Source organism: Callithrix jacchus, chromosome 8, assembly GCF_049354715.1.
Source record: "Callithrix jacchus isolate 240 chromosome 8, calJac240_pri, whole genome shotgun sequence".
Lineage (NCBI taxonomy): Eukaryota > Metazoa > Chordata > Mammalia > Primates > Cebidae > Callithrix > Callithrix jacchus.
The window spans coordinates 118,553,963-118,626,051 of NC_133509.1; the positions used below are offsets into that span (position 1 = coordinate 118,553,963).

General features: G+C 34.7%; 1 long non-coding RNA gene and 1 pseudogene across 3 annotated transcripts; one reads left to right on the forward strand and one right to left on the reverse strand.

The window, feature by feature from the left end:
* Positions 1–3,171: 3,171 nt before the first annotated feature.
* On the reverse strand, positions 3,172–43,926 carry LOC128928926 (uncharacterized). Of its 2 annotated transcripts, none has more exons than XR_008474715.2 (5): positions 43,860–43,926; positions 7,659–7,808; positions 6,659–6,757; positions 6,012–6,104; positions 3,172–3,305 (listed from the first exon to the last, which is right to left on the reverse strand). It is a non-coding gene; the product is annotated as an uncharacterized LOC128928926 (long non-coding RNA). The 2 variants fall into 2 exon arrangements; XR_013521656.1 differs by lacking the exon at positions 3,172–3,305 and adding an exon at positions 4,821–5,362.
* Positions 23,448–23,976, forward strand: LOC100410972 (small ribosomal subunit protein eS24 pseudogene; annotated as a pseudogene). The gene has a single exon (XR_013521739.1). The product of XR_013521739.1 is annotated as a small ribosomal subunit protein eS24 pseudogene (transcript).
* Positions 43,927–72,089: the final 28,163 nt, after the last annotated feature.

Here is a 72,089-nt window from a genome sequence, read left to right on the forward strand (position 1 = left end):
ATATTACCTACAGATAAAAATAGTCATACATGCATTATTCATAATAGCAAAAACTCAGAAACAACTCAAATATTCCTCAGTAAATATAGGTCATGCAGCACAATAATATACAGCAATGAAAAACAATAAATCAAGATTTCCCATTTCTGCTTAGTGTAGAAAGATGTAAAAAGAATTGCTCCTATCTACACAAAAAGGTAAAAGCTAAATAATTAAAAAAAAATCATAATTTTCATGATCCCATTAAGGAGCTAAAGTGGCGAGAGAAATCAGCAAGTCTGAAATCTAAAGAAAGAAAGATGTTTCCAAGTAGAAAAAGAGAGAGCACAGGACGACGTCATGCTGCCAGAAAAGCAGGTAAAAAAAAGAATTCAGCTACTTTGGAATGAATACTTAGAGGCCAAATTATGAATGTGTAGACTCCCTGAGAGTTGCAGGTATAGGGGAATTTGCACCTACTGGCAGGCTCTACTCCAAGTAATTTTTTTCTTTTTTCTTTTTTTTTTTTTTGTCTGAGACAGAATCTCAGTCTGTTGTCCAGGCTGGAGTGCAGTGGCCGGCTCTCGGCTCACTGCAGCTTCCACTTCCCTGGTTCAAGTGATTCTCATGGCTCAGCCCCCCAAGCAGCTGGGACACCAGGTGTGTGACACCATGCCTGGCTAATTGTTGTACTGTTAGTAGAGATGGGGTTTCTCCATGTTGGCCAGGCTGGTCTTTAACTCCTGGCTTCTAGCAATCCACCCCCTTGGCCTCCCATTGTGCTGGGATTACAGGCATGAGCCTCAACACCCGGCTTGCACACTTTGCTTTATTATCATATGTCTAAATAAAATCATATTAAACATTTATGTTTAAATTTCCAGACAGGCTTGAAATAACTTACTGGAGAGAAAGTATATGAAAATGCTCTCTCAAAACCACAGCTGTATTGCATATTACATTGCTATCTCTAAGTCATCATCACTTACATGTAATCAATATGACTTTAATGAAAGATGAAAACAGAGTTCAATAGGATTAAAAACCATAATCTAAGCTAAGATTTTTGTGAATGTCCAAGTGTAACTGAAAAATAATTATTTGTGTATTCAATACCTTAATCCCTACTGTAGACTTGTTTTTTAAGCCATTATGATAATTAAGTGTGTACCTAGTGGGGCCATAGTCTACTGCTAGATGAAAACATGCAAACAGTGGAAAAAAAGAATAAAGAAGAATAGATAAATGGCCTTGTCATTTGTTTAATAAGATACATATGTTATATATTTTTTTCTTCTTTTTCTTTGAGACAGTGTTTCGCTTTGCTGTCCTGGATGGAGTGCGGTGGTGAGATCACAGCTCACTGCAGCCTCAATCTCCCAGGCTCTAGCAACCTTCCCACCTCAGCCTCTTGAGTAGCTGGTACTATAGGAGCACACCATCACGCCTGGCTAATTTTTATATTTTTTGTAGAGATAGGCTTTTGCCATGTCGTCCAGACTGATCTTTAACTCCTGGGCTCAAGCAATTCCCCTGCCTCAGCCTCCCAAAGTGCTTGGATTACAGGCATAAGCATCCTATGCTATTTTTATTTATTTATTTATTTATTTTGAGACAGAGTTTCGCTCTTGTTACCCAGGCTGGAGTGCAATGGCACAATCTCGGCTTACCGCAACCTCCGCCTCCTGGGTTCAGGCAATTCTCCTGCCTCAGCCTCCTGAGTAGCTGGGATTACAGGCACATGCCACCATGCCCTGCTGATTTTTTTATATTTTTAGTAGAGATGGGGTTTCACCATGTTGACCAGGATGGTCTTGATCTCTTGGTCTCGTGATCCACCGCCTTGGCCTCCCAAAGTGATGGGATTACAGGCTTGAGCCATCCTATGCTATTTTTAAATTTGAAACAACTATTAAGTAATGTTTTTAGTATAAATAAAAAAATGCTACTGGAACTAGTGAATGCATCAGACAAATATGTTAATATATTTACTAATAGTATATTTACTAATATTAATGATCTTTGTAAAACAGTGTAATTCAAATCATGCCTGTGAAATTCTGACATCAGCCTTGCTCTCCATGACAGTCTTTTCCTCCACATCATGAATTACCAAATTGAAATATAAGATTACTTAACATTCATGCCATCAAAACAGCTCCCTTTCAAAATCATTTTGTAACATTTCACTATTTCCCTTCCCCTATGAAAAAATATTTCAATGCTTAATATTCAAAGCACAAAAGAGGGTGTATACTTCATGCTGTTTGTTTTCAATTTGCACTTCATCACCTCCACATATCCATGTACCTGTAAAACTGTTACTTTTCAGCCATCTGGGAGAGAAAAGTGTGAGTTCTTCTTGTAAAGTTATTGCACTCAAAAAAACAAGAAACTTTTCCGTAAATAATAAATCTTAAGGGATTGCACTAAGAGATTGGAGATAACTGATTTTTTTTAAGTTGTAGCTGAAAACTTCCTGAGATGAACCAATTGATTTGGATAAATGCTAAAGACTACTTGACATTGATTTGTCTATTCATTTTTAAATTGCCCTCTCCCTTCTTATGATACAGTATTGTTGTGTACCCAAGATGTTGGCTAAATAGTAAAGATCTCTTTCCCCAGAGACACATTTTAGGCTGACTTTACCCTCTGTCTTTTACATTAAGTCACTATTGTGCTTTCTAAATGTATTTAATAAAAAAATTAATTAATAAGTTAACATTAGTAAACATGCACAGAGGTAAATTTTTTGTTTTCACATTACTTTTCATTAAAATAAGATTTGTTATACTATACTATATTATATTTAATTCTATGTATTTATTTCATCTTAGCTGTATTAATAGTGAGAGAGAAGAATCATTTGCAAATTTTCTGTAATTTTGAAAGGCAAAGTAAGTATTTGTCTGTTCCTGGACTCCATATTAACTTTTGCTAAGTTTTATATCAATCTTATTACATATAATTTTACTTTTAAACTATGTTTTGTCATCCTAACACATCTTTACTTCAACCTCTGCTACTTCCATAACAATGCTGAAAGCTCAATGACAACCTCTACTCGGTGGTACATTAGGTCACACAATCCCTTACTATGTTCATTGAAAATACAAAATGATATATAAAGACATAGTTACAGATATAAATATACAATGAATAATGCCATTTAAAAGTGTACATATTTTCTCTTTACTGGGTATGTTTATTAAAGAGTTGAATTCTTTAGATATTCCAAAGTCCATAATACTGAGTACTTCTGTTTCTGGATATGGGAAAGCAGTTTGTATCAGACCCAATCTTTTCTCCAAACATCCAAACAGCTGTAAAAACAAACAAACAAACAACAAAACTAGACAAATTAAATTTAACAGAGTTCATTTGATCTAGGAATGGTTTATGATTAGACAGCACCCTGAACCAATAGAGGTTTGAAGAGCTCCACCCAGCATAAGTAGGCAGTATTTACACACACACGAAAGGAAGTAAGGTACAGAAATAGCTTGATTGGTTACAGCTTAGCATTTGTTTTGTATAGACATAGTCTGATCAGTTGGGTGCCTGTGATTGGCTGAAGCTCAGCTGCTGTGATTGGCTAAAGCTCAGCAATTTGTTACAAGAATATATTGTTAAGTCGGGTGGCAGCTTGTTTTCATACTAAGTTAGGCTGCAATTTGCTATGTAAGTATTCAAACTACAGAGGCAGCTTTACAACAAATTTAATCGAATGTAATGCCACTAAAAAATATACAACAAACAAAACCCATATATCTGAAGGTATCAGAAGAACACCAAGGCAGTGTGAATTTGAGGAGCCAAACTCCTTGAAAGGATTTTAGGAGGCATAGGGAGGTGAAGTTGACCTTCTGTGTAACTTTCTCCTGAAAACATTTGGTGATTCACAGATATTGGCATTTAGGCTCAGTGGAAAGTAGCAACCTAGAACCTATTTTAGTCTCCTATGACTAGAGATACCAAAATTGGAACTTAGGAATTAAAACCCTGGAGAAAAGAGACCAGGTATGTGATTTTATAATTCTGTAAGATTTTGATCTTGAAATGTTTGCTAAATCCTAAGGTTCCCAGAGGTAAGAAGCTGAGAAATCAAGCAGAAAGGAGTTGATAATTGCTAAAGAACTAAGCAGAAATTTTCAACAATTTCATAGTGCTGTACATTTAAAAATCGAAATTATGATCTGGTCAAGAGTCAGGGGCCCTGGTTAATACCCAGGTTTTTGGTTGAGCCTGCTGAAGGATTATACCATTTTAGTAAGTGTAAACTGGAAATACACTGGTGCTCAAACTGATATGTCCCAGCTCTAACCCAGAAGACACTCTATAAAAAGAAGCATTCATAACCACTACAGGTTTTCATGCACTATGTCTATCAAATAGTACACACTATGCCAGTAAGTAAAATCTAATAAACACAAAACCAAGAGAAGAAGTAGCCAATAACAATAGATCTAGAGTCATTCAGGTATTGGATTTTTCAGATACAAAATTTTGAAGTAATTATGACTAATGTTAATAACTAATTGATTTACTCGATTGGCTATCCTATTTGGAATAGACAAAGATGTGTGAATTCATATATATGTATTTGTTACAAGGTGTGAAACTCTTGATCATTTTTACGTGTGTTGCAAAATTTTATCTTTGCACTGATCTTCTAAGAGTTATCACTTATTTTTCTTTTATTAAAAAAATGGGGAGCTCAGGCTAAGAGAAGTTATATATGCCATATAACTTGAAAAATATACAACACATCCAATTCCACCTACCACAAAGACAATACTTACTTAAAAGAGATTTTTGAAAGAAGAAATTGACAGCGTTCCCAGGGATTTTATAACATGAAAAAGTAGGTGAGTATCACTCTGACAATAAAATGAATGAAGCTTGGCATAATCAATGAAACAAAATCTATTTTTTTAGCATTTACAAATGGGACTATAATGGGCCAACAGAGATTGGCTAGTCTAATTCTACATGTGACAGAATCAAAGTCTATTTAAAGATGATTCTCTTTCATTTCTCATAACGTTTCTCTCTGCCTTCTCCACTGGATCAGGCTAAAGAAAATGAGGTATTACTGAGATCTGTCTATATTGGCTCCCTGCAACACACTCTGGGCAGAAACCCCCACAGCTGATAACCCCAAATGAGGAACATAGACTCCTTCTGCTCCCCTCTCTATGGATCTGACTACATACTGGTTTTGTGCTGAGTTCCTCTTCTTTTTGGGGGATAAAGTGAAATTATGGTTTCACATACTATACGCAGCTACCATAGAGCTACCACATTAATACATTATGAACTCACTTTTTGGTTGATTTGTTCAGAAGTGAGGACCTGGCCTTAGAAGGACTGTCTATGACTTTGAAAATGAAAGAAAAAGAGAAATCCATTTCTTTGAAAGCAAAATGGAAGTTATGTTAACTCTGGAGATTCTGACAATTATTATCTGCCACATAGTTTAAAGAATATATAAGTAAACAAAGTTTCTAGGTAATGACAAAACTGTAGCTAGGTTCCTGTCTGTTCCTGGCCTCCTTCTGAGTCTACTTCTACCTTGGCCTCTAAAGATTGAACAAAAACTAACAGTTTCTCCCAGTTTAAATCTGTAACATTATTATAACCTTATCCGTCCCCTAATGTGATTGCCTGAGAAAACTCAAGGCTGCTGAAAAAATTTACTATTTGCTCCAGCGAATACTAAAAGATAGGGCCCCGATCTTTCAGGGAAGATAGGGCCCCTTCCCTCCCAGTCATTTTGAGAGGGAAGAACCTAACTTTTACCACCGCGATTATCACATCCATTTAAGGTTCACATGGGACAGTCCTTGGCTTCCTACATTTTGTGATTTTTCCCTTCCCTATTTCTGTTGAGCTCCTGTTTGCTCTGCATCCCTCATCCCTCATTCTCCCTTTACAAGGCCCAATCTCCTCTAAATAAATGGAAAATGAATTCATTTCATGCTGGATTCTTTTCCCTATTGCAAAGGTAGATTAAAATCTGTCCTTACCACTTCAGTGTCCAGCTTTGTTTTTCTTTGACAGTAATTATAATAAATACTTTTCTCTTTGAGTTTCTGGCAATCATGTTATACCATAAGAATCTAGGAAAAGAAAAAAGTGAGGCTTCTAGGTGATGAGGCTTAAGATTACTGTTTTGGAATAGAAAAGAATAGCTCTAGAAACAGGAGAACTCCTTAGCTTTCTCACATCATTTGGGTCCTGTTTCTACAAACAACTCTTGATCTTATTTCCCATGAGATAGGTCAGTGTTCCTCTAATAATTTTTCCTTTTGTATTTTTTTCTAAGCAAGCCAGAGTTGATTCTTCGACCTGAGCCAAAAGCCTTACTCATTAAAAATCATTGTATATTTAAAAATCAGAATTTTAACGAAAAAATCTCAGAATTTTAACAACAACAACAAAAAAAAAATATATATATATATATATATATATATATATATATATATATATATTTCTAGGTTTGGAGCCATAGCTCATGCCTGTAATCCCAGCATTTTGAGAGGTCAAGGTGGGCAGATTACTTGAGGTCAGGAGTTTGAGGCCTGCCTGGTCAACATGGTGAAACCTCATTTCTACTAAAAATAGAAAAAAAAAAATAGCCGGAATGGTGGTACACCCCTATTGTCCCACCTACTTGGGAAGCTGAGGTGAGAGAATTGCTTGAACCTGGGAGGTGAAGGTTGCAGTGAGCTGAGATCCTGCCATTGCACTCCAGCTGAGTGACAGAGCGAGACTGCTCAAAAAACAAAAATTACATATATTTTTAAAAATGTAACATGTTACAAATTAGAAAATTCCATAACAGTAATTTTACTGATACAACAAAATTTATTAAAAGTTTTTCTATATTAAAATATGCATGCAGTATTAACTCTATCAGGGTAGAAATCATATACATATTTTCATATAAAATGTCTTTAATGTTATTGAAATATTTAAACTACTGACTTATTGTTTCAATCTTGTAACATCTCCTTCTGAATATCCTGCCCAAACTGAAAGCTTTTGCAAGATTCGCTTTACTTTCATATAATCTTTGTAGTGTTGGCAGTTTCATATGAGCTTATCAGAGTGTTATTAAAGTGAACTGTGGTCATAGTGTTAAAAATCTTTTTGAACTATTGCCTTCTGCTACTTCAAAAGCACAAGAAAGAATGGTCTTCATAACAATAATGCCAAAGCAATACCAACAGTATCAGTACAGGTGTGTGATTCCTAATCAAAGAAATCTCTTCACTGTGGGTAAGGGGGAAAATGTAATTGGAATGTTTAGTCGAGGTCACGTGATGAATCCCCAGCAAAAGGAGTTGATTTAAGGTAGTGCTTATAAGAGTCGAAAACTAAAGTCATCATTCTGTATACTTTTACCATCTGCCATGAAATTGCATCAGTCTTTTTCAGGAAAAAAACTGGCACAAATAAAATCTAAGTTCACTGGGAAAAAGAGTTTGTGTTTACAACAGTGCCCAGCGTGCTGCTATTGCTTAATAAATGTCAAATCTGATGGATAATGTTCATTTAAATGTTACATGGCTGCTTTTATATTTCCCATTGCAAAGCTTTGAGTTATAGACAGTGTGGTTAAATGTCCTTATTCTAATCTAATTTTGCAATACCTAATTATGGTAGCTCACCATTTCAGCTAAAGTGTCTTGGCTTAGGAAAGCATTACACATTTTTTTCATTCAGGCGTACATGTATTTAACAAACATTTATTGAGACCTCTTAGGAGCCAGACATAAAGATATATGAGAATCAATTTCCATCTTGAAAGATATCCAATTCTAATGGAAAAAACAAATAAAAATTAATTAACTATGAGCCAATGAATTAATATTACTTTGGAGCACACATTTTGTACATTTAGATACTTTGGTTCTATCCACCTTTAAAACTATGATTTTTTTAATAGAAATTTTCCCCATATTGTATTTTTATCTTCTGATGTATCATGCTCTGTGAGTCATATCAAAATCTTGTTTTGGAACAAGTTTGAAATGTTAAATAAAAATTAGATTAATAAATAAACAATTAAATAAAGAAAATTTACCATATGTAATTATGGCTATTAATGTGCTGTGAGTGAAAAGAGGAAGCAATTCATTCCGTATTTTATAACTGAGAAAGCTACACGAAATAAATGATTTTTGAGATATATTCAAGAACAAGTACAATACCAAGGTACTTAAATAAACTGATAACAAAAATAAAAGTACCAGGGTTTTTTCTTTTTTGCCTATAAACCTTCATTTTTTTCAACCTGGATATTTTTTCTCATTTTACCATTTAGCACAGTTTCTTGGACATAATAAATTAACTGATTTAAAGCAGAGGGTTTATATATTTTAATGTTCATTTTCAGGGTGAACACCATTGAACAGTGGAACACACTCAAAAAAGAGGAATAAGAAAATAATGAGTTGGGTGCAGTGGCTCATGCCTGTAATCCCAGAACTTTGGGAGGCTGAATTGAGTGAATCACCTGAGGCCAGGAGTTCAAGACCAGCTTAGCCAACATGGTAAAATCCCATCTCTACTGAAAATACAAAAATGAGCCAGGCATGGTGGCATGTGCCAATAATATCAGCTACTCAGGAGAGTGAGGGAGGAGAATTGCTTGAACCCGAGAACTGGAGTTTGCAGTTAGCCAAGATATTATCACTGCACTCTAGCCTGAGCTACAGATCAAGACTCCATCTCAAAAAAAAAGAATAATAAAGTTGGATACAGAAGTTTTACCAAGTAATCAGGGATTCAGTTTGTGCTCCGGTGAGGAATGTGGAAAAAAAGAAAGTCTATTTAAGCCCTGAGAAAAGAAAAAAGATTTTTAACTATTTATCAAAATGTTTTTTGTCTTCTATGCTTAAGAATCAAAGTCAGATCTGTGGTGCTTTTTTTTTTCTTTTGTTTAATTCATTCTTCCTGGAGTACAAATGAAAAAGCTATGCTTATAAAATGCTAATATCATCAGTTCACTCTTACTTAGAAGCTTCCGTGAACTTTTTGTTGCAGACGGAATAAAATAAAGAGAAAAAAGAAAAAAAGTTAATGTTGACTATGACTTTCTTTAAGGTGTGTCCTTTGCAATTTGTGTCAATCATGGATGCCTACCATGATTTTAGTTCCTTGAAAATAGCACATTTTGTAAGTGTGTGTGTGTGTGTGTGTGTGTGTGAGGGACAAGTGGTTGTTTAGGAATAGAATGCATTACTCTGACCACTAACTCCGAATACTCAAATGTCTCCTAGTTTTCTCATTTATACCGTAGGTACAATTACAGTATCTACTTCGGAGAGTTATAAAAAGAAAGCATCATTCATTGCTCCCAGCTTAAATGTCAATGTTCCCTAAAAACATTCTCTCATCATCCCTTAATAAAAATACATAATTTTATCATAACTTTCCTAGTTGGTACATTTATAATTACTCGTGTTTTTGTGACTCTTTATCCTCAGACTTTTAGATTCATGAGGACAGAAGGTGTGTTTCTGTTACTCATTAATGTATCACCAATGTGTAGCCCTATACATTTAATTAGTAATTACTGCCTGTATCATTGGATGCTTGAGTGAATAAAAGAATGTGGTTTTTGGATGGGCCTGGTGGCTCACATCTATAATCCCAGCACTTTAGGAGGTCAAGGCAGGTGGACAACGAGGTCAGGAGATCAAGACCATGCTGGCGAACGGTGAAACCCCATCTATACTAAAATACAAAAAATTAGCTGGGCATGGTGGTGTGTGCCTGTAATCCCAGCTACTCAGAGGGCTGAGGCAGAAGAATCTCTTGAACCTGGGAGGCAGAGGTTGCAGTGCGCCTAGATCACACCACTGCACTCCAGCCTGGGCAACAGAGAGAGACTCCGTCTCAATTAAAAAAAAATTTGTTTCTTAATTCTATATTATGAAGGAGTTATTTATTTATTTAGTATTTTGAACCAATTAAGACATACGGACAATTTGGTTGAAACTCAGATTTATAAGTAGGCTTTCTAACATTATTCCTTTAATAATTTCAACATTAAAGTTTCGTGACTGTTTTAATTGTGAGAATATGTTCTTTTATCATACTCATATTACCTCTAATTTAGACCATCATGAATTTCTTATATATAGTTAAAATCAAATTGAAAATACCTCTAGAGGAAGTCCTTCACTAGAAAGACTAGAATTAATGTGTGTAATATGAAAGTCCTAGAGAAATGTTAGGGGGAATAGGGTCAAGAGTTTAACATTCATTTTGTGGTTTCAACTGAGGAACCATTCTTTATAAAACATTTCATATTCTTGAGATCAAACTGAAAATATAGATCAAAGAATGTTAAAAGAACAGCTGAAATATACCTGAGATATGGTGATGAGGGAAGATTTTTTTCCTTTTAATGTCAACTTTCCTGTTTAAATTAAACTAGAATGTGGAATAGGTCATATTCTGGTTATAGAAATTCAGTGTGAAAAATTTTGAGACAATATTTGCTTGTGTAATAGTGAATGTAAAATAGCAAAAATGCATTCAATTTAAGATGCTCTATAGTATGAAAGTTGGAAATAACGACACACATACAGAGAGGCTGGAAATGTTCCAGGACCTCTAAAATTTCATATAGTTGTAGAATGAGAGAATAACAATTATATTTAATCTATGGTCTAGTTTAGCAAAGAGCTTGGTGATGAGAATGTACCAAATGATGGAACTGGTGCCTAAGGATAGACCATTAATAGGAATTAGAAAATGGCTTCTGTTTCCATTAAATATACATAAAATGTGTGAGCACCTGTTGAACCAATAATAGAACTCTTCATTACCCCATTTGTCTCAGCCCTCTGGTTATCTGCTGGTATGCATGGCATGAAAATGTGCTTATTTCGTAATCATCGAGCAGATTTCTCTGCTTGTTGGGTTTCTGAATTTCTTTTCTTTTTTCCCAAGAAAACATTGGGTATATTAACTTTGTCTCATTCTTCACACTATTTTGGAATGAAATCAATACATAGCTTAAGTTGTTTTTGTTTATTTCTCATAATTACATGCTTTAAAATAAACAGATGCTAATATGCCAACAGGAAATCTTTGAGTAAAAATTACAAAGTTAGAACAAAAAGCAATCAGATGATCAAATGTCATTCCTAGTTTCCATGATCCAGGAGAAACAAAGCAAAGCTATCATAAATGCAGGTGTCTTTATTTCAATGATTATACATTGAGAAAACGTTGAAGCCAGATGGTACTTTTCAGAATGATTCGAGAGCAAAAATAATTTTAAATAATATGATTACTCTTCTTAGTTTAACAAAAAATCTGATGCCAAGCCTTTTCGAACTATAATTAGAAAATATAGCCTATAGTATACAGGAAATCATAATGTGGAAAAGCAACATTTATACTTATTCCAATATTATGCTCTGACATTAAAATTACTACAAGGAGACGTAGAATATAAGAGAAATATAAATCCACTAGTTATATTGAAATAATTTTAATATTTGATAATTATATGTGTTATATTCAGTACAGAGAATGACTAGGGTTAAATGCATTTACAGTTGGTAAAATCTCTTTTATTTTCCCATACAGCCACCATAATTATTCTTGAGCATATGCTGATAGCTCATCTCCTGACGTATCCTTGTTCCCTTAAGTTGTCACCAAACTCTCCTATGCAATATCTAGAATTCTTTCTTTTTTTTTTTTTTTGAGACGGAGTTTCGCTCTTGTTACCCAGGCTGGAGTGCAATGGTGCGATCTCAGCTCACTGCAACCTCCACCTCCTGGATTCAGGCAATTCTCCTGCCTCAGCCTCCTGAGTAGCTGGGATTACAAGCACATGCCACCATGCCCAGCTAATTTTTTTGTATCTTTAGTAGAGACAAAAAACATGTTGACCAGGATGGTCTCGATTTCTTGACCTCGAGATCCACCCTCCTCGGCCTCCCAAAGTGCTGGGATTACAGGCTTTAGAACTCTTTCTTATATACATTTTCTTAGCATTCTGTGTCTCCACAACACCAAGATGATCAGATGGAATAAAACTCCGACAATAATTTGAAGCATATGACCCTATTGCCATTCCAACAGAACAAAAACCTTTTCCATCTCACTCTGTGACACTATCTCAGCTCACTGCAACCTCTGCCTCCCAAGTTCAAGTGACTATTGCTCCTCAGTCTCCAGAGTAACTGGGATTTACTGGGGTGTGCCACCATGCCCAGCTAATTTTTTTTGCATTTTTGGTAAAGATGGGGCTTTGCCATGTTGGTCAGTCTGTTCTTGAACTCCTGGGCTCAAGCCATCTACCTGCCTCAGCCTCCCAAGGTGTTGGAATTACGGACGTGAGGCACCATGCCAGGCCAACAAAAACTTTTACTTAAGTGGTCTGCAACTTTAAAAAACTTCCATGGCATGGATAATGCTAAACTAATATTAATTAAACAAATATTGATTAAACTCTTAGGAAATCAAAGATGAAAAGGTAGAATTTTAGTGCTCATAAGAATAAATTCTCTTCTTGGCTCTAATGATGGCTAGAATATCCACAGAAGGAAGTATGACTGGAGGAAAAGAAACAGGGTGAATGGAAATCCGAGACAAAATACAAGATGTCTAAGAGAAATGTAATTGATTAATATATGTTATTAACAGACCAGGATTCACTTGGGGAGGATTGTGTTAGATAGTGAGGAAGGAGATACTACTTAGGGTGGCTAAAGCTGGACATGAGGTCTATTCAGAAATTATTTATTGAACTCTGAAAAATTCAGAGATGAAGAGACACAGTTTTAGTGTTCATGAAGGAATTGCTAGATGGCGGTCATTGCAAGATGATCATCAAAACTTCTTTATTTCTTTTTTCACAAAGAAGTAGACTAGGTCAGTCAAATTGGCTTCAGTGGTATGTAAGTAGAAAAGATACTCAACGTTTCCAAAATATACTTCAAACAGGATCCTTGATGGTCTTTTCCTTTCTAAGATGGTTTGTCATGGCATAAAGATGGTAGGGCCATGAGATGGAAATAACTTGGATTGCCAATCACTTCTTGAAAGATATCAAACTTATGAGTAAAAAAAAATGATTAAGGCTGGGCACAGTGGCTCATGCCTGTAATCCCAGCATTTTGGGAGGCCAACGTGGGTGGATCACTTGAGGTCAGAAGTTTGAGACTAGCCTGTCTCTACTAAAAATTAGCTGGGTGTGGTGGCAGATGCCTGTAATCCCAGCTACTCAGGAGGCTGAGGCAGGAGAATCACTTGAACCCTGGAGGCAGAGATTGCAGTGAGCTGAGGTTGCACCACTGCATTCCAGCCTGGGCAACAGAGTGAGACTCCATCTCAGAGGGGGAAAAAAAAGGGTAAAAACCAAATTCATTCCTCCTCCCTTCCTCGCCTCTTCTCCCCTTTCCCTCAGAAAATGGACCTAAAGGCTCATGCTGTTTGTCTTTCTTCCCAAAAGCAAGATAAGAAGAATAAAAGATAAGGCATGTGCTTTTGTGTGTGTGTGTGTGTGTGTGTGTGTGTGTGTGTGTGTGTGTTTAAAAAAGACTGAAAGAGAGGAAAAAGAAGAGTCAAAGAGGAAGAATCAAAATCTGATAAAATTAATTTTCTTGGGATTCCAAGGAATTTGTATCAAGGACAGCAAATATATGGCCTTCTAGGTGTATCTTACTAGATTATGTATTAAGCAGATCTGTAATCAACAGTCATTTGTTATTTATTTTTACAGAGTGATAAAAGATGGATGGGGAAACATATTCTACCCATCAATTGTTGCTGTCAAGACGTAAACTCTATTTAAGGTACAGATTTAACTTGGAAATAAGGCCCATGTTTTATAATTTTACAAAACACTGTGACCATTAAAAACCTTGGCAGAGGCAGTGTTTAAAGTGATGATGTTTAGGAATGATAATACTCATCCTTTCACTTGGAAAGGACTTCAAAGCTCTAACGCCTTTTTCATATAATATTTAACTTAAATATTTCTGGAAAATATGATGAGTATTCCAATTATTGATTATATAACTACCCTCTGAAACTTAGTTTCTTAAGGAAAAAGCAACTGTTCTGCTCACAAATCTGCAATCTGAGAAGGGCCCACTGAGGACAGTTCAGCTTAGTTTTACGAGGCATCAAGTGGGGTGACCAGGAACAGTTTAGGGGTTGGAATCTTGCAAAGAATCACTCACTTAATGACAGGCAGTTGATGCTGGATGATAGCTGAAATGTTAGCTGAAGCCATCAGCTAGAACACAGGTACAAGGTTGTCTCATGACTGTTTATCTTCCTCCATAGAATGGATGCTGAGTTATGAGAGCAAGAATCCCAACAGAGAGATTTGTGTGGATTCTCTGTTAACTCTGCTGACTTAGCCTCAGAAATCACATGCCACTCTCTATCTGTACTGGGTTTGTCCAGGCAATCTCAAAGGCCTGTTCAGTTTGAAGGGACAAAAAGGCAGAGTCCCCTTTGAAAGGAGAGTGACAAAGCTCTGGAAGAGCAGGTGAGATGGGAAATGGTGTTGCAGCTATTTTGGAAAATATCTGCCAAATATACATCATTTTCATTTTTAAAAAAGAACATTCAGTTTTAGATGATTTAAATGATTAACCCAGTGTTTCAGACCAAATGGGAATGCTGAAGTTTAAATGAAGTCTTTTTGCCCCAAGGAGAGTATTATTTCTTTTGTATCAAAGCCATGAGGCTGTAATGGCAATTATATCTGTATAAATATCCAGAGTTAAATATATTCCTAGTGTGTCAGTAGAATGTAGCATTAGCTCCAACATTGTACTAAATACACATATATAAAATAAAATGCAGTGTAAAATTAGGCAAATAATTTTAAAGGTAGTAATAATTAGCATAAGTATTTTATACATTTTATATATGAAATAAATATACTAAAAAATATATATTTTGTTCATTTTACACAAATTATATGTTGTCATCAGCTGTACAACTGAACTTACATTATTATAAAACATTGTGGTATTCATGCAATTCCTAGGAAAATTTGAATTTTAGTTTTCCAGATTTGAAAATTTACCACATCTGTAGCATATGGACACACATTCTATACATTCCAAGTGAAGCTATGTACCCCGACTCCCAGTGTGGCTACTCTTCTAGCATTTTCTTCATGGGTGAATGATCTCATCATCCACCTGGTCCTTTAAAGCAGACTTCACATATTCATTTACCTTCTCTTGTGACCGTTACGCCCCTCCACATAAATATATTTAATTGGTCAAAAACTTGATTTATTCCACCTGTTATATACTATTTAAACTTTTTTTATCAGTTCTTTTTTATTCATGCAATTGTTGAAAATCAATTTGTTTACATTGTGTACCTGGAATAGTCCAAATGTTTCCTGTCTGTTCTAGCTGTCAGACTTTCATTGCATTCTCCAAACTACTGCCAACGTGATACTGATCTTCTTAAAACACAAATACGACTCTTCCATTTTTCTAACTTACCACAAAGACAAGGCTCAAGTACACATAACTGTAAAGCAATTACAGTCACATCATCAGCAACACAACAATGACAGTCCGTGAGTCTTCACCTTGTGCCAAGCATTAAAACAATAAACGACATAAATTCTGTCATATAGTTCTGATTCCAGTTGTGGCTAATATTATTCTGGTTTTACAGCAACTGGGATTTATTAAGGATCACTAACTTGCTTTTGGAAATAGAGACTTAAATAAGCAAACCTACATTTCCAAGCTCACATTTTGCCACTCCTAATAAATCACTACATGTTTTAGCCACGATAAATCTTCTCGTATCATTAAGAATATCATATATTTCATATGTTGTGTCTTTTTCTGAAATGCAAGACAAATTTTCAGTGGAAAATTTTCATGATCTTTCAATAACTAGATGGAACATCACTCTCTTATAGAAGGTTTTCCCAATTAAAAAAAAACTATCGAATTTTTTTTTCTAATAATAGCTTGACTTTTTGATGATATATTAGATACTCAGAACTCTTCTCATTTATATGGAAATTTATTTAATCCTATGTACGACTCTATGATGTAAATGTGGTTAATAAACTTAGGTTTATAGGGTAAGAAAACTGAGTGGCAGAGGTTGACTTGCCCAAAGTCCCAAAGCCAACTGGCTTTGATTCCATCATTTTTAACTTGTATAATTTTTATGAGGGTTTATGAACTATTCTTCATGAAAGAATCTATGAGTACATACTTGACAACAGATATTTCATAAATGCTCATTTTCCGCTATTATATAACATTGGACAAACAGATAAATGTATTCCAACTAATCTGCATCTACAGAGAATTTCTACTTCCATATCAATAACTATATAGTACTTCAGTACAGAACCAGGATTATAGAATTTGTTCTTCCAAAAATGTTTGTTTATCAGTCTCTTTTTCCCCAAAGCAGTTTTAGCTTTCTCCAAAAATGTGAAAAGGAGCATAATATTTTCTTGATTTTTATATATTTCATTCAAGTTCTGAGTATGTATTGGGTTTTCCACATTCTTTTATAAACAGGAAATAATTGTTAAAACATTTTAATAAGCAATAGTAAAAAAATAAATCTGGTGAATTTATAATAGCTTCTAGAATGCTTTGTACAGTATTTCTACAAAAGACTAATTTCAATAAATAAATGAATGCATCACCAAAATAAAAGAAGTCTTCACAAATAACTCTTAATGTCAGATAGCCCAGTGCTTACAATAATAAAAAGTTTCAGGGTCAGTAAACAATAATTTTTGGATTTAGAAAAAGAGTTTTGGAAGGGGTTGTGTATTGTCACTGTATTTGATAGCTAGGAGAAAGTGTCAAGACAACCTAATGTGAGAGATTGATATTACGAAATCCTCAGATAATATTGAGGGCGGTTCTGAGACTCCTTTTCTTCCTATTTTCTCTGCCAAGGGGGAAAAAAAATAAAGCAATATTTTACAACAGGCTGCCAAAATAACTAAGGTTAGAAGTATTTTTTATCTTAAATTATTCAACACACCGTTCACCTTTTTTCCCCCATTTTGCACACAAGGGACCACAGCAACAATTTTTTGCAATGTTTCCTTTTGTACAATTTCAAAACTCTAGGGCATACGGAAAGGAGAGCTAAATCTGCCAGGTACCCCCATATTCCAGTACAATGTGCATATTATTTAAGATGAGGAGACTTAATTTATGCCCTAGGTATTTCTGCATTCAAATTATACATGGATAGTTGTATTCCTTGGCTATAGTGATAAGCCTGCCTGTGAACCAAAGACCAGGACAGAGAACCTTCTGACAGGATCCCATAGAACCCTGTTCTTGACTTATAATTATATGCATCACATTGTAGCTAAGTATATTAATTTTGTTGCTCTTACCAGACTGCAACACTCATGATGAGAGGGACATTGTAAATCAATTTCTTGGGTGATTGCCAACACTTAGCTTTGTGTTTTAAAAACACTGGTGATTAAAACGTTTTCATGAATGGATGGCTGGGTGGTTGATATTTTTTTCTAGTTCTAGACATGCGAATATCTTATGCTAGCAACACTTGTATATTTATATACACATTTGCATATACACATATTTACCTGTTACAAGTATTAAGTAAGTTAAAAAATACCTGTAGTACATAGAATAGTATCTTACAAGTAGAATGTGATGGATAAATGTTTTCTGTTATAAGTCATCACAGGAAAAAGAATAGCTTTAGGCCCATTGGCAAAGCAGATTCTCGCAGCATGAGAGAGAAACTTAAACTTTATCCCAGAGGTAATGATATTGTTGAAAATGTGAAATTCACTAGAATATATGACAAATAGGCTCCTATTACATACCTAAGAAAGCAATATAGTTTATACTTTGAATGTTGTATCCTTAAATGAAAGATAAACTAGTTGCCTTAAAAAAAAATGTAGCTAACGTGGCTGGACAAGTCACCTATCCTAATGCTAATAAAATCAACTTAGGAGAAACAAAATGGAAACATTGACACAAGTGAAAATCACGAGAAACAAAAACTTCACGTTCTTGAGTTTATGAAATAACTTTATTATGAGCTACAATATTATGAGCTATTAATCTATGCCAAAGATTAATAAACACTGATGTAAACTTTTTTTTTTTTTGAGACGGAGTTTCGCTCTTGTTACCCAAGCTGGAGTGCAATGGCGCGATCTCGGCTCATCACAACCTCCGCCTCCTGGGTTCAGGCAATTCTTTTGCCTCAGCCTCCCTAGTAGTTGGGATTACAGGCGCGCCACCATGCCCAGCGAATTTTTTGTATTTTGAGTAGAGACGGGGTTTCACCATGTTGACCAGGATGGTCTCGATTTCTTGACCTCGTGATCCACCCTCCTCAGCCTCCCAAAGTGCTGGGATTACAGGCTTGAGCCACCGCGCCCGGCCTGATGTGAACTTTTAATGATATTCAGTGAAATAATATACTTAAATAAAATATAATGAATATTTTGTCCTTCCAATTTGGGGGAAGTGTCAAATATGTTTAATAAAATTATGGTGATAACAACATGGTCATTTGGCTTAATGTCATTACTTAGCAAAAAAAAAAAAAAAAGAGGAAAGTAAAAGGACTCTAACATAGAATGTCTGTTTTTAAAATATGTATATGTAGTTGGCCAAGAAGTTCAGAGATATGAAAACCTTTTGAGAAGTACAGGAGAAAGCCTGACATTAAGATGCAACATCAAGAGCTTATTTCATAACTTTGAGCCTCACAGTACCCCAAAGGACAACCAACCAGCACCCCTGCTCTCAAAAAACATGCCATCCACACAATAGAAAAGACTGCTAGTCCACACCTGGCTACTGTAGCTGGTCCCAAACCTGACTTCCCTGCCAGTCTGCGGAAGTATTCAAACAAGCCAGTTACATTCTCTCATGGGAACCAGGAGTCACCCAATTGCTTGTTTACTACAAAGCTTGCCACTCGCTGCTTCTGCCTGTTCACTCTGCTCTGGAATGCAAGCCCTTTTGGCCCTGTAGAGTGTATAGTGTTCTCCCCCAGGCTATGAGTTTATATGACTAATCCACTGCTATCAAAGTGATCTGTCCAGGGTCAAGTGTCCTGTGTTTGGCCATCTCCAAAACCCCTGGATGGGACTTCAGGCCTCACCAATGGGTGAAGGGGAGGCAAATAAAACCAAAAGGTATTTTAAATTTGTTTATTATTTTATTAACTAATTTAATGTTGTTATTATTATATAGTAGAAATTAGAAAGCACCTATTAACTCCCTAACTTCCTTCGCTCATTGATCAGCAGATGTTTTCAGATTTTATTACTGCCAAGTAAAAAAGACATAAGAATTCTTTATATATATATATTTATTTTTGAGATGGAATTTGGCTCTGTCACCCTGGCTGGAGTGCAGTGGAGTGGTCTCGGCTTACTGCAACCTCCACCTCCAAGGTTTAAGAAATTCCTGTCTCAGCCTCTCAAGTAGCTGCTAGTTCAGGTGCACGCCACCACACCAGGCTAATTTTTTTGTGTTTTTACTGGAGACGGGGTTTCACCATGTTGGCTAGACTGGTCCCGAACTTCTAACTTCAGGCAGTCCGCCCACTTTGGACTCCCAAAGTGCTGGGATTACAGGCGTGAGCCACTGCACCTGGCCTAACATGAGCATTCTTACATATGGCATCAGTTTTTTCTTGAGGCATAACAAATAATCACAAATGTTGTGGCTTAAAATAGCCTCAGCACATAGTTCCGTAGGTTAGAATCTACTGCATGATTGGATTCTCTACTCAGGGTCTCAACAGGCTGAAATCAATGTTGTGCTGGCCAGGCTGTGTTCCCATCTGAGGCTTGGAGTCCTCTTACAAAGTTACTGACTGTTGGCAGAGTTCATTCCCTTCAGGTAGTAGGATCAAAATCCTCATTGATCTGCTAGCTGTTGTCTGGGGACCACTCAATCCTAGAGAACACCTTCAGGTCCTTGCTATGTGGCCCCTCTAGGGAGTTTTCAGAATGAATGTTTGCTTTTTTACAGGCTAGCCAGACCACAGCTCTTTGACTTCCTTTTCCTGCCATCATCCAGAACCATCTCTCTGCGTATAAAGGACTCATGTGATTAAATCAAGCCCAGCCAGGTAATTTCCCTACTTAAAGGTCATCTAAATTGTAACTTTAATTACATCTGTAAATCACTTCACAGTAGTGCCCAGATTAGAGTTTAAATGAATGACTGTAAGAAATGTGTGAACACTAGGGATTAGGAATTTTGGAGGCCATGTGAGAAATCTGTCTACCACATACATCGAATTTTGCATACTCATATGAATTTGTCTCTTGCTTAATATTGAGATATGACCCTGTTTGGTCAAAATGTGCTTTTTTACTTTTCATAAGTACAACCAAATAATCTTTCAGAAAAACTCTCTCAGTTTTCAACTGTAGATACTGTTTTCCCTACATTCTTACAGTCTTTGACTATTTTCAATGTTCTTAATATGCGCCACTCTTTTAGGTGAGATTGCTTTGCATAATTCATTCTGTTTTATATTTCATCAACGAGAGTGATTTTTAAAAATATAATATTGGCTGTTTTCTTCACTGTGGACTACTTGTGCCTGCTTTGTCTTTTACCTATTTATTTGCCTATTTTCTTTCCCCACATTATTATTCCTAAGAGCTCTTATATAATAAGGAAGTTGTTACTTTAATTGTCCTTATTATAATAGACACATAAAGATATAAGTATGCGTTTAATTAGTACATCATTATATCAGGATTTTACTTTCATGCCTTAAATAATTAAGAAATAACATTTATATAACTACTTAAAAATATTTTATGCTAATAAACAGTGAAAATCTCTTAATATTTTAAATGTTCTGAGACTTAGATTTCATCAAGAAATTATTATTATAAATTATAATCTCTATTAAAAACGATTACATTTGCAATTGGACTACCACTGTATATTCCTGAACCTCCTCTTTCTGATCTAACTGTAGCACTTGTCCTCTTCTATCATACTATGTCAATTACTTATTCTAGTGTTTATTAATATTGTCAGTATCCTCCATCTAGGTTATAAATATCATAAAAGCATAGGTTTTATTTTATTCCTTAATGTATCCCAAGCACCTAAAACATATGCCTGATATGTATAAATTCTCATTAAATGGTTATAAATTAAGTGCAGAAATAAATAAATGTGTGTTTTAAATATAATTTAAAAGATAGTAATAATATGCATCAGTGTTTTGAGATTTTCTTTTAGGCAAATGGATAGAGGGTACTTTTCTTTCCCCCAAACAGTATATAGTGCATAGATATGTCTTTTAATTTTGGTAATTTTATAATGAAAAAAAAGATATTAAACTATGAAATCAGATAACTGAGTTGAAATTCTAGTTCTAGCACGTGGTTACTATGCGAACTTGTACACACTGAGTAACTTACTGAGCTTCATTCTCCTAATGAGCAAATGAGGATATAAATATAATCCAACTAATGATGCATTTTGCTTATGTAATGGCTACTATAAATTTTTTATATTATAAGCCCTTCAGAATAATTATTGCATTTTATCTTTACATTGTCTCTCTTATACCCACTTTATAAGTTAGGAAACTGAGTCACAGATAGAGCCAAAGTTTAAAACTAACCATGGTGATCCCACTGATCATATTATTAGCAATTTTCTTTTTTTTTTTGAGACAGAGTTTTGCTCTTGTTACCCAGGTTGGAGTGCAATGGCGCGATCTCAGCTCACGGCAACCTCCGCCTCCTGGGTTCAAGCAATTCTCCCGCCTCAGCCTCCTGAGTAGCCGGGATTACAGGCACACGCCACCAAGCCCAGCTAATTTTTTGTATTTTTATAGAGACGGGGTTTCACCATGCTGACCAGGATGGTCTCGATCTCTTGACCTCGTGATTCACCCGCCTCTGCCTCCCAAAGACCAATAAATTTTTATTTGATTTGATTTTTGTCTTGTTTTTCTCATTTCTTCCTAATTTATTGTTCACATTTTATTTCTTTAGTAAATATCACACGATCTTCTTGCCTGTAATTTCTGAATAATTTACTGCCTCTTTTCTTCCTATTTGATAGTTTGCTTCAATGTACATCGAACTCTATTTTCCCTTGATTATCTTTCCTTTCTTTACTTGATGCTTTTTCTTTCTGCTCTCTTATGTTTATCTGCAGGAAAAAAAATAATGTAATGAAAACTATGCATTCTGTTTATGCACATGTTGTCTTTTTCAGTAAAATTACTCTGTGTGAAAATTGCCATCAGAGTCATGCTGTTATAAGGAAAAATAAAGTAGAATATGCATTTGCTGTTTTAAACTACTGACTCTAAACTTGTAACAAGAAAAGCATTTAATATGCTGTGAGATATCCAGAGATACTGAGCAAGTACATTTATACAGAGAAAACACTAAGTCCTTGTCTCAGTGAATTAAAAAAAAAAGGTATCTAAGTATCTAAGTTTTGTTATTTAGTTGTGTTTGGACTCCATTTAATTTTCTTTTACTGAGGGGCAAGGGGAATTTTAGATTTACTGAGGGGCAAGGGGAATTTTAAGGATGTTAGTCCCAATTACAGCATTCTTTTGGAATTTCTTTCTTTATTGCATCTTTAATTAGGGAATCATCAAACCACTGTTTAGGACCAACTATTGCTTTTTTGTTTGTTTGTTTGTTTATGTGTTGTTTGTTTGGCAAAATTTAACATAATGAGAGCTGGAAGTCTTTTTAAAATTTTCTACTGTTTTTTACTCTTAATACCCATGAGATAAGGTTCTGAAAGATTTGTTTAAACCTCTCATATAAATCATAGTTTTAGAGTAGAGATGGCCTAAGAAAGTAGACTCAAAGTAGTTTCAGTAAAGTTGTGCAGGATTAAACAAAGAAATGAAGTTCCAATAAGGTTTTGACTTTTTTGGCCATATTTTGGAAGAAATTTGGGATATAGAATCATGTTTTGTTTCAATCATCTTCAAGTAGTAGTAAAATGGACCAAGTACAGTGTAGTAAGTTCTATGCGCAATAATTCCGACACGCATAGCAAGAGACACCAGACACCCAAGATGTTTACTAGCTGCTCGTGGTTGTGAGAAACTGAACTAGAGTTTGTTTTACAGTGATTATAAGCCTGGGGTCAAAGTTAGGAGTCTTTTTATTGTTGGTTACTGCTATTGAGTAATTTTGTTCATAGTGAAGTCTCTCTTGACAAGGAGAATTAGATTTTTTCTTTCATTCACTTCATTTTCTTGTTCCTTTTATGACTTTTTGTTCAATCTTAGGCAAAAAATATGAAATTAATTATTTTCTCTAGTACTTTTGGTGCCATCTTTCCAAAATGTAGCTCTATAGCAATTATAATACTACTAGTAGATATTTCTGATAAAATGATAAGACTGTGAGACTTCATTTGTCAGTACAGAATTATGAAAGCGGATAGGCCGTCATCATGAACGACACAGTAACTATCCGCACTAGAAAGTTCATGACCAACCGACTACTTCAGAGGAAACAAATGGTCATTGATGTCCTTCACCCTGGGAAGGCAACAGTGCCTAAGACAGAAATTCGGGAAAAACTAGCCAAAATGTACAAGACCACACCGGATGTCATCTTTGTATTTGGATTCAGAACTCATTTTGGTGGTGGCAAGACAACTGGCTTTGGCATGATTTATGATTCCCTGGATTATGCAAAGAAAAATGAACCCAAACATAGACTTGCAAGACATGGCCTGTATGAGAAGAAGACCTTAAGAAAGCAACGAAAGGAACACGAGAACAGAATGAAGAAAGTCAGCGGGACTGCAAAGGCCAATGTTGGTGCTGGCAAAAATAAGTGAGCTGGAGATTGGAACACAGCCGAAGGAGTAAAAGGTGCCGCAATGATGTTAACTATGGCCATTGTGGATTTTTCACGAGAAGCTTATTAATAAACTAAAAACTTAAAAAAAAAAAAAAGAATTATGAAAGCATATTTTACAACTAAGAAAACAATTACAATAAACAATTTTGTCTCATTATGTATTTAAAAAATGAGAATGTAAACCAAGAATTATAAACATTTTCTTCTCATCTGAAAAAACATAAGGAAGAAAAAAATTGCAATTTCCAAGAATTATAAACGATTATGTCCCAAGGTGATAACAACTTTTAATAGTTAAGAATTCCTGTATGTTTAGTATCATTGATAAATTTAAAATTCTGAGGAAATCAGTGTAAGCTTTTCTCACAGTTTCATCATTGTCCTTAAACAAAGATTGATAGAAAAGCAGTATATTTTCATCTTGTATATATGTAACAATCTAACACATATGAAAGTGCATTTAAACTACTTAATTTTGAGTTAAAACGGTACATACTCGTGGTATTTGAAAATAGCTGTTTTTAAAAGAGATTTTTAAACAATGATATATTGTGAGGCAATTTATTTATTCCTGCTTTGATATATTGATTCATATGTGAACCAGGTGTTATGTGCTGTGGGATTTAGAGATAAAAGAATAACTTGTCTTCTCAACGGGTTCACAGTTTATTGAGTTTGATGGGGAAGTAGATATTTACATTAATTTTTTGACACATGATTTATACAGACTACACCTTTTTCTAGCTATGAATTCACAAATATAATTTCCATGATAAAAAGAAACTACATTTATAATAAAATAATTGTTAATTTTATAAAAATAATTATTTAAAAAATAAACAGCATCCCATGCTTTCATTGGAAGCAAAAATTAATTTTCAGAGTTTTTCTGTATCTTTATACTTATGAATAAAATATCAATTAGATAAAAAATTCTGTGCAGATTAATTTTGTACTGGAGATAAACAGAGAAAAATACTTGAAATAATGCTGGGGAAGATAATAGACTAAAGTCACCTGCTCTCTCTCTTAACACTCATATGTGATATAAGCAGTAATTTTCTACTTCAGTGGGATTGATTTACTTTTTTTCCTGTGTGTAATATTTTACACATTCCAGCTCATGTTTAGAAGAGTCCCATATCCTTCAACATATTTTGAAAAAGGTCCATGGCACAAACAAGGTTAAGAACTCTTAAAGGAGTGTGGCCTGAAGAAAAGGTCAAAGGCTTTAAAAAGATCATGACATATGTGGATGAAAAAACGGTTCTGGGCTAGGAAAGAAAAGTGTCAAAGAAACATAATTTTAGGAAACAGCATATGCTAAAACTTAGATTATCACAATTATTAAGGTGTCAAAATCATAGTCTACTAGGGTTATTTCTTGTCCTTTTTCAAAATGTCCATTGTTATCCTTGGTTCACTGATAAGCTATACCATAAATATCGAGTAGTGTAAATTCTACATAATGAATGTGTAGTGAATATAAATTTATACATGCAAATTCTATTTACATATGATGTAATATTTACGGTATAGCTTATCAGTGAACCATATCAGCATAAAATACCAACTCATGTGAAAATTCTATTGTTATATTAATTGGAATTTTATCAAAGAAGCTTATTTAGAAAAATAACCACTTTATAATATTGATCTTTCACATTCATGAAAGTGCTTTGTCTGGTATTTTGAGGATAAATTTTATTCTGTTAAGAGCTTTATTGCTTTTTATATACCTCTATCTCAATTTCAGATTAATTGGTAAGTTTTTATTTTATTGTCAATATAATAAACACTTTATTATATAAAACACTTGTTTTGGTATTTAGAATTTCATTTTCTAATTGCTGATGCTTGTGTATAGGAATGATATTTTATAATGATCACATCTTTGATAAAATATTTTGATTTTTGTTTAAAGAATCTCATCAATACACTTATTTTTAGTTTTTTCCTTTCTAACTCATATTTATGCCCTTTTCTTTCTTTGATTCTCTCTCTCTTTCCCTTTATCTCTATATTTCTACATCTTTGTCTAATTTCTTACTATGCACTGGCTAGAACCTCCAGGATAATCTTACTTAGAAGCAGTGATAGTAGGTGTATTGTCTCTTCCATGATACTAAAAAAGCATATTATATTACATTTCTGATAGAGATTCTGGTGAAGAAGGTCTTCTACTACTAGTTTCCCGAGCAGTGATACAAATTAGTGGAGAATTTACTAATTCTTTTTCTAAAACCGTTGAGATTATAATGTGTTTTTTTTTTCTTTCTCCTTTATTCTTTTAATCCAGAAGGTAAACTAAAAAAAATTATAATACTGAAACTTTCTTTTATTTCTGAGGGAAATTCTAATTAAGATTTGTTTTCAATCTATTCATAAATGAGATAGTAATTACAAGTTTGATTAAACTGAGAGTTCTGATATTTTAGAATTTTATGAAGAAAATGCATGTTTTCAGAAGCTATTATAAACAAATTAAAAATATCACACATAATAAAGCTAGTTGACACATATGATTAATACAACTAATCTTTCTGGTTCTGCTACTTTCTTCATTTGTTACCCTTGACGATTTGACAGCAAGACCTGAAATAGCTTCTAAGGTGGGTTTCCTTCAGTATCTTTGTATCGTATTAACTTTACAGATGAGTTTACAAGAATTAGACATTTGGCCAGTGTTTCTTGGCTTTAGATCTCTTTCATTTTATAGATGCAGTGATTCTTCAGCTTCAGTAGCTTCTGTTACCTGGAAAGGTTCACTTTCAGGATTTTGGGAGATGTTGATTCAGTAGAATTAAGAGTTTATAAAAGGTATAAAGAGCTAGAGTATGCACTTCTCATACACAGTAAGGGCTCAGTATAATTACTATTAACAGCAGAGATGGATAAAACTTGTACAAAGAAAAATGGAAATTTTCTTTTCCCCTTTGCACTGGGGTTTATAATTGTCCTTGCATATATTTTATATTTTAGTTATGTATATTGAAGGGTTTGATTGGGGTTAATATTTTCCAAATTGCTGTGTTCTGAAAAATGTAAATAAATTTTCTGGTATAAAAAATAATTGTGTGTTCATTTTTTCTTTTTAGAAGAAATAAAAACAAAAAAATATTTTGTTATCAAGCACTTTTAGGAAACTATAGTTAAATACATTTCTTTTTGAAGGCATTTTCCAAACAATTAATGAATACCGTAAAAGAGCAAATGAGGTGAGATGGTATAAAACATACTCCATTCCTGTTTACCAAACTCATTTTTACCAAATACATATTATCTGGTTAATTAACATTATTGGTTCTGATATTATGTAATGGTAAAAAAGGGCATGATAATTACAAGGTCAGACTCGTTTAAAATAAAGGCAAACTTTTTAGTTGTTAACTTGTTAATTGCCTTCTTCTTTTTCACTAACTTTGGTTCATTTTAAAATAAATCACTATACTTAAAAACTAACCACCATCCCTAAAAATCTTTCAGCTAAATTAGACCTTTTAAACCAATAAATAAATACTTTTGTTGGCAATGGAATTCTTCCTCTTAAACCTATTTATAAAGGCTTTTTAAAAGTTATCTAAGTATTTAAATTAAATTAAAATGTAAATCAAACTAATGTACTAATAGCTTGGTTGAAACAATCTAAAAATCAGAGATACCTTTAAATCCGTTATCTTTATCCGGTTTTATCTGGCATTATAAATTTCATACTTTGAATTCATAGTCTAAAAGAATTAAAATAAAAATACAACTTGAAGAATTCACAGATAGTGTTTCTGTTTCAACTTTGCAGTTGGTAAACATGCCCAAGGTGGAACAGCTCCACTAGTTTCTGTTGAAAACACTTCAGTTTTCTAGGCTCCTGTCAGTGGTGTTTAGGAAAAAATGTAGTTGTGCTTCTTTTTTGTTTTGTTTAATTTTTTAATAACTCACATTTTCTTTGGTTATTGAAGCTAAAATTAATAGGCTGTGCTCTACTGTGTTGGCATGTTACATACCTTCTTGGGCTGCTGTATTGCTCAGTCCATTCTTCTGTCAAAACTTAAAAACTTATGACTACTTTTTAGATAAATAAAAGCTTTGAATCAAGAAAGAATTAAGACATTGTCCCTGACCTGAAACTAGGAATTGACAAGTGGTGGACTTAGGCTCAATTATAGACTTTACAGACTTGCATATTGGATCGCTCAGGTAGTTAGTGTTTCTACCCCTTTTCTCTCACTTTCAACCACACTAGGATTCCTTTGCCATTATATGTGTGTACTTCTTGGAATGAATGTAGACATACTTTGTTGGAACCTAGCATAGTAATCATACTGAGATATTCATTTGACAGGGCCTTCACTCCGAATCATTCTCTTGACAGAAGTGCTCACTAATAAGCAGAAAAGGAAATATCCCTAGAGAGACTTCTATTTGCTGGCTCAAAATTATAGCTATAGCTGCCAGATTGGGACATCCTAGGAGCTAGAGAGGAAGGTATTATCAGAATAGGCATTGGATTAGAAAAATAAACTATAGTTACAAGACAGATTGTCTAGTAGTCAGAGATCTTGTCTTATATATTTTATCTCTTAATTCTATCACTTATTTTATTCATAAATATATTATATTTCATTTATTTATTTATTTTGAGGCTATGCCATTTGATATATACCAATTTAGAATTACACATGAAAAGATTCCTCTGACCTCTTTTCAATGTAAATGTGGCTATCTGAATTTTTTTTTGGCCAGTTAGCATAAACAGCAGTAATGCTCATCCCTTCAGGTCAGAAGTTCTGAGGGTATATAATTTGCCGTGTTCTTTCCCAACTATGTATTGACAGCGGAAGCCATTTTTGAGAAGAGTCCTACTTCAACCTGGCTAATGTAGTGATTATAATGGGCCACGCTCTCTATTTAACTAACGGGACACAAAGCATAAGTGAGAATATTTTTTTATGTTTTTCTTTATGTTATTGAACTTTTAAAATAGATAATAATCTGGCTTCTTCTTCTACTCTGCTTTATCCAGGTTAATATAGCTACAAATTTTTCCCAATATTTATTTATTCTAATGTTTTAGATATCTCTTCAGTAAAGGCCATAAAGTTAAGGCTAAAATAAAATCCAATCTGGCAACTTTTGTATCAATTTGATATTAATATTCAATATCATTTTGGATATAGTAAGAGATATACTATTATAACATGCTTTTTCTAAAAAACCTATTCTAATTATTTTTGTTTTTTTACTCTTGACTTTAGATTATATCATACACACACAAACACACACACACACACACACCCCTCCATCAATAGTCTCCTCTAATATTTAGGAATATAATAATTCTTTTTTTTTTTCTTATTTTTTTATTGCATTTTAGGTTTTGGGGTACATGTGCAGAGCATGTACAGTTGCATAGGTACACACATGGCAGTGTTCTGTTTGCTTTCACCCCTTCACCCACATTTGGCGTTTCTCCCCAGGCTATCCCTCCCCACCTCCCCCTCCCACTGGCCCTCCCCTTTTCCCTCCAATAGACCCCAGTGTTTAGTACTCCCCTTTCTGTGTCCATGTGTTCTCATTTTTCATCACCCGCCTATGAGTGAGAATATGCGGTGTTTCATTTTCTGTTCTTGTGTCAGTTTGCTGAGAATGATGTTCTCCAGATTCATCCATGTCCCTACAAACGACACGAACTCATCATTTCTGATTGCTGCATAATATTCCATGGTGTATATGTGCCACATTTTCCCAATCCAGTCTATCATCAATGGGCATTTGGGTTGATTCCAGGTCTTTGCTATTGTAAACAGTGCTGCAATGAACATTCGTGTGCATGTGTCCTTATAGTAGAATGATTTATAGTCCTTTGGGTATATACCCAGTAATGGGATTGCTGGGTCAAATGGAATGTCTATTTCTAAGGCCTTGAGAAATCGCCACACTGTCTTCCACAATGGTTGGACTAATTTACACTCCCACCAACAGTATAATCATTCTTTTTAAATTATTTTGTGTTTGTTCTAAGTATTTGTAAAGAGGCATCATCAAATGATCAAACGGTATGTTATTTACAATTTTATCTTACTTACAGATAACAGAAAGACATTAAAATACAAGCAAAGTTGTTTCTCCACATTTATATTCTATTGTTTATCATGTAATACATATACACACACAAACACACATACACACAGCCATAAAACATTCTTTCACTTATTTTGAATTCATTTTGATTATGTAAATTTTTACTTTTTTTTTTTTTTTTTTGTCTAATTCCTATATGGAATCATTTTTGTTCTGCCTTAAGAACTCCCTCTAGAATTTCTTTTAGCATGGGTTGTCTCTTAAGATTTTTGAAGTATAAAGATGTGTGTGTGGTGTGTGTTTATGTTGTGTGTGTGTGTATATATGTACGAAAATGACTTTAGTTTTACTTCATTTTGAAGAATTTTTTTTTTCTAGTGTTGGCAGTGATTTTCCTTCAGGTAATTAATTTCTTTTTGTATTTACGACAGGCAATTTTTTAAGAAGTCTTTTGTCAGTCTAAACACTCTTCTTTTGATGATCATATGTGTTTTTCTCTGATTGCTTTTAAGAATTTCCTTTTTCTTTGATTTACTATGATATGTCTGTGTTTATATTATTTTAATTTCCCTCCTTGGAATTATTTTGATTTCTTCAATTTGCATGTTGCTGTCTGTTTTGAATACTATCTCATCGAACATGATCTTTGCTCCATTTTCTCTTTCTACAGCTTCTGGGACTCCAGTTACACCAAAATTTGACATTATCATGATGTTCTCTATGCTTCTCTTCACTCTCTTATAATTTTGAAAAATCTTGCCCCATCTTATGGAGTTTTTTGGGCCATATTTTCTGCTTTATTAATTCTCTTTTTTACTATAAGTATTTAATTAAAGTCATCTTTTTAATTATTTTTTAATATAATTGTATTATATTATATCCAAGTTACTTTTGCAGTTTCCAATTACCTGAAAAATTATTTGGTCAGCTTTAATTTCTACTTCTACCTTCTTCACCCAATAATTCCAGTATATTGAGGTATGTAATCTGTTTCTGTTTTTAGTCTACATAATGAATTTCATTAATTGTTTCTTATATTCCACTACCTCTTTCTTTGTAACTACATTATGGAAAAATGAATTGTACGTGTAATACAAAGCCTTGGATGATGGTATTATCTTCTAGAGAGGATTTTCATTTACTTCTTTAGAGCAATTTCAGTATAGTTAATGGAATACCTTCTTAATCTACATTCAATTCTTTCAGTTCTCTACACAACCAAGATTATAGGCAGCCAAGCCCCTCATTCATTCAAAGCCTAATTTATCTTCCTTTGACTCTTATCATTTGGGTTTTTCATTTGAGAATTTCAACTTTATTGAAAGTTGTTTAATGGATATTTGACTTTGGATTTTCCCTTCATCATTTGATGCCTTTAAAGTCAGTTTAGTTTTAAACTATTATTTTTGTTGTTTGTTTGATTTTTTTTTTAGTCAGCAGATATTGTCAGGGCAAAAGAAATTCTGACTGTTAATGTTATTTTTCTGAATTCTACTCTGGTGTATTAAATTTGTTTTACTGGTGCCTCAGTATCTCATTAATGGTTTTGTGGTTTTGAGATGATTATAAATATATATTTTTAATGCTTTAGCTATATTCTGAAAGGTATTTGTTCTATGTTACTAATTATCATTAGCAAATATCTCTGAGTTTTTATTAATATTTTATTATTTTTCAATCTAGTAAAGCCCATCTTAGCTATATTGAATATTTTGAAGATATCAGTGAAAGTGACATTCATTTATCACAGTAAGATGTTTATGATGAAAGGAAAGTGAGAATTGAGAGATTTTCATGAAGATATCAAGAAATAAAAATAATTTAAAGGTCCTTCTGATTTTTCTCTTGTAGAGATAAGCTGTCTATTGGATGCTTTGGATAACATGATTTTAAGTGTACTAGGAAAGGTAGTTTTAAGTCTTCAGAAACTTCACAGCATTTTCTCCCGACTATGTTTCCATAAATCACTATTAATTTCTTTATTTCTTTCATGTCTTATCATATATTAATTAAACTTCAGGGAAAATCCTGAAAATGTGTTTCTTGTCACATAAATATTTGAAAAGCATATTTTAAAACAGATAAATGTCAAACACAGAACCTTGAATCACAAGATTCTGTGAATTTTGAAATACTTTTAACAGCCAAAATTTGTTGATTGTATATTTTGAGTACATTTTAGATTTTGAGTATAAAAAAGAGAAATTAAAGTAAGTATGGAGTGATACGATAGCCTATATTATTTTAAAGATAGTTTAATTTTGTAAAGGCCTGCTTGCATACATTTAGGTTGTTACAGCTATAATCCCCACAATAGCTTTGATTCCATTAGGAAGAAGTTATAGCAGCAGTATGAAAATAAAAATAGTTTAGTGTTATCAATGTGGTTTAATTCTAAAATTATGGTTGAAAATAATTCAAGAGAGCAGAATAGGGTTGGTAGAGACAGAACTTCAAACTTGTAAAACTTATAATAAACTTTCAGACCTGATTATAATTTAAAATATATATATAGCTGATCTGGGGCTTTTGTAGAAATTTAATCTGTCAATTTTTAATCTTCCCCTTACTCCCAATCTTTTCTGCGGAATTGACAGAACTTTTTTGATTAATGTGCAAAACAGAAAGTTCAAATTCAAGCAATCTATATTTTAAGACTGTATTGAAAGCTTGATGAATATAAATGACAATTGAAAACAGAACTTAAGCTTTCCAATTCTCCTCTATGAGAAAAAAAAGTGAAATTAAGATTTCATTTAGAAAAAAATATTGGACATATATGGAATTATAAAAGTTGAGAAAGGATACTACTCTGTAAATGTTATCCAACTGCACACCATATATGGCAACTGTGGTCTTGTGAAATGTGACTTAAAAATCCTACCAAAAAATTTATTCTTGTTAAAATTGAATATTTTACAGTAATTGTCTTGGTAGACTTAGCACTTAATATATTATAAACATGATAGTCTTCTAAAACGAATTTCTAAGTAGAAATTTCTTTAAGAATTAATTGAGAGAGGGTGGGGCCAAAATAGCTAACTAGAAGCAGTGGTGTTCACAGGCTCCCTTAGGAACAAAGCACAATAAGTGTGTGAATCCTTCACCAGCAACCAAGATATCCAGGTTCTCTCATCAAAATTGAATAAAAGGCTAGTGTGACCCATGGAAAGAAGGAAGAACACTGTAGTGCTGTGGCCCATCTGAAAACTGCACAGAGTAGGGGAACCCCTTCCCCTCAGACAAGGGAGGTGGTCAGTAAGCGTGCTACGCAACTGGGAAAACTACTTTTATTCACAGAATGGTGCAACCCATGGATCAGAAGATCCTACATGCCAACCCATGCCACTGGGGCCTAGCATCCCAACCCTAGAATGTGGAGATTCTTACAGCCTTTCTTCAGGAATCTGCCTAAGCCTACTTAACTCCTTGGGGAAGCGGTGATCAGCACCTTGGCTGTGGATGTCTGCTATCTAAGCCCTTTGAGCTCCTCAGGGGAGGGACAGCAGCCACTCGCAACTACCGAACACACTAAGCTCCCTGGGCAGGTAAAGGGTGACACCTCTATCGCTTCAGGCCGCATGTTTGCCTGCTGGAGCCAGGGAGGTTGGATGGCATGGTCTTAAGACTTGTTTCTACAGCCCAACACATTTGCTGTGGTAGTCTGCAGCCAGAGGACTTCTTCAGGTGTGACCCTGACCCATCTTTTCTCATTGGATGGGACTTCCCTCCAAGAATACCAATAACCCCAGCCAGAGGCTCAGGGACAGAATCTGGATCTCCCTGGGCCTGAGCCTCTAGTGAGAGGGGTGGCTGCAGTCTCTGTGGACCAGCAGACTTAGCATCTCCTCCTGGTAGTTCCAAGGAATCCATGCAGCCCAGATGAGTAGATTTCCCCCCAGAGAAGCATACTCCCTCTGCCAAAGGACAAAGTCCTCCATTAAGCGAGTCCTGTTCTCCTGCCACCCAACTGGGTGAGATACTGTCAGATACCTTATACAGGAGTGATCCTACTGGCATCAGGTTAGTGCCCTTCAAGGTCAGAGGTCCCAGAAGAAAAAGCAGGCACCCATCTGGGCACCCATCTTTACTGTTCTCCAGCCTCTTTCAGTGACATCTCCAGGCACTGTAGAAAACAAGATTAATAGAGCCTGAAGTGAACCCCGAGCAAATTGCAGCAGCCCTACAGAAGAGGGACCTGATTATTGAAAGGAAAACAAGCAGAAAGCAACAGCAACAGCATCAACAACAACAAAAAGCCTCCACAAAACCTCATCCATGGATCAGTGACCTCAAAGATAGAAACTAGACAAACTCATGAAGATGACAAAGAATCAACGTAAACATGTTGAAAACCCAATGCCTCTTCTCCTCCAAATGATTGCAATATCTCCCCATCAGGGGTGCAGAACTGGACTGAAGATCATATGAAAATGGATAGAAGTGGGCTTCAGATGATGCATAATAAAAAACTATGTTGAGCTAAAGGAGCATGTTCTAACCCAATGCAGAGAAGCTAAGAACATTGATAAAAGGTTAATGGAATTGCTAACTAGAATAAACAGTTTAGAGAGGAACTGGAATAACCTGTTTAGATGGAGCTGAAAAACATAGCACAAGAACTTCATGAAGCATGAACAAGTACCAACAGCTATATTGACCAAGCAGAAGAAAGGATACCAGAATTTGAAGACAATCTTTCTGAACTAAGCCATGCAGACAAGAATAGAGAGAAGAGAATGAACAGGAATGAACAAAGCCTCCAAGAAATATGAGACTTTAAAAAAAGAACAAACCTATGCTTGATTTGAGTACCAGAAGGAGATGGGGAGAATGGAAACAAGCTGGAAAAAACACGTCAGGATATTATCTAGGAAAACTTTCCCAACCTAGCAAAATAGGCCAATATGCAAATTCAGGAAACACAGAGGACCCCATTAAGATACTCCACAAGAAGATCAACCCCAAAACATCATCAGATCCTCCAATGTTAAGGGCAGACAAAGAGAAAGGCCAGTCACCTACAAAGGGAAGCCCATCAGACTAACAGTGGATGACACAGCAGAAATTCTACAAGCAAGAAGAGAGTGAGGGGCCAATATTCAACATTCTTAAAGAAAAAAACTTTCAGCACATAGTTTCATATACAGCCAAACTAAGCTTCATAAGCGAAGGAGAAAGACAAGCAAATGCTGAAGGATTTTGTTACCACCAGGCCTTCCCTACAAAAGCTCCTGAAAGAAACATGGAAAGGAAAAACCATTACCAGCCACCACAAAACACAGCAAAATATAAAGACCAGTGACAGTATGAGAAAACTGCATCAACGAGTGTGCAAAATAACCAAATAGCATCCTATATGCAGAGACACACATGGGCTCAAAATAAAGGGATGAGGGAATACTTACCAAGCAAATGGAAAGCAAAAGAAAACAGGGGTTGCAATCCTAGTCTCTGACAAAACAGAATTGAAACCGGCAAAGATAAAAAAAGACAAAGAAGGCATTACATAATGGTAGGGGGAACAATTAAACAAGAAGAGTTAACTATCCCAAATATATATGCACCCAATACAGGAACACCCAGATTCATAAAACAAGTTCTTAGAGATCTGAATAAAGGCTGAAACTGCCACACAGTAATAGTGGGGAACTTTAACCACCCCATTGTCAGTATTAGACAGATCAGCGAGACAGAGAATTAACAAGGATATTCAGAACTTTAATTCAGCTCTGAATCAAGTGGACCTAGTAGACATCTATAGAACTCTCTACCCCAAATCAACAGAATATATGTTCTTCCCAATGCCACATGGCACTTATTCTAAGATCGGCCACATAATTGAAAGTAAAATACTTCTCAGCAAGTGCAAAAGAACAGAAATCATGACAAAAATTCTCTCAAACCACAGTGCACTCAAATTGGGATTCAGGATTAAGACACTCACTCAAAACCACACAATTACATGGAAATTAAACAACCTGCTCCTGAGTGACTCTTGGGTAAATAATTAAATCACAGCAGAAATCAGTAAGTTTTTTGAAACCAATGAGAACAAAGGGACAATATACCGGAATCTCTGGGACACAGCTAAAGCAGTGTTAAGAGGGAAATTTATAGCCCTAAATATTCACATCAGAAAGCTAGAGAGAACTCAAATGAACACCCTGACATCACAATTAAAAGAGCTAGAGAGGCAAGAGCAAACTAATCCAAAAGCTAGCAGAAGACAAGATATAATTAAGATCAGAGAAGAATTGAAGGAGATAAAGACAAACAAAAAGCCTTCAAAAAAATCAATGAATACTGGAGTGGTTTTTTTTTTAATTAACAAGATAGATCCTAACTAGACTAATAAAAAACAGACAGAAGAATAAAATAGACACAATAAAAATGATAAAGGGAATATCACCACTGACCCCTCAGACATATAAACTACCATCAGAAAATATTATAAACATCTATACACAAATAAGCCAGAAAATCTATAAGAAATGGATAAACTCCTGGACACATGTCTCCTCCCAAGACTAAACCAGGAAGAAGTCAAATCCTTGGATAGACCAGTAACAAGTTCGGAAATTGAGGCAGCAATTAATCACCTACCAACCGAAAAAAGTGCAGGACCAGATGGATTCAAAAATGAATTCCACCAGAGATACAAAGAGGAGCTGGCACCATTCCTTCTGAAACTACTTCAAAGAATTGAAAAGGAGGGACTTCTTCCTAACTCATTTTATGAAGCCAACATCATCCTGATACCAAATCTGGGAAGAGACACAACAAAAAAAGAAAACTTTGGGCCAATATCGCTGATAAACATTGATGCAAAAAACCTCAGTAAAATACTGGCAAACCAAATCCAGTAACACAACAAAAAGCTTCTCCATCACGTGCAAGTCAGCCTCATCCCTAGGATGCAAGGCTGGTTCAACATACGCAAATCAATAAACATAATCCATCACATAAACAGAACCAAAGACAAAAACCACATGATTATCTCAATAGACGCAGAAAAGGACTTTGATAAAATTCAACATCACTTCATGTTAAAAAGTCTCAACAAAATAGGTATTGATGGAACATATCTTAAAATGAGAGCTTTTTATGACAAACACACAGCCAATATCATATTGAATGGACAAAAGCTGGAAACATTCCCTTCAAAAAGTGGTACAAGATAAAGGTGCCCTCTGTCACCACTCCTATTCAATATAGTATTGGAAGTTCTGGCCAGGACAATCAGGCAAGAGAAAGAAATAAAGCATCTTCAAATAGGAAGAGAAGAAGTCAAATTTTCTCTGCTTGCAGATGACATGATTTTATATTTAGAAAATCCCATCATCTCAGCTCAAAAACTCCTTGAGCAACTTCAGCAAAGTCTCAGGATATAAAATCAAAATCATTCCTTTACACCAAAAATAGGCAAGCAGAGAGACAAATCATAAATTAACTCCTATTTACAATTGCTACAAAGAGAATAAAATACCTAGGAATATAAGCTAACAAGGGGTGTGAAAAGTCCCTTGAAGGAGAATTACAAATTGCTGCTCAAGGAAATAAGACAGGACACAAGCAAATGGAAAGAAATTGTATCCTCATGGATAGGAAGAATTAATATCATGAAAATGGCCATACTGCCCAAAGTAATTTATAGATTCAATACTATTCCCATCAAACTGCCATTAAAATTCTTCTCAGAATTAGAAAAAAATATTTTAAGTTTCATATGTAATCAAAGAAACCCAAATAACCAAGACAATCCTAAAGAACAAGGACAACATTGGAGGCATCACACTACCTGACTTCAAACTTTACTTTAAGGATGCAATAACCAAAACAGCATGGTACTGGTATCAAAACAGACACATAAATAAATGGAGCAGAACAGAGACCTCTAAAATAACACCACATATCTACAACCATCTGATATTCAACAAACCTGACAAAAACAAGCAAGAGTAAAAGAATCTTCTATTCAGTAAATGGCACTGGGAAAACTGACTAGCTATATGTAGAAAACTAAAACTGGATCCCTTCCTTACACCTTATATAAAAATTAACTAAGATGGATCAAAGATTTAAATGTAAAACCCAAAACCATAAAACCCCTAGAAGAAACCCTAGGCAATACCATTCAGGACATAGGTATGGGCAAATACTTCATGACGAATGCCAAAAGCAATTGCAACAGAAGCCAAAATTGACAAATAGGACCTAATTAAACTAAAGAGCTTTTGCACAGCAAAAGAAATTATCATCTGAACAGGTAACCTACAGAATGGAAGAAAAAAATTTCAATCTATCCATTTGACAAAGGTCTAATATCCAGAAGTTACAGGGAAATTAAACATTTACAAGAAAAGAACAACTCCATCAAAATGTGGGCAAAGGATCTGAACAGACACTTCTCAAAAGAAGACGTTTACATGGTAAACAAACATATGAAGAAAAGCTCAGCATCACTCATCATCCGAGACATGCATATCAAAACCACAATGAGATACCATCTCACACCAGTCAGAATGTCCTTCATTAAAAAGTCAGGAAACAACAGATGCTGGAGAGGCTGTGGAGAAATAGCAACACTGTTACACTGTTGGTGGGATTGTAAATTAGTTTAACCATTGTAGAAGACAGTGTGGCGATTCCTCAAGGATCTAGAACCAGAAATATCATTTGACCAGGAATCCCATTACTAGGTATGTATTCAAAGGAATATAAATCACTCTACTATAAAGATACATGCACACGTACGTTTATTGCAGCACTATTTATAATAGTAAAGACATAGAACCAACCCAAATCCCTGTCAATGATATAATGGATAAAGAAAATGTGGCACATATACACCATGGAATATTATGCAGCCATAAAAAGAAACCAGATTATGTCCTTTGCAGGGACATGGATGAAGCTGGAAGCCATCATCCTTAGCAAACAAACACAGGAACAGAAAACCAAGCACCACATGTCCTCATGCATAAGTGGGAGTTGAACATTGAAAATATACAGACACAGAGAGAGGAACAACACACACCATGGCCTTTGTGGGTGGGATGTGAGGAGAGGACGGGTCAGAAGGTATAGCAAACCACCATGGCACATGTATAGCTATGTAACAAACCTGCATGTTCTGCACACGTGTCCCATTTTGTTTTTTAGAAGAAAAAAAAGAATCAGTTGATAAGAAACAATTAAAAGTACATACGTTGCTATTTGTTTTTTGTAAAATATAGCTGTCTCATGTAGAAAGCTACCTTATTAACTATGTGTTGTACTCTATGAACACTGACTCTTGATACCATAGGCCCAGATAACTTCTTTGGCAATCATGAAAGTCTTCCTTAATGTAAGAAGGGAAAATATGTCCTAAAGAATGATTAAGTGCATATAATTTATTGAGAATTATATACATTATATTTAACAGTTAATAAATTTTCTAAAACACTTAAAATACCCAGAGATACGCTATGAACCTGAAACTAATTTCTCAACTTTCCTAACTAGATTGTTTCATATTACAGGCTCATCTTGGTATCTTCTGTTTTCATTAATTATTATAAATGGACAAATAAAAATCATATATGTTTATTATGCACAGCATGATGTTTTGATATATAGGTATACATTGTGGAATGGTTAACAAGGTAATTAACACATGCATTACCCCATATATTTATCCTTGGTGATTTTCAAGAACATAATACATTGTTATTAACTATAGTAACTATGTTTTATACTAGATCTCTTGAAATTATTTCTTCTAACTGAAATGTTTTATATATATAACATATTTTTAAAATAGATTTTCTATATATATATATATATATATATATATATATATATATATATATAACTGTATTACTTTGTCTTTATACTACTATAAAGAATTATCTGAGACTGGATAATTTTTTTTTGTTTTTTTTGGAAATACTCTGAATCTCAGGCTGGAGTGCAGTGGCGTGATCTCAGCTCACTTCAACCTCTGCCTCCCAAGCTTAAGTGATTCTCCTGCCTCAGCCTCCTGAGTAGCTGCAATTACCAGTGTGTGCCACCATGTCCAGCTTTTTTCTATTTTTTGTAGAGTTGGGGTTTTGTCATGTCTCTCAAGCTGGTCTCAAACTCCTGAGCACAAGAGATCCTCTCACCTCGGCCTCTCAAAGTGCTGAGATTAAAGGTGTGAACTACAATGCCCTGTCTGAAACTTGGTAATTTATAAAGAAAGGAGGTTTAATTGACTCACAGTTCTACATGGCTGGGGATGCCTCAGGAAACTTACAGTCATTGCAGAAAGTGAAGGAGAAGACAGCAACTTCTTCAAAAGGCAGCAAATTAGAGATAGAATGAGGGTAAAACTGCTAAACACTTTTAAATCATCAGATTTCATGAGAACTCAGGAAACTGCCCACGTGATCCAATGACCCACACCTGTTCCCTCCCTGAACACCTGGGGATTACCATTCAAGATGATATTTGAGTGGGGACACACAGCCAAACCATATCAATGCTCATGCCATCTGCAGATGGCAACAATTTAACTTCTTTTCTGATTAGGAATGACTTTTATTTCTTTATCCTAATAAAAATAACTTAATCGTTCTGATGAGGATTTTCAGTATGATGTTAGGAAGTAGTGACAAGAGTGGACTTTCTTGTCTTGTCTTGTTCTTGATCTTAGAAGAAAAGTTTTCAACTTTTTATCATGGAGTATGATAGCTGAGATGTCATATATGCTCTTTATTATGTTGAGGTACATTTATTCTGTACCTAATTTGTTTAGACCTTTTATCATGAAAGAATGTTAAATTTTGTCTAATGCTTTCCTGGATCTGTTAAGATGATTATATGGTGTTCTTCATTGTGCTAATGTGGTTTTTCACATTTAGAGATTTACATATATTGAACCAGGCTTGTATGCCTGGAATACATTGTACTTAATCATGATGAATGATCTTTTAATATGTTGTTGAATTCAGTTTGATGCATTTTACTAGAGATTTCTGCATCTATGTTCATTAGATATATTGGCCTGCAATTTTCTTTTTTTGTCATGTCCTTGTCCAACTTTGGTATCAGAGTAATGCTGATCTCATAAAATGAGTTTGGAAGGATGTGATCATCTATAATATTTTTGGAAGAGGATTGACATTAGATCTTTTACAGGCTGGTAGATTTCAGAAATAAAACTATCAGGTACTGAGTTTCCTTTGGTGGGAGGGTTGTTATTACTGATTCAGTCTTTTTAGTTATTATTGATCCATTCAGACTTTCTCTTTCCTCATCATTCAGTCTCCGCTGCTTGTACATATTTAGGAATGTATCCATTTTTTCTAGGTTATCCAATTTGTTGATGTATCATTGTTCATAGTAGTTTCATAATCCTTTGTATTTCTATGTCATGAGTGGTAGTATCTCCTCTGTCATTTTAGATTTTATTTATTTGAGTCTTTTTTTTCCTTCTTAGTCTAGCTGAAGGTTTTCAGTTGTGTTTATCTTTTAATAAACCCAACTCATAGTTTCATTGATTATTTTCTGTTGTTTTTCTACTCTCTATTTCACTTCTTTTGTTTGGATCCTTACTCCTTCCTTCCTTCTACTAACTTTAGGTCTAGTTTGTTCTTTTTCCAGTTCCTTGAGGAACAACCATTAAGTTGTTTATTTGAGTTTTTTTTTTTTTAATAATGTAGGCATTTATTGCTACAGACTTTCCTTATATAACTGCCTTTGCTGTATCCCATAAGTTTTGGTATGTTTAGTCTTATTTGACCCTTTGGGAGACTGGAGAATATTGTTTAATTTCCATGTATTTGTGAACTTTTAAAAATTTCGTCCTGTTACAGATTTTTAGGTTCATACCATTGTGATCAAAAAAGATATTTGATATGATTTTGATCTTAAATTCGTTAAGACATATTTTGTGGCCTAATATATCATCTATTTTGGAGAATGTTCTGGTGCACTTGTGAAGAATTTGTATTCTTCTTCTGGTGGATGAAATGTTATATATATGCCTGTTAGGTCTATTTTGTCTAAAGTGTAGTGTATCTCCTGTGTTTCCTTATTGATTTTGTTTCTGCATGATCTGTCCTTTGCTGAAATGAAGTATTGAAGTTCCTTGTGTTATTGTATTGCAATCTGTTTCTCCCTACAGATTGATTAATACTCACTTTAAGTATTTAAGTGCTCCAATGTGAGCTGCATATATACATATATATATATATAAACACACATACACACATTTATATATATATAATACAGATATATACATATACAGATATATATGTATTCTATATATATAGTATATGTAAAATCTATATTATATATATGGATATATATTAGATTATATACAATCTTCATATTTCCTGATAAATTGACATTCTTATTATATATTGACCTACTATGTCTATTTTTGTAGATTTTGACTCAAAAATTATTTTTCTCTAATATATATAGCTACTGCTGCTTTTTTGTGGGGTTCCATTTGCATAGAATATATTTTTTTATTTTTGAGACAGGTCTCATTCTGTCATCCAGGCTGGATTGCAGTGGCATGATCTCAGCTCACTGAAACCTCCTTCTGGGTCAAGTGATTCTTCTGCCTCAGCTTCCTGGGTAGCTGAGATTACAGCTGTGTGCCACTATGCCAAGATAATTTTTTCTTTTGTATTTTTAGTAGAGATGAGGCTTCATCATGTTGGCCAGGCTGGTTTCAAACTCCTGGACTCAAGCAATCCACCGGCTTTGGCCTCCAAAGTACAGGTGTGGGCCACTGTACCTGGCCTCTTTTCCTATTTCTTCCCTTTAAATCTCTATATTTCCCTAAAAGTAAATTAATCTCTTACAGGCAGTACATAGTTGTGTTTTTCCATTTTTATCTGTTCAGCCACTCTGTGACTTTCGATTTGAGAAATTAATTGAGTTATATTAAAGGTAACTATGGTCATATACTGCATAATGAAATTGTCATCAACAACAAACCATATATACAATGAAGTTCTTGTAAAAGTGCAGTATCATATTTATACTGTACCTTTCCTATGTTTAGGTATGTTTAGATACACAAATACTATTGTGTCACAATTGCCTATAGGGTTTAGTATGTTAACGTGCTGCACAGGTTTTGTAGCCGATGAGATGTAGTTATACTATATAGTTTAGGTGTGTGGTAGGCTAAACCATGTAGGTCTGTGTAAGTACACTCTATGATGTTTGCACAACAACAAAATCACCTAAAAATATATTTCCTAGATTGTGTCTCCATTGTTAAGAGTTATATGATTGTATTAAAATTCTGATAGATTAATAATTATTATTGCCATTTTGGTGATTGTTTTCTGGTTGTTTTGTAGATACTTATTTTTTTCCGTCTCTTGTTGTCTTCCATTTTTATGGATGATTTTCTCTAGTTGTGCTTTGAATCCTTATACTTTAATATTTTTAAACATGTTTAGTGTATCTGTGGAATTTTGCTTTGTGGTTACCACAAAGCTTACATAAAATATCTTAGTTATAATGAGCTATTGTAAGCTGGTAATAACATAACTTTGATTGCATTGAAAACATTTTGACTCCATTTAACCCGCATAATTTATGTTTTGATGTCACAGTTTACATTTTTTATACTGTGTGTTTCTTAACAAATTTTCATAGTTATCATTATTGTAAACAGTTTTATCTTTTAACCTTGATACTCATCAGAATATTTAATATCCAGCCATTGAGAAAGATTATTTCATCACACCAAAGCTTATAGTAACATTCATAAACAATTCTTAGTCTTTTGGTGAGCAAATACACAAAGTTCGTCTTCAACAAATACTTAAATGTCTTATCCTCACATCATGCCACTCTTCTAATTACTGTGCATAGATTGGAAAGTAAAAACTGACCAAAAACCTACCACTGAGACTGAATTTTAGCTTCAAACACAGACAACAAGTTGTGGGCATGCTTTCTCCAATGTCTTTCTCCTTTCACAAACAGGAATAAGAGGATTCTGAGGCTGTAGGTCACAATGGAACCACAAGTGGATTCCAGAACAAGGAATTCAGTCTTTAAATCAACATACAGAAGAAACCTGCATGCCAACAAGAGGTGCTCATCATGGATATCATATAAAGGAGAAATAAATTTCTATTGCTTTAGGCCCATTAAATTCAGTGTGCATTTGTTTTAGCAAGCTAGTGATGCATTTTATCCTTCTCCAATATCAGTTTTCCAATATAAACTTAGATAAAAATTTGAGATCTTTTTTTATTCCCAACGAGACAGTTCAAATCAGTACTTTGTCTTGCTGGTTCAAATACCTCTAATCCTATAGAAGTAAAGCTACGTAAAGGAAAACCTGTCAAAATTTCTACATTTCTGTTTCCCTTATGTATCACCTTCATTCATACTCTCAGGGGAAATACTTAAAAATGTTCTAAGATTCACCATTGACTTAAAAAAGATTCTCTCGCTTGATTTCTACTGTAACAAAATATTGTTGTTAAGAAGAGGACATTTTTAGACTCAATTTAATGATTTCTTGTGAACAATTAAATAAAAAATAATGGAAAGTTTGAAGTAGCAAATGTTATGTTCTGAGAAGCATATCAACTTACTGAGAAACAATTTTTCTATAACTTTAGTAGTTATAAATATTAGGAAAGTTTCTTAACTTTGGTTCTTACTTTTTTCCTTTTTATAGTGAAGTTTTAAGTATAGATTAGTGACTTTTAACAATTTTATGCCTTATATTTATGTATATGCATATATATATTAGCTATATACATATCTATTAGAATATATATCAATAAATTTATATTTCTTATGTATCTAGATTTAGGAATTTTTCTGTGTATGTTTAATACAAGTATGAATATTGGGAGTCACATAGGGCAGTAGTTGGTGAAAGATAAAGTGGTATTTTATAACCCCACTCACTTTCTCTTTTCCTGAAATGTTTAAACTCCTTCCTAGACTAAATTACAATACTGAAAAAGAGAACATGTTGAAGTGCATTGTATTTGTAAAGTCTTATCATTGCATGGATAAAAATTCTGCAAATAAGTGGAAATGCATCAGAATTGTGTCCCTCATCTATTTGCACTGGGGATTTAACAATTACATTAAAATAGGTTAGGGATTCATAAATCTTCTTACACTTTTTTTCTTTTTCTACCTTTCCTGAATTACTCCCTTTGTTTTCTTCTAGCCTACATATTTTTTAAGGGTTTGGTAAGTATTGAAATTTCCTTTGATATTGAAAATTTCAGTCACTAGAATTCTAAAAAGCACTGTACCAGCCAGTTTGGGCTTTAGAAATTCTGTTAAGATGGTGCTAACAATTTCATTAAGAACAGATGACTCAGAAGTGCAGATGAGTAAAAGCATTTTCTCCAACTTCATATCATGAAAAAAATGAGTTTATGTCATGGGTTCCAAAACTGGGTTCAGATAACAACCTTTTGAAGTGAATTTGGAGTGTCACAATGGAATCTGCAAGCTTCTCCCAACAAAAGAGATTTCTAAGTTGTTGCAAAGTAACTCTGTCCTTCACTTTTCTCGGAGAAAGGATTCCCATCTCTTCTGCCTCCAAACTTGTTTTCTTAAACAGATTATAGTAGAGCGTATCAGAAAAGGCTCTCCCACAAAAGTCAATTTTGTAAACATTTTTACAGAAGTCCTCTAAAGGGTAAACAAATAAGAAGTCTCCTCCACCTTACAGACGCTAATCTAAATTCATATTTAAGTACAGTAAATAAAATCTAGCCACCAAATTGAGGCTTTTGTACTGATATACTGACACAATCTTAAACCATTTCAATAAGAATTACGTAATCCTATCTATAAGTCATCAAAGCAGTCTAAATAATAAAAATAATGTGTATTGCTTAAAATGTAATAATATGTAATAGAAAAATCATAATTATATTTCTCATGAAAATTCAAAGTAGGCAATGATTTTTTTCTCAACTACTACCTATTTATGTAACTATTATATAATTTGAATTGCTAACAAATTGTTTAGTAGATATTTGTGAACCTGAAGATTCATGGGACTCTCATAAATTTGAGAGTTACTTACAATAGGAAAGATACATGCAAAAAAATTGTTATGCTTTTATAATACCAATTAAATATAAGAATTTGTTCTATTGTTTCATGTAAAAATAATTTATTGCTTAGCATAATTGTTTTAGGATAAAGTATGAAGAGAAAACACTCATTTGGAAATATTTAACAGAATTATCTTTCTTCCCTGTTCTTTTCACAACAAAACCCTAACATGCTAATGTCTGTTTTAATGATTAACATCCCAGAAGAGATTTAAATTCAACTTTATTTTTATCCTTATTATTTTTGAGTTCTATTAGTGTTTGGGGATATGCTCTATAATAAGCATGAGCATGTTTTACTCATAGGAGTATACATCCTCTCTTCTTTCTAGAGAATTTGAAATTGTTTTTATCAATTGAGGCTCAGGGCTTCTCCATTTTTTCTTTTCTTTTCCTTTTTTTTTTTTGAGATGAAGTCTCTTTCTGTAGCCAAGGCTAGAGTGCAATGGTGTGATCTTGACTCACTGCAACCTCCACCGCCCAGGTTCAAGCAATTCTCCTGCCCCAGCCTCCTGAGTAGCTGGGATTACAGGTGCATGCCACCACACCCAGCTAATTTTTGTATTTTTAGTAGAGATGGGGTTTCACCATGTTGGTCAGGCTACTCTCAAACTCCAGACCTCATGATCTGCCTGCCTCGGCATCCCAAGGTGCTGGGATTACAGATGTGAGCAACTGTGCTGGGCCAGCTTCTTCTTTTAAGACCCCCCACCAATATCCAAAAAATGGAATAACACAGTGCCTCAATGCTTTAAACTATTTGCAGAGAAGAAAAGGGCAGGAAACTCATGGTCCTGAGGTTGTTGGGAATTAGTGTAACTCACCTGAATGACTTTTCTGTTCTTTATTGTTTCCTTTGTCCTTCTCTAACTTGTATTCCCTTTTCTTCTGTTTCTATGTTTGTAGTATGAATAAAAAGGCATGTATCTTTCTGTTTTCTTGGTCTGGACATTTCTCATCTTTAATGATTTGCATGTTTTGAATAATCTAGCTTCACTGAATGACTGTAACCCCTATAAAGGCAGACAGCTTTCAAGCCTATGTAGCGTACAGCATGTGGTAGAAACTCAGTAGATGAGTTCAATGAATTATTGAGGCAGGCAGTTATCAAGTTGTAATTACAAATTATACCTGGGTAAGAGTTTGGGTCCCTCTTGTTATACATATTTGACACCACATCAGAGGTTTAGTTCTTTTGGATTAGAATGTGTTCCAGTCTTTCAGGCAGTATTTTATTTTTTTTGGAACAGAATCTTGCTCTGTCGCCCGGTGCCAGGCTGGAGTGCAGGGGTGCAATCTCGACTCACTGCAACTTCGGCCTCCCAGGTTCAAGCAATTCTCCTGCCTCAGCCTCTGGAGTGGCTGGGACGATAGGTGTGCGCCACCATGCCCAGCTAATTTTTGTGTTTTAGTAGTGACGGGATTTCACCATATTGGCCAGGATGGTCTCGATCTTTTGACCTCGTGATCCACCTGCCTCGGCCTCTCAAAGTGCTGAGATTACAGGCGTGAGTCACCACGCCTGGCCCAGATGTTATTTTATCCTAAAAATTTATCAGGATCTTGTTCAGACTTTTAGGTAAATTTGTGACACTGACTGTATTAAACAGACACTGGAGGATAAAATGTGTGAAATTCAGTGTAACTGCTCAGTATTGATGAGGAAATTGATAAAATGGTAGGTGTAGGAACCAGAAGAAAAGAACATTACTCCAACAGAACAAGAAACACAAAAAGCATCAAACTAAAATATGTACTTCTCACTTCTTCGCTAGACTGCCACAGGTCTTCTGGAAAATCTGGATAAGTGATTTGGCTACTTTATGATTCATTCAGAGTTAAGGAGGCAATTAATTCATCAGTCGTTTTCCAAGGTCATTTATAGACCCTAGAAAATCTGTTAAAACTTCTATATCTGAGTTTTCTTTATTCCTCTTCCAAAATAGACCACATTTTAGAGCAAATGGATGAACTTTTCTGAACCTCAGCTGTAAAATGGGTAAATATGTTTAATAATATGAAGTATCTCAAAAAGTTATAATGAGTAAGTGAGTTAATAAAGTACCTGAATATGGCTATACTAGGAACCAAATAAATGTCAGTTATTATTATTAATATTAATTTCATCAATGTTATGTTTGTTAAAATATTAAATATAACCATAAATTAAAGAGAAAGTTTGAGTTTAAAAAGTCTCCTTTTATATGGTCTAAATGCTAAGCTAGTACAATATAAATGATTTGTCAAGTGGGGGGTTGAGTCATTCAGAATAAGAAGAACATAGTTCAGGGTCAAGGTCAAGGGACATGTTGAGAAGAGAAGGAATGCAGTTGAAAGTATTAAAGACATCATTTTCCTATTTCATGACTGAGCCCTGCCTGGCCTTACCACTAGGGGAAAGACTCTGGAATATACCCACTAGCTATCATGCTGCCAAACTGTACAGTGGAGGTAATTCATTCAAGGCAAAGAAAATGAAGACTAATTTATTTAAGCCTTTAGCGTTTAACATTTTTATCAAAACTTTTCAAAAGCTTTAGGTAGGAAGTCTGTGTTGGCTGCCTTTTCAGTTTCTTCCTAAGTATGCCTATAGGAACAGTAGATACTGTGAAAATCACAATATTTTGGAAAGGAAATGGAATGAGTGAATCAGAAAACATATTTGGGAGGCAGAGTATTGGGAGCACAGCACAATCTTGATAAAAAGTATTTTTAATTTCAAAATTGTTTTTAAGGGTGAAAAAGCTCTCAGAGATGTGGGAAGCTGCTTTGAAAAGAAAGCATGACTTTAAAAAGAAATTTGTGTGAATATGAGGGCAAAAAAATCTTTAATATCATGTCAAATAGTGAGAAGCATTGACTGGGTAATATACAACCAATTAAGGAGATACAAAAAATGAAATATTCATTGACATATACTAGACAATGATTATGAAGTTATCCCATTTCAAATTTAGAGTAGTTATATTCCAGAATAATTGCTAATCTATAAGACTACTGTTGGGATTTATCATCTGTCACTCAGAGTATTGACATGACTTTCTTCAGAAAACTTAATGTAAACTTGACGGGGAAATAGGGTATTGAATTTTCTGACAAATAAGTGATGATTTACATTGCTTTAAGACTCTCTAGTTCTTTATATAATGACTGTGCTCAGGGAATAAAAGAAGGCAAACATGAAGGAATTCAGGCATTAACTATAGTAAAATAAATATAATACTCTTGGTATCTATGTTATCTTTAAAAATGTTAATTTCTTCTTTTCTCTCTGTCTACTGTAAAAGTAGATCCTTTGCACATTTGAAAACCCACTGTCATGGCTTAATTCTTTCATTATTTAACCTTCAAAGATGTGTGTACTTTCACTTCTAAAACCAGTATTAAAATGCCTCATCTAGAGGGGTATAATGGGAATTAAATACTAAAATTTGTTTCAAGATCTTTTAAAGTAACATGTTCTTCCAGCACTTAATTTTGAATTTTTTCATCCATGGAACTTATATACTTATTTATAATTTTATTTTCCTCTTATTCTATGTATACAAGGTGCTTGATAAATCTTACTTTGTTGAGGTTCTGTTTTTTTGTCTTTTATTTATCTGTTATGACGTAGAAGGCTTGTGAGTTTATCTCATTTATTTTGTGAGGGGATTCTGGTGTACTCTTTTGTTCATACTGTTTATTTGGAGATTGTTAAAAATTTGATTGAGTCTCATTAGGAAAAAAAGTATAAGATCAATTGTGTGTTTTTTCAGGTCCGAAGGAGACAAACCCACTTAAGGATTATCTAAGGGGATATGCTTTGCTCTCATTATTCTTTACGGTTGAGTAAAAGTCCATTTGACAAAATTATATTTTAACATGTAGTTTTTATCTGTAATGATGCTGGTACTTTCTGTAGAGTAGAAAATATAACTACAAAGGTTTAATTTTATTGCCCCAGAGGAGAGTAACCACTTTTCAGATTTTCTTTTTAATCTCACCCAATATTTTTCTTACAAAATTTATTTATAAATTGCCTATAAATATCTAGATCTTCAAATATTTTTTGAACCAGGACATTTTATGACTTCACCTATTAATTAGTGAAATGAATAAAATATTTGATATAGATTCTGCTTATGTTTATGAAAGTCATGAATATTTATCTTCTTAAGAGTTGTACTTTCCCAGTGTTGTAGGCCCAAGGTTGGGGTGGGTATAGATTTGCAGGCTTCTTATGTTCTTCTATTCAATGCTACAGACAAAAATAAAAAGTGTTCTCAATACCAAGACAGAAGATTATATTTGCTCAAAGATGGTAGAGATTACAAAACTTGAATAAGGAAAATACAATTTTGGTGAAATAAATTATAAATATTTAAAAAAGTTATTTGTAAAACTGATGTAATTTTAATTGGAGAACTAATCTTGCTGAGATAGGACCTAATAAAGTATGGAATAGGAAACAGATAAAATATGAATATGAGTAACAATGTAACTCATTTGATTAATATCAGAGAATGGCAAATTATTATGATTATTTTTTACATTTATAGTTTGTCAATTTAATAGAAAAACTGAGTCAATTTCTTGAAAATGGCAAACTATCAAAACTCAAGTGAAATGAAATCAACAATCTAAATAGTCCTACAACCATTGAATTTGTAATTTTAAAGCTCTCAAAAGCTCTCAAAGAAGATATTTCCAGGTACAGATGATTTTTTAAAATTTTTGTCCAAAGGAATTCCACATGCTACTTAAAAATTAAAACAGAATAATAATACCTGAACACTTAATGATGTTCTTTAATTTTACTTTTCTAAAATTAAAAAAAAAATGCTGAAAAAGCAAATGAACAAACAAACAAAAGCCTCAAGAGACTTGGAAAGGGCTCTTCAATTCAACATTTAATTCCTGGTTTGATTTTATCTCCAGGTGGTGATAATGGTAGTCTGGCTGCCACAAATTGAAAAACTATCTTTTCCCAGCCTGGAGGCTTTGTTACAGTGGGGCTGACAGAAACAAATTAGCATGCCCATTGAGTACAGAAGACTGAACAGAGGAGAAACTATGACAATTATTTTAATATTCAGTTTTTCTCCAATTTAGGGTTGTAGTTGAGATGAAAAGAAAAAATAAAAATCCATGATCTTTTAGGAAAAATCAGTTTCAACACTCCTTGTGACTATATTTCTCTTTTTAATTGATTGTATTCAATAATTAGAATAGATCTGTAACCTAAAGCAGCCCGAGACTAAGGAGAAAAGTCCTGGCAATTCAAGTGCATTCTGCTCCCATTCAGGAAATGGTAATCACAGTAATCTGAACAAGCACACTTTATTTCAAGACAGAAGAAAGTAGAATTATTCTTTGGTAGTCAGTAAAATAAATATAATGTTTTGTGAACTGATACCACCATATATGAATAATTGTAGACTATCAATCTACTAAGATTAAAACCATCAAGGGGTTCAGGATTTCTACAAGCATTTTCTTTTGAGATCATTGACAATAATAGCAAAGAAAGGTTAACTAATCAAACCGTACTCTCTTCTGTCCCAGGTTCTCTGTCTGATCTTTTCATGCTACTTAAAAAAATGTCTACACAGATTCAATGTTAAATAATTTTTTGTGACTTTCCAGAAGATTGCTTTAGTTTTGTAATAACACATTTGCATTGATAGAACATATGAGTTTATTTTCCTTATAAAATGTAATCCAACTTTGATTTACTTTCTACAAGGTACATTTATTTTTATCCTTAGGAAAAAAAGCATTTTTAACTCAGATAATTCTAGTACTCAGCCGGAAATGATTATTCCTGATTAACTACCTTCCCACACTTTGACTTCCATAACTAAGTGTATTACTTGGATTCACATTCAAACGTTATTGAGTTTTCTCCTTTTGTAAAAATTATATTTTTAAAAGAGTTAACCACTTTTATAATATTATTGAGATATTTAACCCTTTGAGCTATGAAACTCTTATGTACAGTGAATAAAATATTTGGAACAGACAAATGGCTAAGCCAGTTAAGTTCTCAATGTCCCGTTCAGAGTTGGTAATGTCACCTGTTAAGTCAGCCACTGCAAGATAACACAAGTGCTCATCTTCATGCTATTTTCTGAATGTTTATTAATAAAACAATTATTTGAGACCATTTTAATATACCTTCTTCTAATCCCTCCATATTAAATAAAAGCATCAAATATACATTATTGTATTTAACATAGATCTAAAATACAGACCCAGAAAAACTGTTCTTAGTTTCCTAATAAATGGAGACCTCTAAGGGACTTATTTTCTATGACTATAATTTCACAGATGTGATGATTGCCTTTGTTTATGGTAAACATAATTTAATAGCGCTAATTACATGTTTGCAGTTGTAGCTGAGAGAGATTTAAATTGGAATGGGAGACAAAAGGGGAAGAGTTGAGTGAAATGTAAACCTCATGGCAGACAGCTGTGATATGTTGTTTGATACTTCCTTGGGAGGACATTGAAGCCTCCTGAACTGGTTCCGGTATGTTTTAACCAAATAGAGTTAAGATGAGCATTTGTGCCATAATGCAGTGGCTGACTTAAAGAATGACATCACCAAATCTGAAAGGGGTTCATTGAGAAATTAAACGATTTAGTTATTTGTGTCTGTGTCCTTTTTTGGGGAGAAAAATAAGCAGGTGTATGATAGTGACTGCAATTATTTAGTCATTATAAATCTACTGGGGCCAATGCAACATGCACTTTAGAAAAGTGACTTGATATAGAAGAGTAGATAATAACACCTCAGCATCTATTCCCCCATTTAACAAAAATAATTACATAAATACATCAACATTCATTCATTCACTAAATAAATACGTACTGTAAAGTGAATATAATGTAGTAGGCATTGCTTGCTGCTAGAAAAACTGAGTTGATTATGAAGTTGACAAACTAACAGAAAGTATAGCTAAGCACACATGAAACTATAGTGAGATATAAAGATTGTCATAATAAGAACATAACATGGGAACATGAAGCTGTATTGGGGGCTCCTAACACAGTGAGAAGGTCCAGGGAAAACCTCCATGGTGAGAGAAGAGTAACCTTGGAAGTTGAAGCACATAAGGATGAATTTAGGAAAAGGGAAGGAAATATATGCTAGAGAGAAAGAAAATAAGGAGTGAAATTGTGCAGAACCTTTTTTTTTTCTCACCATTACAGTGAACATTTGGAATAGGTAACGGAGATAGAGGTAGAAAAGAGCAAATGAAATTGTTCAGCAATTTTTTTTCTCATTAGTACAGTAGACATTTGGGATAGACAAGCAGGAAGAGGCTAGAGAGAAATTCAAGACTAAATTGTCAGGAATTTCTGAAGGTCATATTTACATATTAGGATTTTATCTACTATCATTATAAGATGTTAATCATGCAGTAATATGTTCATATTCGTGTCAGAAAGGTCTCTCCTAAAATTATGGAGAATGAACTCAATGTAAGGAAGAATAAAGGGAAGAACATAAATTAGAAGGTTATTGCAGCAGTACATGAAAGAAACGGTAAGGGTGAAAGTGAAATGAATAGAGTGGGAGCAGGGATTTGAGATAAATTACATGCCAAAATGACAAGACTTCGTTGTTTACTGAATGTAGATAATAAAGGATAAGAAAGAAATAAGAATTATATTCAGACTTTCAGTTTGATAAATGAGAGGAAGGTAGTATTATTGAAAATGCGTGCAGGTTCACTGGGATTAATGAAAAGTAAGTTCAGGACTGTAGGTACTGAGTTTGAGATACTACCTGATATCCACTTGAAATGAGCAGGAAACAAATAAATACGTTGTTATTTCTTTTACGAAAAATTCTGGGCAAGAGAGCAATTTTGGAGATGACATGTAATATTTGTAATTTAGACTTTGGAAGTGAATCAAATTGACCAGATGGAGTATACAGGCCTGAAGAACATTCTGATTTAATTACAAGTAAGAAAAAACGAGATAGCATAAAATGAGAAGAAAAACACGTGTAGTATGGTGCCATGAAAGTGAAAGAGGATTCAAGGGAAGTTTTCCAGAGTGTCAAATGTTGCCAAAGCAAAACACTGTAGGGATGAGAACTGTCCATGGTAATGGTGTCTGGTTGCAGCGATAAGATGAATTTAGTGTATGGTGATGTAAAACAAAAATCATAGTGAATTTAGTAATTAATAGGAAATTGAGAAAGCAAGAACAGTAAGTATAAACAATATACCTTAAAACAAGTTGGCTGTTAAAAAATAAGTGGCACTATGGTGTCTGGAAGACACAAAGAAACTGAGTTTTAAAAACTGCTTAAAATTCAGACAAATAAGTGTCATGACCACATCTGTTTAATAACTAAGTCCTTCTATAAATTCACTTAATCCATGCTATCACCCGTGTGATAGTTCATGATATAATTATCCTCAGATTAGAAATCTAGCTATTCAAAGGGAATCCCACATAGGATGACATTTTTGTCTTTGATTAACTAAAAATATCTTGAGAATTTGACACATAGTAGGTGCTTATAAATATTTCTTGAATGAATTAAGTCAATTGGCCAAGATCTTGCATCCAGCAAGTGATGGGACCAGATTGCTTCCCTGCATCCTTTCGCTTTGCTATGACTATCTACCAATCCCCTGATGGAAATTTTTGAAAAATGGTAATTTTTAAACAATGTGAATAATGATTAAAAAAAGAGGAATATAAATTGAGAAAATTATACTATCTAGGCAGTCAGACAAATGATGCCTCTCATATATTCAGGGCAGGGAACCTTAAGCATTTGTATTGTGGGAACATTAATGTCTTTATTAATCTAGCAATTAGTCATCTTGTTAGAAACAAGGCTCCCAGATGAATTCTCTGAAAGCAAGTGGAACTGGCATGATCAAGAATTTTTGACTTTAAATTCGAGAAATTGTGACTTGGAAATAAGTCAGCAAGAATAAAAATACAAAGTTTTACTCACATTCTCTTTCCCTAATAGTCCTAGTGACTCGTTTGTCTTCTTTTTGACAACTCTTAATTGTAATAAATGAGAAAATGTAATAATCAACTGTCACAGCTAAATATTCCTTAGTCAACATTTATATGTCAAAGATTATTTTATGAAATTTGTCAGGGTCCTGCAAATATTGTATTTTCTTTTTTTTCTTTTTTTTTTTTTTTTGTTCACTGAGATGCCTGGTTGGCTATATTTTGGCCACCCAAGTCCAAGGAGGCCAATTTACTTTTGCTGGGAAAGGGTGAAGGTAAATCCCTGAGAATCTCAAAGGTAGGAAGATTGGTCACAGTGGACCAGGGGACTAGTCAATAAAACATCCAATGGCAGGGACAGTTATAAGGTCCTTGATAAAATATTGCTTTTTGAAAAAGGATATTGAAAATACAAATATTGTATTTTCTCTCTAAATATCTCGTGTGTGTGTGTGTGTGTGTGTGTGTGTGTGTGTGTTTTAGATGTCAAATGTGGACAGTGTTCTAACATTATGTAATGTCTAAATATTCATGCTTAAGGCTTTGTCTGAAATAGAATGTTCTATCCTTTGGGTAACATACACATACATGTTGTGGAAGGTATGCTCAATGCCTCTCTGACCAAATTATCTAAGATTGTGTTTCTTGGCAGGCTTTATTTCCCCATATGTTGAGTAGATCCCTATGCCTAACTATATAAGTGTGTTTCAAGATACCAAAAAGCAGTAAGTCCACTGTTTGGACAGTACTTAGATGATCTCATGAGTAACAGGGGAGAGTTGGAATGGAGAGAAAAACACTTTTGTTTTGTTCTTTACATAATTTTTTATTTGACTTTATGTATTATATCTTTCTTTGTTTACCATTAGTGTTCTCACTAGACTGCAAATCCGTGAGGAGTAGGCACATTTGCTCTTTCTTATGCAATTCTGTTTCACTAATATTTTCAAGCCAATTTTGCCATTATTATGTCAATTGTGATCTAAGGTGAGATTTTAGAGCACCAGGATTAAAAAGTAAATTTCGGATCTAGTCAAAATTTACTTCTACTAGATGAGAATTTCATATCCATACCTTCAGCTAAAATGTACTAGTCACTCCATTCCAGCCCTTCCCTGTTACTCATGAGATCATCCAAATACTGTGCAAACAGTAGACTTAATGCTTTCTGGTACCTTGAAACACACTTAGTGTAGTTAGGTATAGGTTTCCATTCAGTCATATGAATGTTCCTTGTGCTAACTGGGAGACAAATGAGGGTCAAGCTCAGGTATATATCATTGGCTGGGTGTGCACAGTATAGCGTTAGGCATGTTATGTGTAATTAAGAAATATTTCCTGAATTAATGAGCTCTGGCTGGTTTGTGATCATCAAACTATGAAGATATAGTAAATAATAATGAGCCATCGCCTACTGAGAACCCATTATATATGAGGCACACGAGTGTTTAAAATGGATTTTATGACTTTATGCTCACAATAGCACTACAAGACTGAAAATATTGTCATTATTTTTAAACTAGAAATGTTATTTTGAGAAGTTAAGTACCCACTGTGGAAAATAATTTGGTAGTAGCAGGTCAGATTAAACATATACCTGTCTCTTGGAGCATTCATTCCATTCTTAATTAAATACCAAGTAATCATGTGCAACCCAAGGTATGTATATGACTATTCACATCACCACTGTTATCAATAGCCCTCAAATGGAAACAGTTCAAACATACGTTATTGTTAAAACAGAAAAAACTCATGATCTATTCATGCAATGGAATAGTATCTATAACAATGAGAATAAATACATTGCAACTACACACAGCAACATGAATGACTCACAAAAGTTGATGTCCAGCAGCAGAAACCAGAAGCAAATATATATCTCATGAGTCCATTTGAATAAAGTATAAAACAGGCAAAATTAAGCTATGTAGTTACAAGTTAACACAGTAGTTACTCATGAAATGCATAGTGACTCCTCATAGTCACTACATAAGCACATTTTTTTAGTAGTACTTATTGACCAAATGGTAAAATTAGAGTGACCGTGTATTTTATACGAGTGTGGTAGGCTGAATAATGGCTTCTGAAAGTATCAAAATTCTACCTTCAAACTTCATTAAGTGGATGAGACTGTGGGGTGAAAGGTGCTCCCAAAATGCTCATTTGCTGGATGAGCTGGATGATGCTGTTCTTGTATGATTCCAGGATAAGATTGGGCAAAAGAGAAACTTGAGCTCATTAAGTAGTCATTATGTTTGGAAAGTCACCACAGTAAATATGGTGATAGACAGATATAGTGGTGCCCCAAGGTCTAGATAACCTTTTCTCTCATCTTCTCTACATCCAGCTCACCTTTCAGATTACTAGCTCTAATGACCAACAGAGACCCCAGGCCTACCACTAAATACGTGGCTACACATCACAGAGTGGTAACTGCATCAGAGCAACAGCATATCATAAACCTTTTATAAGTGCCCCATTCAATATTTTCCTTTGGCAGTAGAAGGTTTTGGAGCTTCTTATTTCCCAGCAAACTCTGAGTTGTCTGTTCTCACCAATGTCCCAGCTGGTTGCCTGGGGACTTTACAATATCTGACTTTTTACTACGGATTTTCATTTTCCAACCTCTTCCCGCATACCTGAAGTGGGAAGTATAATCACATATATGAAGTATAATCTCATAATAAATTCTTCTTTTACATATTTTTTATATTGAGTCTACTTTCCTGAGTGAACCCTGACTGGTTCATTGATAACATTCTATTTATTGACTTTAGCGTTTGTTCCAAAAATGTGTCTCTTTCTGAAAAAAAATCATTAAGCCCTATAATTATAATTGTTGTTCTTTTCCAATTATGTCCTATACTGGAGTTAAACGATTACTTATAAAATTCCTTTCAGGAATGATCATGTTATATTAGATCAAATTCAATTTATTCTCACAACAGATATGCACAAACTGTATATTCTTTCAGGGGAATAGTGCTGTTTGCCTTTTTATCTATGATAGCTATGTATCATCTATCAAAAATTCTACAAAGAAAAATTCTTGTGTAGTACTGTCTCATGCGGTTATCTCAAACTTTATTAAATGCTTTCTGCAATGCCATTTGTAGAAGGTTTCCTTCAATTTGAAAAGATGTATTACCTGACAGCATTAGATACCTAAAAGAATCAGCTGCTTTCGTGGGTTATCATCTAAAAATAAGAATTGAGCTGACTGAGTATGAGACGCAATAAGGAATCCCAGACTCTTCTTCACCCACTAATTTGCTCAGCACCAAGAATATATAAAGATAATGCAAGACATATTTTTTGAGTAATAGTTATTGACCAAATGGTAAAATTAGAGTGGATATGTATTCTACACAAGTGTGTTAGGCTGAATAATGGCTTCTCAAGTTATCAAAATTCTAATTCATGGGGCCCATGAACATTGTATTATACAGTAAAATAGACTTTGCAGATGGGATTGTTAAGAATCTTGCAATGGGGATATTTTCCTTCATTACTAGAATAGGCTCTAAATGTATTCCCAACTGTCATTTTAATAAGAATTCAAAGGGGTATTTGAGAGACAGGAAGAAGAGGAAAAAGGTAATGGGATTATGCAAGCAAGAGAAGAATAGGTGATGTCACATGGGGCCATGAGCCAGTGCAATGAGACCAGCTTCCAGAAACTGCAAAAGGCACAGAAATTGATTCTCTCCTAGAGTCCCTGGAGGGAGTGCAACTTTTCCAACACCTTGATTTTGGCCCAGTGAAACCCACTTCAGACTTTTGGCCTTCAGTATGTAAGAGAATAAATTTTTATTGTTCTAAGCCACCCAGCTTGTGGTAATTTGTTGAAGTTGTCAAAGGACATCACTATATGAAGAAAGGAACTGCTTCAAGAAGTTAAATCATCACTACATGCATGAGTAATAAGCTGTACATTTTCAAAAAAAAAAAGAAAGAAAGAAAAGAAACCCAAACATACAGAAATAGTGGTGGAACAGTTCCTTTAACTAAAAGAGAGATGAGATCCAAAAACATTGTGAGAATTTAACCACGTAGAATTAAAGGTCTCACACTTGATCGTATTTCCCATAAAAGTCTCCAAGTAGCCTTGGCTAGAAGAAAGCTCTCTTACCAATGACAACAATGTTATAACAAAGACTCCAAAGTCGACGTAATTAGGCCATAATTAGAGGAGAGTTCACACTGGGCCCAATTTTTTCACGATAAAAGTCAAAGGTGAAGTTAGCTAATTAGTTGGATCACTAAACAAAAATGAGGTCAATGTGAGATATATTTTGAGAGTATAACATGTACTGATATCTCTTTACCTATGCACAAACACAGAAAAAGGTTAAAGCTGGTGCACTCTAACTTAGAAATATTGCTACAAGGCACGAGAGGTTTGTTCTGAAAATTATCCTCATTTATTTGTAATCCATTTCACACATTCCTGATTTAATTAAGTGTTATCTGGTAACACTTAAAATGATATCAAATTTTTCCTTATTTTTCTAGCCCTTTGTTTAGAATTATTTCCCTGAATTTTTGTCTGGCTGCCAGATTTCCCAGCTTCTGACTTTATTCTGTCTTATTTGTAAACTTAATTCAATCTTCAAAATGATTCATCTTACTTATTTTTCCTGATTTATGCTGGATTATTATTAGAAATATCACCTGTACTCGCTGTCTGTGGTATGGGTTCAGGCCCTGCTTGTAAAATACTGTAAGCTGGAAGTTGCCCATGTACAGCAGAAAGTTAATTGAGTGTACACTGTTGCTCTACCTCTGCTCATTCTCAAGAAAGTCCTGTTCTAATGAACTTAGCTGAGCTCTTGGACTATTGTGTCTCATACCATGTTTGTGTATGCCTGTGCCCTTGTGAAATGCTGTGCCATTCTGTCCAGATAGTTCATACTAGTAATGTTATTTATAGTAAACACCTGCTTTGAATCTAGGAAACCAAAGCCCCAGTAACTGAGATCAGTTACATAGGCACTATGAGACTACCTGATTGTGAATGACCCGACAATAAAAAACCTAGACGACCAGGCTCAGATGAACTTCCCTGGGTAGCAACATTTCACACGTGTGGCTCCAGATCATTGCTGGAGGAATAAAACTCATGCTGTGCTCCTCCACTGAAAGAGATACTTAGAATTGGGCTGGACTTTGTCCCATGAGCTTTTTCCTTTCGCTGATTTTCTCTTTACTTTTGACTATAATGAACACTGTAAATATAATAGTATCTGCCACCTGTAAGTCTTTATAGCAAATCACCAAGCTTGAAGATAGTCTTTAGGATCCCACATACAGCCTATTTCCCAAATCTGGGTTAGCAAAGATTTTTTTTTTCTCACATACTCTCATGGATAGTACTACTACTTAATACTTGCTCATTTCTCCAGCAAAGTACTAAAGAAAGAATAGTTAGAGCAATGATCAGAAAAAATAATTTAACAGAACACTATTTTAATAACAGGAGAAAGAAGCCCTGTGAGTTATCCATGAAATACTCTTAAGATCTCTCATCGTTTTTAACCTCATTCTGTGGCTAAGTAAAAGCATATACCAGAATCAGATGGATTAAATCTTGCATTTTCTTGTGTCTAATAATTACGTTATAGCCTTATTTTACTTCATGGTTTCTTTGCACTTATTGCTTTAAAGTACTTTCATTTTCAAAGAGAAACGTTAAAATAAGATCTGTAAACAGATCTTAATGGCTAGAATATGCATAATTGAGTTAGAGGTCCACACTTAAACCTTTGGTTATGGGATCAGTTGTGTTCTTCCAAAATTTTTAAGTTGAAATTCTACACTTTGGTACCTCAGAATGTGACTATATGGAGATAAGGCCTTTTAAAAAGTATTTGAGGCTAAAACAGGTCATTAGGGTGAACTTTACTTTGATATGACCAGTGACATGGTTTGGCTGTATCCCCATCCACATCTCAAATTGAATTGTGTCTCCCAAAATTCCCATGTGTTGTGGGAGGGACCTGGGGGAGGTAATTGAATTATGGGGGCAGGTCTTTCCTGTGCTATTCTCCTGATAGAGAGTAAGTCTCAAGAGCTCTGATGGGTTTATCCAGCGTTTCTGCTTTTGCTTCTTCCTCATTTTTCTCTTGCCACCTCCAATAAGAAATGCATTTGTCTCTCCCCATGATTCTGAGGTCTCCTAAGCCATGTGGAACTGTAAGTCCAATTAAACCTCTTTTTCTTCCCAGTCATGGCTATGTTATCAGTAGTGTCAAAATGGACTAAAATAGTAAATGGTACCAGTAGAGTGGGGCATTGCTGAAAAGATACCCAAAAATGTGGAAATGACTTTGGAACTGGGTAACAGGCAGAGGTTGGCAAGGCTTGGAGGCCTCAGAATAAGACAGGAAAATGTGGGAATGTTTGGAGCTTCCTGGAGACTTGTTGAAAGGCTTTGACAAATATGCTGATTGTGATACGAACAGTAAGGTCCAGGCTGAAGTGGTCTCTGAATGCAATGAGGAACTTGTTGGAAACTGGAGCCAAAGTGACTCTTGTCATGTTTTAGCAAAGAGACTGGTGGCATTTTGTCCCTGCCCTAGAAATTTGTGGAACTTCGAACTTGAGGGAGATGATTTAGGGTATGTGGTGGGAGAAATTTCTAAGCAGCAAAGCACTCAAAAGGTGACTTGGGTGCTGTTAAAAGCATTTCATTTTAAAAGGGAAACAGAGCATAACAGTTCAGAAAATTTGTAGCCTGATTATGCAGTAGAAAAGAAAAACCCATTTTTTGAGGAGAAATTCAAGCCAGCTGCAGAAATTTGCATAAGTATTAAGAAGCCTACTGTTAATCCCCAAGCCCACCAGGAAAATGTCTCCAGGGCATGTCAGAGGTCTTCCCAGCAGCCTGCCCCTTGCATCAGCATCACAGGCTAAGGAGGAAACAATGGGCTGGGCCCAGGGTCCCTGATCTGTGTGCAGCCTAAGAACTTGGTGCTCTGTGTCCCAGCCGCTCTAGCCATGGCTGAAAGGGGTCAATGTAGAGCTCGGGCTGTGGCTTCAGAGGGTGGAAGCCCCATGCCTTGGCAACTTCTACGTTGTGTTGAGCCTGTGGGTACTCAGAAGTTAAGAATTGAGGTTTGGGAACCTCCATCTAGATTTCAGAAGATGCATGGAAATGCCTGGATGCTCAGGCAAAAGTTTGCTGCAGGGCAGGACCCTCATGGAGAACCTCTGCTAGGGCAGTGTGGAAGGGAAATGTTGGGTCAGAGTCCCCACACACAGTCCCTACTGGGGCACTGCTTAGTGAAGTGAGAAGTAGCTGTGAGAAGAAGGCTACTGTTCTACAGACCCCAGAATGGCAGTTCCACCAACAGCTTGCACTGTATGTCTGGAAAAGCCACAGACACTCAACACCAGCCCATGAAAGCAGCTGAGAGGAAGGTTGTACCTGCAAAGTCATAGGGGTGGAGCTGCCCAAGACCCTAGGAACTCACCTCTTGCATCAGCATGACCTGGATGTGAGATTTGGAGTCAAAGGAGATAATTTTGGAGCTTTAGAAATTGACTGCCCCATTGGATTTCAGACTTAAGCATGGGCCCGGGAACCCCTTCACTTTGGCAAATATCTCCCATTTGGAATAGCTGAATTACCCAGTACCTGTACCCCTATTTTATCAAAGAAGTAACTTACAAGCTCATAGGTGGAAGGGATTTGCCTTGTCTCAGATGAGACTTTGGACTTTTGTGTTAATGCTGAAATGAGTTAAGACTTTGTGGGACTGTTAAGGCATGATTGGTTTTGAAATGTGAGGATGCGAGATTTGGTGGGGCCAGGGAAGGAATGATATGGTTTGGCTGTATCCCCGCCCAAATCTTAAATTGTATCTCCCAGAATTCCATGTGTTGTGGGAAGGACCAAGGGAGAGGTAATTGAATCATGGGGCCAGTCTTTCCCATTCTATTCTTGGGATTAAGTTTCATGAGACATGACGGGTTTATCAGCGGTTTCTGCATTTGCTTCTTTCTCATTTTTCTCTTGCCTTTTGCCTCATGCCATGTAAGAAGTGACTTTTGCATCATGCCATGATTCTGAGGCCTCCCCAGCCACGTGGAACTGTAAGTCCAATTAAACCTCTTTTCTTCCCAGTCTTGGAATGTCTTTATCAGCAGCACAAAATGGACTAATACAACTAGTCTCCTTATAAACGGAGGAGACTGAGAAACACAGAGAGGAAAGACCATACATATGTGGCAAAAGTAAGGAGGTGGCCGTCTACAGGTCATGGAGAAAGACGTCAGAAGAAACCAGCCCTATTGACACATTCATTTCAAACTTCTAGACTCCAGAATTCTGAGGAAATAAACTTCTGTTTTTTAACTCCCCAGTCTGTGCTACTTTGTGATAGCAGCCCTAGCAAACTAACACAGCCTCCAAACTTTAAACTGCTGATGTCCCTTTAGGATACATTGTAAAGTATATGTAACGATGTGATGAACACACCCAATGAAGGCACAGTTATCAATTTCATAATATTAAATGTTGCAAAAACTGAATTTCCCTCTTAGTACTTTAAAAAAAATAACACATCTGCTCTAGAGTTTCTTTAACCTGATTTCTAAATTGATGGTTTCCAGTTTGTAAGTCATGGGGAATAGGTAGCTGAAGATTAAATACATTTTCATATCACACAATAACTCTAGACTGAATAATATATAGTACATGTCAATATTCCAAACTTTTGAGTATATGTAAATGATATTCTGATTATCAAGATACAAAATTGTTTACAAGTATTTCTAAATGCATTGTGTTTTGCCATTGACTAATGAATTTTAAGGTAAAAGTTGTCATATAGTAATCTAGGTGGTTTTGTGTTATAAAAAAAGTAATCATACCAGATGTACAGAATCTTCAAAATAGTATCTTCTTCAAATTTAAATAAAGCAGGGAAACGTGTTCTTTTCAATGAAAAAATAGCATAATAAGACAGGGAAACGTGTTCTTTTCATTGAAAAAATAGCATAGTATGTTATTAAACTCTTAGAAGGAAAATATATTTTATAATACTGATTTAAAATTTTTTATTTTGCTAACACTGTTGACAGGTTCTTTGCTTTGCAAAAGGTCTTCAGTGTAAGTAGGTGTGTCTTGTCAATTCTTTTTTTTACAATTGCTTTTGAGAAGTTAGCCAGGCATTCTTTGCCAAGACCAATGTTGAGAAGCGTATTTCCTTTGTTGAACCTCAAAGGGATGTTTTCTTCTTGACATTCATTTGATTCTTAAAGATTTTTATAGTTTGAAGTCTACATTTAAGTCTTTAATTCATCTTTAGTTATTTTGTGTATATGATGAAGGGTAGGGGTTCATTTTATTCTTCTGAATATGGATAGCTAATTATCTCAGCATCATTTATTGAATAGGAAGTTTTTTCACCAATGCTTATTTTTGTTGAGTTTGTCAAAGATCAGATGGCTGTAGGTATATGGCTTTATTCGTGGGTTCTCTGTTCTGGTCTGTTGTTCTATGTATCTGTTTTTGCACCAGTATCATGCTTTTTGTTGGTGTTCTGTTGTTTTGTAACTGTAGCCTTACAGCATAGTTTGAAATCAAGTAAGGGGATGTTTTCAGAGTTTTTCTTTTCGCTTGCAATTGCTTTGGCTGTTTGGGCTCTTTTTGGTTCCATATACATTTTAGAATAGTTATCTTCTAATTCTGTGAAAAACGATACTGACATTTTGATAGGAATAATGCTGACCATATAGATTGCTTTACAGAATGGCCATGTTAACACTATTGATTCTTCCAATTTATGAGCATGAAATATGTTTTCATTTGTTTGTGTCATTCATGATTTCTTTCAACAGTGTTTTGCAGTTCTTTTTGTAGAGGTCTCTCATCTTCCTGGCCACATGTATTCCTAGGCATTTTTTTGTGTGGCTTTTATAAAGGGGATTGCATTCTTGATTTGGCTCTCAGCTTGAATATTATTGCTGTATAGAGATGTTATTGAATTTTATTGTATTGATGTTGTATCCTGAAATTTTACTGAAATTATCAGTTTTAAGAGCCAAATGTGGAGTCTTTAGAATTTTCTAAGTATAGATTCATATCATCAGTGAAGACAGACAACTTAACTTTTTATTTTCCTGTCAAGGGACCTTTATTTCTTTCTCTTGCCTGATTGCTGTGGCTATAACTTGCAGTAGTATGTTGAATAGGAGTGGTCAGAGTGGGTATCCCTGTTTATTCCAGTTTTTAAGAGGAATGCTTCCAGCTTTTGCCTACATTATGGGAGAAAATATTTACAAAGTGTGTATTCAACAAAGGTCTAATATCCAGACTCTGTAAGGAACTTAAACAAATCAACAAGCAAAAAACAAATAACCTCATTAAATAGTGGACAAAGAACATGAACAGACACTTCTCAAAAGAATATGTAAAGGCGGCCAACAAACATTTGAAAACATGCTTATCATCACTAATTATCAGAGAAATGCAAATCAAAACCACAATGAGATAACATCTTACACTAGTTAGAGCGACTATTATTAAAAAGTCAGAATATAGCAGATTTTGGCGTGGATACAGAGGAAAAAGAACACTTATACACTGTTAGTGGGAATATAAATTAGTTCAGTCACTGTGGAAGGCACTTTGGAGGTTTCTCAAAGAACTAAAAATAGAACTACCAGTCAACTCAGCAATCCCATTACTAGGTACATACCCAAAGAGAAATAAATTGTTCTACCAAAAAAATAAATGCACGTGTATATTCATTGAAGTACTACTCACAATAGCAAAGATAGGGAATCAACCTAGGTGCCCATCAATAGTTGATTGGACAATGAAAATTAGGTACATATACACTGTGAAATACTACACAGCCATAGAAGAAATGAAATCGTGTCCTTTGCAGCATCATGGATATAGCTAGAAACCATTATCCTAAGCAAACTAACACAGAAACAGAAAACCAAATACCACATGCTTTCACTTATAAGAAAAACATACAAATAAAAATTAGAAAAAACATTCACTGGTGACTACAAAAGGGAGTGAGGAGGAAGTGTGTGGTGGCTGGGTGTGGTGGCTCACACCTGTAATTCCAGCACTTTGGGAAGCCAAAACAGGCAGATCACAAGGTTCAGAGACTGAGACCATCCTGGCCAACGTGGTGAAACCCTGTCTCTGCTAAAAATAAAAAAATTAGCTGGACATGGCGGCACATGCCTGTAGTCCCAGCTACTTGGGAGGCTGAGGTAGGAGAATCACTTGGACCCAGAGGGCGGAGGTTGCAGCGAGCCAAGATCATGCCACTGCACTTCAGCCTGGCAACAGATCAAGAAGCCATCTGGAAAAACAAACAAACAAACAAAAAACTTCCTATTGAAAGCTTTGCTCATTGCCTGGGTAACAGGGATTCAATTGTACCCCAAACTTCAGTATCATGCAATATTCCCTTGTGGCAAACCTGCACATTTACCTCCTAAATCTGAAATAAAAAAAAAAATAAAATAAAGTGTTATTTTGTACACAGCAAGCAAAAGAGGCCAAGAGATTTTTATTGATTTTTACAGTAAAAGACTTAATTATATAACCTGAGTCATTCAATTCTGCAAAGGAACTATAACAAGGTTGTTTGTGCTCTCTGAAGCTGGCCTAAATGTGTTCAATTTCCTGCTCCACAAATTACTACTTGTGTGATACTGGAATAATTAAATATTTAAGTCTCAGTTTTCATATCTATAAAATGGAGCAAATCAATTTTCCATACAGGACAGTTTTGAGAATGAAAGGAGAAAAAGCACGCAAAGCATTTGACAGAAGATCTACTATAAAAAGTACTGAGCAACAGCTCATCTCTTTTAACCCTAAGCTTACACTTCTTTATATTCCGTGTTAGGCTGTGTCACCCACATTCACTGTCTGAGGAACACAGTCACCTACGTAGTCACCTACATTCACTGTCTGAGGAATGGCAATGCTGAGAATGTTACAGAAGAGAAAAAAAATCATAGATCTTCAGCAGGAAGAAAATCAATTTAAACTCTAATTTAAATTAAACTGCTAATTTCCCTGAAACCAAGTAATTGAATTTATAGCTACATGATACCTTCCTTCCCTGATGAATTTGAAATTTCTAATTTTTTTACTAAACCCAACAGCCTTTTATAAAGTCAAGATATGACCATTGAAAAATATTTTGGCATTGACTTCAAATATCTATCTGTACTTTTATTCCCACAATGCTTTGTGATCGTTTTCATTTTGAAAACATAAGTGCTAAATATCAAAGTTAAAGAATTAATGTGTATAAAATTTTGTTAAAAATTACTATCTTTTCCATTTTTAAATGAGACATAACAATACTTGAAGTAAGAATAATTTCACCTGGTTAACAATTTAATATACAGGAAGACATAAACCATTGTATAATGTAAAGGAGGTTGAGCTTGCACAAATCTTGAGATAAAGCAATGCAGCATAATATGGAAATCAGCCCTTTAAAAACTACCAGGAAAATTATTATCCAATTCATCAAACAGAACATTTCTTTATTAATTCTCTTTCTGGAAATCCATTTCTTATTAAAGCATTTATGATTTTTTTTCACTTTACATTAGAGTATTTTGTCTTATTTGATTGTTTTTGCCTTCCCCTCACCCTAATCAAATTATTATGCAAATTTTTAAAAAACTATTTTTCTATGGTCTCCTGACATTTACAGTTGACAAGGATCTTCATTCAGAGAACATTGGCTGGTAAATTTATAAAATAAGATAGAAGCCCATAAATTGCATATGATATTTACAGAACATATTTCTACTGTGTATTACAGAATTAATTGCATAATGTTGGGGCTCAGAAAACAATGTCCCAGAGTAAAGGCCTCAGAAGCAACAGTTTCTCTCTGTGCTTCTCCTGACCTCCTGTCTCTGGCCCCTCATTTTCCCCCAGTGCTAGCCATAGAAGCTAGAATCCTTCTTCCTCAAGGCAGGTCAGAGAAACTAAAACCCCTTTTTCAAAATCAAAATTTTGAAAAAATTTGCCCTCCCCTTCCTTTTTCCTTCCTTTTCTTCCTTTCCTCCTTTCAGTTCTTTCCTCCTTTTCTTCCTTTGGCTACTTTCTATGAAGCGTGAATTATATTGTAGCAGTAATGGAGGCATTAAGGAAAATGATCTAAAACTTTAAAATAAGGCAAATGAATGTGTTGGATATCAGAAATGCCACCCGAAATGTGATTGTAAATGACTAAATGAGCTCAGAGCATGCTACTTCAGTATATTATATTTTGCTGAATGCATTTGAAAACCATCAAGTTCAGGGAGATGCTTTGTCTGAACTTCACATGTCCACCTAAGGAAGATCCTCCAAAAGGAACTAAATTGTCATCAATCCTCTCCCATCCAGAGGTGCTTCATCAACCAGGGAAGATTAACTCCCCACAAGAGATAAGACTGGAAGTCAACACCACACCCAGACAAACTGTCACCAACTATCATATTTTTCCACATATTCTTCTAAGGGACCATTCATTTTTTCTAAAATTATTAACCATCTTTATATGATCCATGTCCCCCACTTTTTCCCTTATTAAGACTGTATATAGTTTGAGATATACCAGAAGATTTAATATAAAATATTATCACTGTTTTGGACTTTCTTTTCTTTCCTGTGATGTCCCATGCATGTAATATTAAAAATTAATATATACACATAACTTTTTCCACTTAGTCTACCAGTTTTCAATTTATTTCATAAACTCAACTGTCATACCTAGAAAGATAGATGGAATGTTATGCTTTCCCTACAAAAAACCACATTTACAGTCTCATAATGAAGCATTATCTGACAGAACCACCAAGGATAATTTAATTTCCTAGAGATATATTTTTCTTTGACTTACTGTTTTTTCTTCATTAAGGGCTCAGATTCTGGTCAAGTTACTTGTTAACATCTAAATGCAATTCTGTATTTATTTTTAAACTTTTAATTGACAAATAATGCTTGTATGTATCTGTGGGGTACAATCTGAGGTTTTGATATATGTATATAATATGGAATGATTAAGTCAAGGAAATGAACATATCCAGCACCTCACATGCTTATGATTTTTTTTGTGTGTGGTGAGAACACTTAAAATTTACTCTTAGCAATTCTGAAATCTACAATACATTATTTTTAACTATAGTCACCATGCTGTGCAATGGATCTAAAATCTCATTCCTCTTGTCAAACTTAAATTTTCTATCCTTTGATTAACATCTCCCATCCCCCAACCACAACTAGCCTCTGGTAATCACCGTTCTACTCCCTATTTCTGAGAGTTCAACTTTTTTGAATTCCACTTATAAGTGAGATCATACAATATTTATCTTCCTGTAGCTGGCTTATTTTATTTAGTGTAATGTCCTCCAGTTTCATTCATGTTGTTGAAAATGACAGGATTTCCTTCTTTTTAAAGGCTAAATAGTATTCCATTGTATAATGTGATATGTATACATTTATCTCACATATTTTTAATTCATTCGTTTGTCATGGAATACTCAAGTGAACTTCACACCTTGGCTATTAGGAATAATGCTGCAAAAAACATGGGAGTGCAGATAGCTCTTTAAGACAGTGGTTTCATTTTCTTTAGTTCTATATCTATCTAGAAGTGATACTGCTGGATCATATGGTAGTTCTATTTTGTATTTTTCCAAAAACCTCTATACAATTTTCAATAATGGCTGCACTAATTTCTAATTCACATATCTATCAAGAGTGCATGAGATTTTCTCTTCTTTGTGGATGTGAATTATTTCTGGTTGCTAGAATAGATACCCAAAAGGTTATGGCTTTCTTCTTCCTTTAGACCTCAAACCATTTTATATTTAATTTATTCATCTTATTTCACCATATTTAAGTGCGTACTTATTCTTCAATTTTCATTCTCTTATTATTCTAGTGTTTCCTTCCTTAATGAGTTAAATCTTTGACATATGCTCATTTTATGTTGTATAGACATTATTATTAGCCCTTAGAAAATTATACTTTTATTAAGAAAAGTAGCAGTTTATAAAATAAGCTCATCCCAATCACTAATGAAGAAAATCAATAAAAAGAGATCAAGTGTTACTTATATCAAAGGAATTCATTGAATGTAAGATATACTATGCTTCTTTGCGACTGTGTATTTTCAAACACTGAGCATTGTAGCCTAGTCCTAAAAGAACTTCATAGACTTTATCTAAATTCTTTTTGGAAAGTATTTAGATATTTTGAATTTAATCTATTCTCTCTAATAAAATTAAAAATATTCTCTTAGTAACTCATTGATATAAATTTATTTTCCAGATATTTGCTAAAGTGGCAAATAAGCGATGCAAATTCTAAAGGGGCATAAAAGGGAAAAGAGAAGCCTGGGGACATAGATCCCTTGGGAACATTGACACTTGTGAGGAATGTTTCACAGAAGTGGGTGGGAGTATATGTCTTTGACAAATAACTGAGAAGGAAGTTTGGAGTGTGGTCAAGACCATCACTGCTGGCTCAGTTCTGCTTAGAGACCTCCCTGTCTTCTTCGGTTTCTTTCATCATATGGAGATTAGCAGGGATAAATGGACCCAAAAGAATTCTTTATCGGAATGTGCTCAGCTTTAGCAGGAGAGCATTAGGTGGAGGAAGCTCTACCCCTTGTTAGAGTGTCGGGTCAAGTTTCAGTTACCACTCTTTGGGAAAGGACACTATTGCCAGGTCTGAGGGAAAGAAAATAAATCTACAAAAAATGTTACAACGTGTGTTGTTTTTCTTTTTGTTCTGATTTTTGGGGGAGTATTTATGTGGATTTTGGTTTACTTTTAGCTTATTGGAGAGAAGCCTCAGAAATAATTAAATTACTGTTAACAACTACATAATAAAAAGTCATTTCAAACTGATAGTGATAGGAAACAGACAAATTCCTAGGCAGATAGGGATGGCTCACCAGTGAAACATGACCTTCAATCCAACGACAATTTAAAGCCTGAAAGCCAAGCTTCCAGTTCTGGACAGAGTCCATGAAAAGAATGAACACTTCTATCCCTATCTTACCCTCTCTCTTTTGATTGGTTTCTTCTGAATGATGACTTTTAACCAATCAAATAGTGATTTTTTTCAAGACCATCCATGGACCAGTCATCATGCACTTACCCCATTCTAAGCCCATAAAACCCCCAGAACTTGTCTGATGTGGTGGTCATGCCTGTAATCCCAGCATTTGAGGCAGATTGCTTGAGTTTAGGAGTTCAAGACCAATCTGTCTTGAACTCCAATAACCGAAACCTCATCTCCACAAAAAAATACAAAAAACTAGCCAGATTTGGTGGCATACACCTGTAATTCCAGCTAGCCGGGAGGCTGAGACATGAGAATTGTTTGAGCCTGGGAGACTGAGGTTGCAGTGAGCCAAGATCACACCACTGCACTCCAGCCTGGGTGACAGAGTGACTCCATCTCAAAACAAACAGATAAACAAAGAGTGACTCCATCCCAAAACAAACAAACAAACAAAACCCCTGAACTCAGTCTCACAGATGGCTACCCACTTTCAGTGTCACCTCTCCCAGCTGAGAGCTTTTCTTCTGTTGCTCAATAAAATTCTTCTCTACCTTACTCACTCTCTGGTGTCCAGTACTTTATTTCTCTTGGTCATGGGACAAAAACCCAAGACTTGCTGAACTGTGGATTGCTGCAGTAAAAGAGCTGTTACCCTGCCTCCTGCTCACAGAGTAACAGGAGACAAGAAGTCATTGAGAACCAATCTCTCCTGCTTGCTGAACTGAGTGTTAAAGAGTTGAGACACTCCTGGGGGGCTCATTGAGCTGCAGGTGGTGGGAGTAAGAAAGCTCTAACATTCCCTTCTGCTCATGAAACTACAGAAGTGAAAAAGCTGCTGGGCACCACTCTCTCCCACTCGGTGAATGACAGGTGGAAAAAAGCTACTGGCCACCACTCCCTACTACTGGCAGAATTACTGAAGCAAAAAAATTGCAACAATATAATGTTATTTTTTTCTATACCAAGCAAAGAGTACTCAACAGTTTAT